At 48.2% G+C, this 72089-nt stretch overlaps 1 protein-coding gene across 1 annotated transcript; it reads right to left on the reverse strand.

The window, feature by feature from the left end:
• Positions 1 to 7058: 7058 nt before the first annotated feature.
• Positions 7059 to 59086, reverse strand: LOC138855257 (probable basic-leucine zipper transcription factor R). The gene is made up of 3 exons (XM_070103703.1): positions 57394 to 59086; positions 33357 to 33820; positions 7059 to 7267 (listed from the first exon to the last, which is right to left on the reverse strand). The coding sequence occupies exons 1-3, from the start codon at positions 57558 to 57560 to the stop codon at positions 7059 to 7061; spliced, it is 840 nt and encodes a 279-aa protein (XP_069959804.1). The 5' UTR covers positions 57561 to 59086.
• Between the last annotated feature and the right edge of the window lie 13003 nt (positions 59087 to 72089).

The raw sequence follows: 72089 nt of genomic DNA on the forward strand, positions 1-72089 counted from the left end.
TTATGTAGTGGTGGTGGTGACCTGGTGGAGGAGTGGGTTATGTAGTGGTGGTGGTGACCTGGTGGAGTTATGTAGTGGTGGGTTATGTAGTGGTGGTGGTGACCTGGTGGAGGAGTGGGTTATGTAGTGGTGGTGGTGACCTGGTGGAGGAGTGGGTTATGTAGTGGTGGTGGTGACCTGGTGGAGGAGTGGGTTATGTAGTGGTGGTGGTGACCTGGTGGAGGACCTGGTGGAGGTGGGGTGGGTGGGTTATGTAGTGGTGGTGGTTACCTGGTGGAGGAGTGGGTTATGTAGTGGTGGTGGTGACCTGGTGGAGGAGTGGGTTATGTAGTGGTGGTGTGCACGTGGTGGAGGAGTGGGTTATGTAGTGGTGGTGGTGACCTGGTGGAGGAGTGGGTTATGTAGTGGTGGTGGTGACCTGGTGGAGGAGTGGGTTATGGTAGTGGTGGTGGTGACCTGGTGGAGGAGTGGGTTGATGTAGTGTAGTGGTGGTGACCTGGTGGAGGAGGAGTGGGTTATGTAGTGGTGGTGGTGACCTGGTGGAGGAGTGGGTTATGTAGTGGTGGTGGTGACCTGGTGGAGGAGTGGGTTATGTAGTGGTGGTGGTGACCTGGTGTGAGAGTGGGGGTGGGTTATGTAGTGGTGGTGTGACCTGGTGGAGGAGTGGGTTATGTAGTGGTGGTGGTGACCTGGTGGAGAGAAGTGGGTTATGCAGTGGTGGTGGTGACCTGGTGGAGGAGTGGGTTATGTAGTGGTGGTGGTGACCTGGTGGAGGAGTGGGTTATGTAGTGGTGGTGGTGACCTGGTGGAGGAGTGGGTTATGTAGTGGTGGTGGTGACCTGGTGGAGGAGTGGGTTATGTAGTGGTGGTGGTGACCTGGTGGAGGAGTGGGTTATGTAGTGGTGGTGACCTGGTGGAGGAGTGGGTTATGTAGTGGTGGTGGGGTGACCTGGTGGAGGAGTGGGTTATGTAGTGGTGGTGGTGACCTGGTGGAGGAGTGGGTTATGTAGTGGTGGTGGTGACCTGGTGGAGGAGTGGGTTATGTAGTGGTGGTGACCTGGTGGAGGAGTGGGTTATGTAGTGGTGGTGGTGACCTGGTGGAGGAGTGGGTTATGTAGTGGTGGTGGTGACCTGGTGGAGGAGTGGGTTATGTAGTGGTGGTGGTGACCTGGTGGAGGAGTGGGTTATGTAGTGGTGGTGGTGACCTGGTGGAGGAGTGGGTTATGTAGTGGTGGTGGTGACCTGGTGGAGGTGGGGTGGGTTATGTAGTGGTGGTGATGACCTGGTGGAGGAGTGGGTTATGCAGTGGTGGTGGTGACCTGGTGGAGGAGTGGGTTATGTAGTGGTGGTGGTGACCTGGTGGAGGAGTGGGTTATGTAGTGGTGGTGATGACCTGGTGGAGGAGTGGGTTATGTAGTGGTGGTGGTGACCTGGTGGAGGAGTGGGTTATGTAGTGGTGGTGGTGACCTGGTGGAGGAGTGGGTTATGTAGTGGTGGTGATGACCTGGTGGAGGAGTGGGTTATGTAGTGGTGGTGGTAACCTGGTGGAGGAGTGGGTTATGTAGTGGTGGTGGTGACCTGGTGGAGGAGTTAGTTATGTAGTGGTGGTGATGACCTGGTGGAGGAGTGGGTTATGTAGTGGTGGTGATGACCTGGTGGAGGAGTGGGTTATGTAGTGGTGGTGGTGACCTGGTGGAGAAGTGGGTTATGTAGTGGTGGTGGTGACCTGGTGGAGGAGTGGGTTATGTAGTGGTGGTGGTGACCTGGTGGAGGAGTGGGTTATGTAGTGGTGGTGGTGACCTGGTGGAGGAGTGGGTTATGTAGTGGTGGTGGTGACCTGGTGGAGGAGTGGGTTATGTAGTGGTGGTGGTGACCTGGTGGAGGAGTGGGTTATGTAGTGGTGGTGGTGACCTGGTGGAGGAGTGGGTTATGTAGTGGTGGTGACCTGGTGGAGGAGTGGGTTATATAGTGGTGGTGGTGACCTGGTGGAGGAGTGGGTTATGTAGTGGTGGTGGTGACCTGGTGGAGGAGTGGGTTATGTAGTGGTGGTGGTGACCTGGTGGAGGAGTGGGTTATGTAGTGGTGGTGGTGACCTGGTGGAGGAGTGGGTTATGTAGTGGTGGTGGTGACCTGGTGGAGGTGGGGTGGGTTATGTAGTGGTGGTGATGACCTGGTGGAGAAGTGGGTTATGCAGTGGTGGTGGTGACCTGGTGGAGGAGTGGGTTATGTAGTGGTGGTGGTGACCTTGTGGAGGAGTGGGTTATGTAGTGGTGGTGATGACCTGGTGGAGGAGTGGGTTATGTAGTGGTGGTGGTGACCTGGTGGAGGAGTGGGTTATGTAGTGGTGGTGGTGGTGACCTGGTGGAGGAGTGGGTTATGTAGTGGTGGTGATGACCTGGTGGAGGAGTGGGTTATGTAGTGGTGGTGGTGACCAGGTGGTGGAGTGGGTTATGTAGTGGTGGTGGTGACCTGGTGGAGGAGTGGGTTATGTAGTGGTGGTGATGACCTGGTGGAGGAGTGGGTTATGTAGTGGTGGTGATGACCTGGTGGAGGAGTGGGTTATGTAGTGTTGGTGGTGACCTGGTGGAGGAGTGGGTTATGTAGTGGTGGTGGTGACCTGGTGGAGGAGTGGGTTATGTAGTGGTGGTGGTGACCTGGTGGAGGAGTGGGTTATGTAGTGGTGGTGGTGACCTGGTGGAGGTGAGGTGGGTTATGTAGTGGTGGTGGGGTGACCTGGTGGAGGAGTGGGTTATGTAGTGGTGGAGATGACCTGGTGGAGGAGTGTGTTATGTAGTGGCGGAGATGACCTGGTGGAGGAGTGGGTTATATAGTGGTGGTGGTGACCTGGTGGAGGAGTGGGTTATGTAGTGGTGGAGATGACCTGGTGGAGGAGTGGGTTATGTAGTGGTGGTGGTGACCTGGTGGAGGAGGAGTGGGTTATGTAGTGGTGGTGGGGTGACATGGAGGAGGAGTGGGTTATGTAGTGGTAGTGGGGGTGACCTGGTGGAGGAGTGGGTTATGTAGTGGTGGTGGTGACCTGGTGGAGGAGGAGTGGGTTATGTAGTGGTGGTGGGGTGATCTGGTGGAGGAGTGGGTTATGTAGTGGTGGTGCAGGTGACCTGGTGGAGGAGGATTGGGTTATGTAGTGGTGGTGGTGACCTGGTGGTGGAGGAGTGGGTTATGTAGTGGTGGTGGAGGTGACCTGGCGGTGGAGTGGGTTATGTAGTGGTGGTGGGGTGACCTGGTGGAGGAGGAGTGGGTTATGTAGTGGTGGTGAAGGTGACCTGGTGGAGGAGGAGTGGGTTATGTAGTGGTGGTGAAGGTGACCTGGTGGAGGAGGAGTGGGTTATGTAGTGGTGGTGGGGGTGACTTGGTGGTGGAGGAGTGGGTTATGTAGTGGTGGTGGGAGTGACCTGGTGGTGGAGTGGGTTATGTAGTGGTGGTGGGGTGACCTGGTGTTGGAGTGGGTTATCTAGTGGTGGTGGTGGTGGTGACCTGGTGGTGGAGGAGTGGGTTATGTAGTGGTGGTGGGGGTGACTTGGTGGTGGAGGAGTGGGTTATGTAGTGGTGGTGGGGTGACCTGGAGTTGGAGTGGGTTATCTAGTGGTGGTGGTGGTGGTGACCTGGTGGTGGAGGAGTGGGTTATGTAGTGGTGGTGGGGGTGACCTGGTGGTGGAGTGGGTTATGTAGTGGTGGTGGGGTGACCTTTTGTTGGAGTGGGTTATGTAGTGGTAGTGGGATGACCTGGTGGAGGAGGAGTGGGTTATGTAGTGGTGGTGGGGTGACCTTTTGGAGGAGGAGTGGGTTATGTAGTGGTGGTGAAGGTGACCTGATGGTGGAGGAGTGGGTTATGTAGTGGTGGTGGTGGTGACCTGGTGGTGGAGGAGTGGGTTATGTAGAGGTGGTGGGGTGACCTGGTGGTGGAGTGGGTTATGTAGTGGTGGTGGGGTGACCTGGTTGAGGAGGAGTGGGTTATGTAGTGGTGGTGGGGTGACCTGGTGGAGGAGGAGTGGGTTATGTAGTGGTGGTGGGGTGACCTGGTGGAGGAGGAGTGGGTTATGTAGTGGTGGTGGGGGTGACCTGGTGGTGGAGGAGTGGGTTATGTAGTGGTGGTGGGGTCACCTGGTGGAGAAGGAGTGGGTTATGTAGTGGTGGTGAGGGTGACCTGGTGGAGGAGTGGGTTATGTAGTGGTGGTGGGGGAGACCTGGTGGAGGAGGAGTGGGTTACGTAGTGGTGGTGGGGGTGACCTGGTGGTGGAGGAGTGGGTTATGCAGTGGTGGCGGTGGTGACCTGTGGTGGAGGAGTGGGTTATGTAGTGGTGGTGGGGGTGACCTGGTGGTGGAGGAGTGGGTTATGTAGTTGTGGTGGTGGTGACCTGGTGGTGGAGGAGTGGGTTATGTAGTGGTGGTGGGGGTGACCTGGTGGTGGAGGAGCGGGTTATGTAGTGGAGGTGGGGGTGACCTGGTGGTGGAGGAGTGGGTTATGTAGTGGTGGTGGTGACCTGGTGGAGGAGTGGGTTATGTAGTGGTGGCGGGCTGACCTGGTGGAGGAGGAGTGGGTTATGTAGTGGTGGTGGTGGTGACCTGGTGGTGGAGGAGTGGGTTATGTAGTGGTGGTGGAGGTGACCTGGCGGTGGAGTGGGTTATGTAGTGGTGGTGGGGGTAACCTGGTGGTGGAGGAGGGGGTTATGGAGTGGTGGTGGGGGTGACCTGTTAGTGGAGGAGTGGGTTATGTAGTGGTGGTGGTGGTGACCTGTTTGTGGAGGAGTGGGTTATGTAGTGGTGGTGGGGGTGACCTGGTGGTGGAGGAGTGGGTTATGTAGTGGTGGTGGAGGTGACCTGGTGGAGGAGGAGTGGGTTACGTAGTGGTGGTGGGGGTGACCTGGTGGTGGAGGAGTGGGTTATGTAGTGGTGGTAGGGGTGACCTGGTGGAGGAGGAGTGGGTTATGTAGTGGTGATGGGGGTGACCTAGTGGAGGAGGGGTGGGTTATGTAGTGGTGAAGGAGGTGACCTGGTGGAGGAGTGGGTAATGTAGTGGTGGTGAAGGTGACCTGGTGGAGGAGGAGTGGGTTATGCAGTGGTGGTGGGGGTGACCTGGTGGAGGAGGGGTGGGTTATGTAGTGGTGATGGAGGTGACCTGGTGGAGGAGGGGAGGGTTATGTAGTGGTGGTGGAGGTGACCTGGAGGAGGAGTGGGTTATGTAGTGGTGGTGGAGGTGACCTGGTGGAGGAGGAGTGGGTTATGTAGTGGTGGTGGAGGTTACCTGGTGGTGGAGGAGTGGGTTATGTAGTGGTGGAGGTGACCTGGTGGAGGAGGGGTGGGTTATGTAGTGGTGGAGGTGACCTGGTGGAGGAGCGGTGGGTTATGTAGTGGTGGTGGAGGTGACCTGGTGGAGGAGGACTGGGTTATGTAGTGTTGGAGGTGACCTGGTGGAGGAGAAGTGGGCTATGTAGTGGTGGTGGAGGTGACCTGGTGGAGGAGTGGGTTATGTAGTGGTGGTGGAGGTGACCTGGTGGAGGAGGAGTGGGTTATGTAGTGGTGGTGGAGGTTACCTGGTGGTGGAGGAGTGGGTTATGTAGTGGTGGAGGTGACCTGGTGGAGGAGGGGTGGGTTATGTAGTGGTGGAGGTGACCTGGTGGAGGAGCGGTGGGTTATGTAGTGGTGGTGGAGGTGACCTGGTGGAGGAGGACTGGGTTATGTAGTGGTGTTGGAGGTGACCTGGTGGAGGAGAAGTGGGCTATGTAGTGGTGGTGGAGGTGACCTGGTGGAGGAGGAGTGGGTTATGTAGTGGTGGGTTATGTAGTGGTGGTGGAGGTGACCTGGTGGAGGAGGGGTGGGTTAAGTAGTGGTGGTGGAGGTGACCTGGTGGAGGAGAAGTGGGCTATGTAGTGGTGGTGGAGGTGACCTGGTGGAGGAGTGGGTTATGTAGTGGTGAAGGAGGTGACCTGGTGGAGGAGTGGGTAATGTAGTGGTGGTGAAGGAGACCTGGTGGAGGAGGAGTGGGTTATGCAGTGGTGGTGGGGGTGACCTGGTGGAGGAGGGGTGGGTTATGTAGTGGTAATGGAGGTGACCTGGTGGAGGGGAGGGTTATGTAGTGGTGGTGGTGACCTGGAGGAGGAGTGGGTTATGTAGTGGTAATGTAGGTGACCTGGTGGAGGGGAGGGTTATGTAGTGGTGGAGGTGACCTGGTGGAGGAGGAGTGGGTTATGTAGTGGTGATGGGAGTGATCTGGTGGGGGAGGAGTGGGTTATGTAGTGGTGGTGGGAGTGATCTGGTGGGGGAGGAGTGGGTTATGTAGTGGTGGTGAGAGTGACCTGGTGGGGGAGGAGTGGGTTATGTAGTGGTGGTGGGAGTGACCTGGTATGGGAGGGGTGGGTTATGTAGTGGTGGTGGGAGTGACCTGGTATGGGAGGGGTGGGTTATGTAGTGGTGATGGGAGTTACTTGGTGGGGAGGAGTGGGTTATGTAGTGGTGGTGGGAGTGACCTGGTGGGGGAGGAGTGGGTTATGTAGTGGTGGGAGTGACCTGGTGGTGGAGGAGTGGGTTATGTAGTGGTGGTGGGAGTGACCTGGTAGGGGAGGAGTAGGTTATGTAGTGGTGGTGGGAGTGTCATGGTGGGGGAGGGGTGGGTTATGTAGTGGTGGTGGGAGTCACCTGGTATGGGAGGAGTGGGTTATGTAGTAGTGGTGGGAGTGTCATGGTGGGGGAGGGGTGGGTTATGTAGTGGTGGTGGGAGTGACCTGGTAGGGGAGGAGTGGGTTATGTAGTGGTGGTTTGAGTGGCCTGTTGGGAGGGGTGGGTTATGTAGTGGTGGTGGGAGTGACCTGGTATGGGAGGAGTGGGTTATGTAGTGGTGGCGGGAGTGTCATGGTGGGGGAGGGGTGGGTTATGTAGAGGTGGTGGGAGTGTCATGGTGGGGGAGGGGTGGGTTATGTAGTGGTGGTGGGAGTGTCATGGTGGGGGAGGAGTGGGTTATGTAGTGGTGGTGGGAGTGTCATGGTATGGGAGGAGTGGGTTATGTAGTGGTGGTGGGACTGACCTGGTGGGGGAGGCGTGGGTTATGTAGTGGTGGTGGGAGTGACCTGGTGGTGGAGGAGTGGGTTATGTAGTGGTGGTGGGAGTGTCATGGTGGGGGAGGGGGTGTTATACTCACGGTGGGGGTGTGTAGTAGTGGATGGGGTGACCTGGTAGGGGGAATCTTCTTCACGACCCTCCACCAGGTCCTCCAGGTGTGAGCGGAAGCTCTCGTCAACCTGCCTCAGGTCACCTGGTAACCACAAATACAACGTTGTCAGTAAATATTGTTACCGGTAAATAATGTTACCGGTAAATATTGTTACCAGTAAATATTGTTACCAGTAAATATTGTTACAGGTAAATATTGTTACCGGTAAATATTGTTACCAGTAAATATTGTTACCAGTAAATATTGTTACCGGTAAATATTGTTACCGGTAAATATTGTTACCAGTAAATATTGTTACCAGTAAATACCGTTACCGGTAAATATTGTTACCAGTAAATATTGTTACCAGTAAATACCATTACCGGTAAATATTGTTACCAGTAAATATTGTTACCGGTAAATATTGTTACCAGTAAATACCGTTACCGGTAAATATTGTTACCAGTAAATATTGTTACCGGTAAATATTGTTACCAGTAAATACCGTTACCGGTAAATATTGTTACCAGTAAATATTGTTACCGGTAAATATTGTTACCAGTAAATACCGTTACCGGTAAATATTGTTACCAGTAAATATTGTTACCGGTAAATATTGTTACCAGTAAATACCGTTACCGGTAAATATTGTTATCGGTAAATATTGTTATTGGTAAATATTGTTACCAGTAAATACCGTTACCGGTAAATATTGTTACCAGTAAATATTGTTACAGGTAAATATTGTTACCAGTAAATACCGTTACCGGTAAATATTGTTACCAGTAAATATTGTTACCGGTAAATATTGTTACCAGTAAATACCGTTACCGGTAAATATTGTTACCAGTAAATATTGTTATCGGTAAATATTGTTACCAGTAAATACCGTTACCGGTAAATATTGTTACCAGTAAATATTGTTACCAGTAAATATTGTTACCAGTAAATATAGTTACCAGTAAATATTGTTACCAGTAAATATTGTTACCAGTAAATATTGTTACAGGTAAATATTGTTACCAGTAAATATTGGTACCAGTAAATATTGTTACCAGTAAATATTGTTACCAGTAAATATTGTTACAGGTAAATATTGTTACCAGTAAATATTGTTACCAGTAAATATTGTTACCAGTAAATATTGTTACCAGTAAATATTGTTACAGGTAAATATTGTTACCGGTAAATATTGTTACCAGTAAATATTGTTACCGGTAAATATTGTTACCAGTAAATATTGTTACAGGTAAATATTGTTACCAGTAAATATTGTTACCAGTAAATATTGTTACCAGTAAATATTGTTACAGGTAAATATTGTTACAGGTAAATATTGTTACCAGTAAATATTGTTACCAGTAAATATTGTTACCAGTAAATATTGTTACCAGTAAATATTGTTACCAGTAAATATTGTTACCAGTAAATATTGTTACCAGTAAATATTGTTACCAGTAAATATTGTTACAGGTAAATATTGTTACCGGTAAATATTGTTACCAGTAAATATTGTTACCGGTAAATATTGTTACCAGTAAATATTGTTACAGGTAAATATTGTTACCAGTAAATATTGTTACCAGTAAATATTGTTACCAGTAAATATTGTTACCAGTAAATATTGTTACCAGTAAATATTGTTACAGGTAAATATTGTTACCGGTAAATATTGTTACCAGTAAATATTGTTACCGGTAAATATTGTTACCACTAAATATTGTTACAGGTAAATATTGTTACCAGTAAATATTGTTACCAGTAAATATTGTTACCAGTAAATATTGTTACCAGTAAATATTGTTACCAGTAAATATTGTTACCAGTAAATATTGTTACCAGTAAATATTGTTACCAGTAAATATTGTTACCAGTAAATATTGTTACCGGTAAATATTGTTACAGGTAAATATTGTTACCAGTAAATATTGTTACCAGTAAATATTGTTACCAGTAAATATTGTTACCAGTAAATATTGTTACAGGTAAATATTGTTACAGGTAAATATTGTTACCAGTAAATATTGTTACAGGTAAATATTGTTACAGGTAAATATTGTTACAAGTAAATATTGTTACCAGTAAATATTGTTACCGGTAAATATTGTTACAGGTAAATATTGTTACAGGTAAATATTGTTACCAGTAAATATTGTTACCAGTAAATATTGTTACCAGTAAATATTGTTATCAGTAAATATTGTTACCAGTAAATATTGTTACCAGTAAATATTGTTACCAGTAAATATTGTTACAAGTAAATATTGTTACCAGTAAATATTGTTACAGGTAAATATTGTTACCAGTAAATATTGTTACAGGTAAATATTGTTACAGGTAAATATTGTTACCAGTAAATATTGTTACAGGTAAATATTGTTACAGGTAAATATTGTTACCAGTAAATATTGTTACAGGTAAATATTGTTACAGGTAAATATTGTTACCAGTAAATATTGTTACCAGTAAATATTGTTACCAGTAAATATTGTTACCAGTAAATATTGTTACCAGTAAATATTGTTACCAGTAAATATTGTTACCAGTAAATATTGTTACCAGTAAATATTGTTACCAGTAAATATTGTTACAGGTAAATATTGTTACAGGTAAATATTGTTACCAGTAAATATTGTTACCAGTAAATATTGTTACAGGTAAATATTGTTACCAGTAAATATTGTTACAGGTAAATATTGTTACAGGTAAATATTGTTACCAGTAAATATTCTTACAGGTAAATATTGTTACAGGTAAATATTGTTACCAGTAAATATTGTTACCAGTAAATATTGTTACCAGTAAATATTGTTACCAGTAAATATTGTTACCAGTATATATTGTTACCAGTAAATATTGTTACAAGTAAATATTGTTACCAGTAAATATTGTTACAGGTAAATATTGTTACAGGTAAATATTGTCACCAGTAAATATTGTTACAGGTAAATATTGTTACAGGTAAATATTGTTACCAGTAAATATTGTTACCAGTAAATATTGTTACAAGTAAATATTGTTACCAGTAAATATTGTTACCAGTAAATATTGTTACCAGTAAATATTGTTACAAGTAAATATTGTTACCAGTAAATATTGTTACCAGTAAATATTGTTACAGGTAAATATTGTTACCAGTAAATATTGTTACAGGTAAATATTGTTACAGGTAAATATTGTTACCAGTAAATATTGTTACAGGTAAATATTGTTACCAGTAAATATTGTTACAGGTAAATATTGTTACAGGTAAATATTGTTACCAGTAAATATTGTTACAGGTAAATATTGTTACCAGTAAATATTGTTACAGGTAAATATTGTTACAGGTAAATATTGTTACCAGTAAATATTGTTACCAGTAAATATTGTTACCAGTAAATATTGTTACCAGTAAATATTGTTACCAGTAAATATTGTTACAGGTAAATATTGTTACAGGTAAATATTGTTACCAGTAAATATTGTTACCAGTAAATATTGTTACCAGTAAATATTGTTACCAGTAAATATTGTTACCAGTAAATATTGTTACAGGTAAATATTGTTACCAGTAAATATTGTTACAGGTAAATATTGTTACCAGTAAATATTGTTACCAGTAAATATTGTTACAGGTAAATATTGTTACCAGTAAATATTGTTACAGGTAAATATTGTTACCAGTAAATATTGTTACCAGTAAATATTGTTACCAGTAAATATTGTTACCAGTAAATATTGTTACAGGTAAATATTGTTACCAGTAAATATTGTTACCAGTAAATATTGTTACCAGTAAATATTGTTACCAGTAAATATTGTTACAGGTAAATATTGTTACCAGTAAATATTGTTACCAGTAAATATTGTTACCAGTAAATATTGTTACCAGTAAATATTGTTACCAGTAAATATTGTTACCAGTAAATATTGTTACAGGTAAATATTGTTACAGGTAAATATTGTTACCAGTAAATATTGTTACAGGTAAATATTGTTACAGGTAAATATTGTTACAGGTAAATATTGTTACCAGTAAATATTGTTACCAGTAAATATTGTTACAGGTAAATATTGTTACCAGTAAATATTGTTACCAGTAAATATTGTTACCAGTAAATATTGTTACCAGTAAATATTGTTACCAGTAAATATTGTTACCAGTAAATATTGTTACAAGTAAATATTGTTACCAGTAAATATTGTTACAGGTAAATATTGTTACCAGTAAATATTGTTACAGGTAAATATTGTTACAGGTAAATATTGTTACCAGTAAATATTGTTACAGGTAAATATTGTTACAGGTAAATATTGTTACCAGTAAATATTGTTACAGGTAAATATTGTTACAGGTAAATATTGTTACCAGTAAATATTGTTACCAGTAAATATTGTTACCAGTAAATATTGTTACCAGTAAATATTGTTACCAGTAAATATTGTTACCAGTAAATATTGTTACCAGTAAATATTGTTACAGGTAAATATTGTTACAGGTAAATATTGTTACCAGTAAATATTGTTACCAGTAAATATTGTTACAGGTAAATATTGTTACCAGTAAATATTGTTACAGGTAAATATTGTTACAGGTAATTATTGTTACCAGTAAATATTGTTACAGGTAAATATTGTTACAGGTAAATATTGTTACCAGTAAATATTGTTACCAGTAAATATTGTTACCAGTAAATATTGTTACCAGTAAATATTGTTACCAGTATATATTGTTACCAGTAAATATTGTTACAAGTAAATATTGTTACCAGTAAATATTGTTACAGGTAAATATTGTTACAGGTAAATATTGTCACCAGTAAATATTGTTACAGGTAAATATTGTTACAGGTAAATATTGTTACCAGTAAATATTGTTACCAGTAAATATTGTTACCAGTAAATATTGTTACCAGTAAATATTGTTACCAGTAAATATTGTTACAAGTAAATATTGTTACCAGTAAATATTGTTACCAGTAAATATTGTTACAGGTAAATATTGTTACCAGTAAATATTGTTACAGGTAAATATTGTTACAGGTAAATATTGTTACCAGTAAATATTGTTACAGGTAAATATTGTTACCAGTAAATATTGTTACAGGTAAATATTGTTACAGGTAAATATTGTTACCAGTAAATATTGTTACCAGTAAATATTGTTACCAGTAAATATTGTTACCAGTAAATATTGTTACCAGTAAATATTGTTACAGGTAAATATTGTTACAGGTAAATATTGTTACCAGTAAATATTGTTACCAGTAAATATTGTTACCAGTAAATATTGTTACCAGTAAATATTGTTACAGGTAAATATTGTTACCAGTAAATATTGTTACAGGTAAATATTGTTACCAGTAAATATTGTTACCAGTAAATATTGTTACAGGTAAATATTGTTACCAGTAAATATTGTTACAGGTAAATATTGTTACCAGTAAATATTGTTACCAGTAAATATTGTTACCAGTAAATATTGTTACCAGTAAATATTGTTACCAGTAAATATTGTTACAGGTAAATATTGTTACCAGTAAATATTGTTACCAGTAAATATTGTTACCAGTAAATATTGTTACAGGTAAATATTGTTACCAGTAAATATTGTTACAGGTAAATATTGTTACCAGTAAATATTGTTACCAGTAAATATTGTTACCAGTAAATATTGTTCCCAGTAAATATTGTTACCAGTAAATATTGTTACCAGTAAATATTGTTACAGGTAAATATTGTTACAGGTAAATATTGTTACCAGTAAATATTGTTACCAGTAAATATTGTTACAGGTAAATATTGTTACCAGTAAATATTGTTACAGGTAAAAATTGTTACCAGTAAATATTGTTACCAGTAAATATTGTTACAGGTAAATATTGTTACCAGTAAATATTGTTACAGGTAAATATTGTTACCAGTAAATATTGTTACAGGTAAATATTGTTACCAGTAAATATTGTTACCATAAATATCGTTACCAATAATTAAATATAAGAAAATAAGAACACTGCAGCAGGCCTACTGGCCCATGCGAGGCAGGTCCAGTAGGCCTGCAGGTTACCAATTAAACATTAACACCAACCCGTTAACATTAACAACGAGGGTGTGTTAACCAGGCTGTGGTTGCTCTCCTCTTCAAGGGGGGCTCCTTGGCGTGGTGAAGAGGCTCTTGGTCTGAGGAATTAGACCTATCGGTCTTCTTCCTCAGACCGAACCTAATTACCCCCCAATCTCCCCTCCCCTATCCCATCCTCCCCATCCTCCCCTTTTTCCTTTCCTCCTCCTCCTCCCCACTCCTCCCTTTTGCCCTTCCTCTTTTTGTCCTTTGGGATTTCTCCCACAGGCGCGCTAGTTCCTAGGTAGGAGAAAGGACACCGGGGTCCATCCCATTCCGTTGAGGTTTCTTGGCGGTGGCGTAGTTTGCCGTGGAATCTGGATTGCCTAGGGATGTCCCGATCCCTCTCCGGTATCCCGGAGTAGCTTTGGGTGTCTTTTGGGCGACGGGTGTAGCTCTGGAAGCCACCTTTCGGATTCCGGGGGTGGTGGCTGAAGGAGGTATGCTTTGTGGCGGATATCCGGCCGCCCTCTCTTTTGTCCACCGAGGTAGCTCGGCAGATGTGAGGTTGCTATCCCAGATTGCTGGTTTACTGGCATGAAGGGTAGGGTATGGCACGGGTTCCATGCTGCATCTGCGCTACTAGCGGTGTCGAGTCCTCTTGGGCGCGGAGGGAGATTTCTGGCCCTTTCATTCCTCCTAGGAACTATCCCTCCCCGGTCCCCCCTTTTTTTTTCTTTTTTTTATTTTTATTTTCTTTTCTTCTTTCTTTTTTTTTCTTAAAAACAAAAAGAAAGAAGTAACCTAACCATGGCAGCCCTAGTCCATGAACCTGGTACCCCCGGGCCCCTTCTTGATACCGCACCCCGTTCTGACCCCGCCTCGTCTTTGGACCACTCTTCAGACATTCCTCATGCCTCTGTACCTATTGCCGGTGCTGTTTCCTCACCCGCTTCAGGTACTGAGGCCTCGACTGACTCCTTCGATTTATCAGACCTTCGCTCTCCTCTGACTATGCTTCCGGCCTCTCCCTCTACGGTGCGGCAATTTTCAAATCGCCGACCCGTTCCACGTCGGACCAACTCTGGTCCCACGCCTAAACGTCAACGACAATTACCTGCTGATGATACTTCTCCACCTTCACCTTCTCTTTCTTCTCAGAAACGATCGACACGTCCTTCACTACCTTTCCACGCTCAGTTTCAGACTGAACAGTGGACTAAATTCTTCACTTTACGACCAACTTCCTCTACTGCCTATCTTTCTGACCATAGTATTGGCAAGGCACTCCTACGCCATGTTGGTAAAGATATTTCTTTTCATGCTCTTAAGAGCGGTACGCGCATCATTACCGTACAGAATGCTACCCAGGCTCGTGAGCTCTCTCGTCTTTCCCATATAGATACTGTTCCTGTCACCCTTGAAAAACATCATTCCCTCAATTCTTGTAGTGGTACCGTTATTCTGCCCCATACCATAGTTCAACAAAATTTCCAGACATGTGGCACCGACATTCTAGAACAGCTGGAACTCCAAGATCTCCCAATCCTCAAGGTAGACACTTACGTTCTTCCTGCCCGTGGGCGGAGACGATACCCTAGCAATGTGGCTCGTTTAACTTTTGACAGCCGAGAACTCCCATCCTCCGTTTATATAGCAGGACATCGGTTACAAGTTCGAAAGGTGATCCCTACACCACAACAGTGTAGAAATTGCTGGCGATTTGGCCATCCAGCGAAATATTGCAGATCTATCGCCGAATGCCCAGTCTGTGGTGCCGATGACCATTCTAATACGTCTTGCAATCGATCTCCCTCTTGCCTTAACTGTCATGAGGCTCACCCTTCGTACTCTCGCCGTTGTCAGGTCTATTTAAACGAGCGGGAAATCCGTTACCTCAAAGAGACAGAAGGTCTCCCTTATGCCATGGCAGTTTCTCATCTCCGCCTCCAAGGGAGACTCCCACGTGTTTCTTATTCCCGTGTTTCAAAACGTCCCCCCACTTCTGGTATCCCATCTTCTACACCCACCTCTGTGGTTACCTCTCCCATAATCACTCCTGTATCTAATCCTTTTGCTGTCCTCGGCTCAGACGTCCCTACTTCAACGCCTCAGTCTAATCTCGCTTCTTCGAGTTCTCTCTTACAAGCCTCAGTATCGACGAGACCTCGTACGACACCTCTTCCCAATCGTCCCTCTACTTCTCAAAAGTCAAAAAAAGGTCCGGTAACACCTCCTACCCATCTTCCACCTCCTCATTTTACCCTCCCTGTCTCTGTCCCTAGTTCTTCCCCTCTCACTGGCTCAGTTACAAGTGCAGAGGTTCACCCTCCTCCTCGTAATGTACCTTCCTCCCCTGTTCCCTCCCAAGTTTCTTCCTCTTCTGCCACCTCCCAGGTTCCTGTCTCTTCTGTCCCCTGCCACGCTTCTCCAGTTCCCTCCACCCTTTCGCCCCCCCCTACCTTGGTACAGTCCAATACAGTTCCAATCTTTACTCATCCTCCCCCTACCATTCCCAATATTGTCTCCCATACGACATCTCTGAATTCCGAAACACTTGAAGCAATCTCTGAATATATTGCAGAGACCAAACCATCAATGGACACTGATCCACCTTCCGCTCTTTCTCTCTCCTCTGCTCCATCTGCGCAACTCCTTTCTTCACAGCGCACCGTTCCTTCGCTGCTTGAACATTTTCCACTGCCTCCGCATGTGGACTTTTCTAACCCTTCTAGTCCGTAGGAACCCTTACCTGCGGATTTCAAGTATCTTTATCATTGCCAATCATGGCCTTTTTACAGTGGAATATACGCGGCCTCAGGGGAAATCGGGGTGAGCTTCAGATGCTACTCTCCCAGTTTGCCCCTGTTGGTGTTTGCTTACAGGAACCAAAATTACACTCTGCTGTTATTTCTCACATCTCAGGCTATAATTTATTGTATTCTTCAGATCCTTTTCCTGATGGGACCTTTAATGAAAGTGCCCTTCTTCTCCGCACTGATATTCCGTACCATCAGCTATTTATTCATACTTCGCTGCATTACACAGCAGCCCGTATCCACTTACATAGGTGGTATACGCTCTGTTCTTTATATCTCTCTCCTTCTCGGGCATTATCTATTCCGGATTTTGCCTTCCTTGTTTCGTCATTACCGCCACCGATTCTGTTACTTGGTGATTTTAATGCCCACCATTTCCTCTGGGGAGGGTCTCACTGTGATTCCCGTGGAATTCAGTTAGAGGCTTTTCTTGCCACCCACCCCCTCCATGTTTTAAATACAGGTACTCACACCCATTTTGATCCTCGGACTCATACTCTCTCTTGCATAGATCTCTCAGTTTGCTCTTCCTCCGCCGCATTAGACTTTACTTGGTCTGTTCTCCCGGACTTACATGACAGTGATCATTTCCCAATCATTCTTACTTCCCCTTCATATTCGCCACCTCTTCGCACCCCACGCTGGCAATTTAATCGGGCAAATTGGAACCTTTACTCACACCTGACTGTTTTTAAAGAGGTTCCTTCTTCGTCCTCCATCGATGAGCTTTTACACCTCTTCTCCTCTTCAAGGGGGGCTCCTTGGCGTGGTGAAGAGGCTCTTGGTCTGAGGAATTAGACCTATCGGTCTTCTTCCTCAGACCGAACCTAATTACCCCCCAATCTCCCCTCCCCTATCCCATCCTCCCCATCCTCCCCTTTTTCCTTTCCTCCTCCTCCTCCCCACTCCTCCCTTTTGCCCTTCCTCTTTTTGTCCTTTGGGATTTCTCCCACAGGCGCGCTAGTTCCTAGGTAGGAGAAAGGACACCGGGGTCCATCCCATTCCGTTGAGGTTTCTTGGCGGTGGCGTAGTTTGCCGTGGAATCTGGATTGCCTAGGGATGTCCCGATCCCTCTCCGGTATCCCGGAGTAGCTTTGGGTGTCTTTTGGGCGACGGGTGTAGCTCTGGAAGCCACCTTTCGGATTCCGGGGGTGGTGGCTGAAGGAGGTATGCTTTGTGGCGGATATCCGGCCGCCCTCTCTTTTGTCCACCGAGGTAGCTCGGCAGATGTGAGGTTGCTATCCCAGATTGCTGGTTTACTGGCATGAAGGGTAGGGTATGGCACGGGTTCCATGCTGCATCTGCGCTACTAGCGGTGTCGAGTCCTCTTGGGCGCGGAGGGAGATTTCTGGCCCTTTCATCCCTCCTAGGAACTATCCCTCCCCGGTCCCCCCTTTTTTTTTCTTTTTTTTATTTTTATTTTCTTTTCTTCTTTCTTTTTTTTTCTTAAAAACAAAAAGAAAGAAGTAACCTAACCATGGCAGCCCTAGTCCATGAACCTGGTACCCCCGGGCCCCTTCTTGATACCGCACCCCGTTCTGACCCCGCCTCGTCTTTGGACCACTCTTCAGACATTCCTCATGCCTCTGTACCTATTGCCGGTGCTGTTTCCTCACCCGCTTCAGGTACTGAGGCCTCGACTGACTCCTTCGATTTATCAGACCTTCGCTCTCCTCTGACTATGCTTCCGGCCTCTCCCTCTACGGTGCGGCAATTTTCAAATCGCCGACCCGTTCCACGTCGGACCAACTCTGGTCCCACGCCTAAACGTCAACGACAATTACCTGCTGATGATACTTCTCCACCTTCACCTTCTCGTTCTTCTCAGAAACGATCGACACGTCCTTCACTACCTTTCCACGCTCAGTTTCAGACTGAACAGTGGACTAAATTCTTCACTTTACGACCAACTTCCTCTACTGCCTATCTTTCTGACCATAGTATTGGCAAGGCACTCCTACGCCATGTTGGTAAAGATATTTCTTTTCATGCTCTTAAGAGCGGTACGCGCATCATTACCGTACAGAATGCTACCCAGGCTCGTGAGCTCTCTCGTCTTACCCATATAGATACTGTTCCTGTCACCCTTGAAAAACATCATTCCCTCTATTCTTGTAGTGGTACCGTTATTCTGCCCCATACCATAGTTCAACAAAATTTCCAGACATGTGGCACCGACATTCTAGAACAGCTGGAACTCCAAGATCTCCCAATCCTCAAGGTAGACACTTACGTTCTTCCTGCCCGTGGGCGGAGACGATACCCTAGCAATGTGGCTCGTTTAACTTTTGACAGCCGAGAACTCCCATCCTCCGTTTATATAGCAGGACATCGGTTACAAGTTCGAAAGGTGATCCCTACACCACAACAGTGTAGAAATTGCTGGCGATTTGGCCATCCAGCGAAATATTGCAGATCTATCGCCGAATGCCCAGTCTGTGGTGCCGATGACCATTCTAATACGTCTTGCAATCGATCTCCCTCTTGCCTTAACTGTCATGAGGCTCACCCTTCGTACTCTCGCCGTTGTCAGGTCTATTTAAACGAGCGGGAAATCCGTTACCTCAAAGAGACAGAAGGTCTCCCTTATGCCATGGCAGTTTCTCATCTCCGCCTCCAAGGGAGACTCCCACGTGTTTCTTATTCCCGTGTTTCAAAACGTCCCCCCACTTCTGGTATCCCATCTTCTACACCCACCTCTGTGGTTACCTCTCCCATAATCACTCCTGTATCTAATCCTTTTGCTGTCCTCGGCTCAGACGTCCCTACTTCAACGCCTCAGTCTAATCTCGCTTCTTCGAGTTCTCTCTTACAAGCCTCAGTATCGACGAGACCTCGTACGACACCTCTTCCCAATCGTCCCTCTACTTCTCAAAAGTCAAAAAAAGGTCCGGTAACACCTCCTACCCATCTTCCACCTCCTCATTTTACCCTCCCTGTCTCTGTCCCTAGTTCTTCCCCTCTCACTGGCTCAGTTACAAGTGCAGAGGTTCACCCTCCTCCTCGTAATGTACCTTCCTCCCCTGTTCCCTCCCAAGTTTCTTCCTCTTCTGCCACCTCCCAGGTTCCTGTCTCTTCTGTCCCCTGCCACGCTTCTCCAGTTCCCTCCACCCTTTCGCCCCCCCCCCTACCTTGGTACAGTCCAATACAGTTCCAATCTTTACTCATCCTCCCCCTACCATTCCCAATATTGTCTCCCATACGACATCTCTGAATTCCGAAACACTTGAAGCAATCTCTGAATATATTGCAGAGACCAAACCATCAATGGACACTGATCCACCTTCCGCTCTTCCTCTCTCCTCTGCTCCATCTGCGCAACTCCTTTCTTCACAGCGCACCGTTCCTTCGCTGCTTGAACATTTTCCACTGCCTCCGCATGTGGACTTTTCTAACCCTTCTAGTCCGTAGGAACCCTTACCTGCGGATTTCAAGTATCTTTATCATTGCCAATCATGGCCTTTTTACAGTGGAATATACGCGGCCTCAGGGGTAATCGGGGTGAGCTTCAGATGTTACTCTCCCAGTTTGCCCCTGTTGGTGTTTGCTTACAGGAACCAAAATTACACTCTGCTGTTATTTCTCACATCTCAGGCTATAATTTATTGTATTCTTCAGATCCTTTTCCTGATGGGACCTTTAATGAAAGTGCCCTTCTTCTCCGCACTGATATTCCGTACCATCAGCTATTTATTCATACTTCGCTGCATTACACAGCAGCCCGTATCCACTTACATAGGTGGTATACGCTCTGTTCTTTATATCTCTCTCCTTCTCGGGCATTATCTATTCCGGATTTTGCCTTCCTTGTTTCGTCATTACCGCCACCGATTCTGTTACTTGGTGATTTTAATGCCCACCATTTCCTCTGGGGAGGGTCTCACTGTGATTCCCGTGGAATTCAGTTAGAGGCTTTTCTTGCCACCCACCCCCTCCATGTTTTAAATACAGGTACTCACACCCATTTTGATCCTCGGACTCATACTCTCTCTTGCATAGATCTCTCAGTTTGCTCTTCCTCCGCCGCATTAGACTTTACTTGGTCTGTTCTCCCGGACTTACATGACAGTGATCATTTCCCAATCATTCTTACTTCCCCTTCATATTCGCCACCTCTTCGCACCCCACGCTGGCAATTTAATCGGGCAAATTGGAACCTTTACTCACACCTGACTGTTTTTAAAGAGGTTCCTTCTTCGTCCTCCATCGATGAGCTTTTACACCTCTTCTCCTCTTCAAGGGGGGCTCCTTGGCGTGGTGAAGAGGCTCTTGGTCTGAGGAATTAGACCTATCGGTCTTCTTCCTCAGACCGAACCTAATTACCCCCCAATCTCCCCTCCCCTATCCCATCCTCCCCATCCTCCCCTTTTTCCTTTCCTCCTCCTCCTCCCCACTCCTCCCTTTTGCCCTTCCTCTTTTTGTCCTTTGGGATTTCTCCCACAGGCGCGCTAGTTCCTAGGTAGGAGAAAGGACACCGGGGTCCATCCCATTCCGTTGAGGTTTCTTGGCGGTGGCGTAGTTTGCCGTGGAATCTGGATTGCCTAGGGATGTCCCGATCCCTCTCCGGTATCCCGGAGTAGCTTTGGGTGTCTTTTGGGCGACGGGTGTAGCTCTGGAAGCCACCTTTCGGATTCCGGGGGTGGTGGCTGAAGGAGGTATGCTTTGTGGCGGATATCCGGCCGCCCTCTCTTTTGTCCACCGAGGTAGCTCGGCAGATGTGAGGTTGCTATCCCAGATTGCTGGTTTACTGGCATGAAGGGTAGGGTATGGCACGGGTTCCATGCTGCATCTGCGCTACTAGCGGTGTCGAGTCCTCTTGGGCGCGGAGGGAGATTTCTGGCCCTTTCATCCCTCCTAGGAACTATCCCTCCCCGGTCCCCCCTTTTTTTTTCTTTTTTTTATTTTTATTTTCTTTTCTTCTTTCTTTTTTTTTCTTAAAAACAAAAAGAAAGAAGTAACCTAACCATGGCAGCCCTAGTCCATGAACCTGGTACCCCCGGGCCCCTTCTTGATACCGCACCCCGTTCTGACCCCGCCTCGTCTTTGGACCACTCTTCAGACATTCCTCATGCCTCTGTACCTATTGCCGGTGCTGTTTCCTCACCCGCTTCAGGTACTGAGGCCTCGACTGACTCCTTCGATTTATCAGACCTTCGCTCTCCTCTGACTATGCTTCCGGCCTCTCCCTCTACGGTGCGGCAATTTTCAAATCGCCGACCCGTTCCACGTCGGACCAACTCTGGTCCCACGCCTAAACGTCAACGACAATTACCTGCTGATGATACTTCTCCACCTTCACCTTCTCGTTCTTCTCAGAAACGATCGACACGTCCTTCACTACCTTTCCACGCTCAGTTTCAGACTGAACAGTGGACTAAATTCTTCACTTTACGACCAACTTCCTCTACTGCCTATCTTTCTGACCATAGTATTGGCAAGGCACTCCTACGCCATGTTGGTAAAGATATTTCTTTTCATGCTCTTAAGAGCGGTACGCGCATCATTACCGTACAGAATGCTACCCAGGCTCGTGAGCTCTCTCGTCTTACCCATATAGATACTGTTCCTGTCACCCTTGAAAAACATCATTCCCTCTATTCTTGTAGTGGTACCGTTATTCTGCCCCATACCATAGTTCAACAAAATTTCCAGACATGTGGCACCGACATTCTAGAACAGCTGGAACTCCAAGATCTCCCAATCCTCAAGGTAGACACTTACGTTCTTCCTGCCCGTGGGCGGAGACGATACCCTAGCAATGTGGCTCGTTTAACTTTTGACAGCCGAGAACTCCCATCCTCCGTTTATATAGCAGGACATCGGTTACAAGTTCGAAAGGTGATCCCTACACCACAACAGTGTAGAAATTGCTGGCGATTTGGCCATCCAGCGAAATATTGCAGATCTATCGCCGAATGCCCAGTCTGTGGTGCCGATGACCATTCTAATACGTCTTGCAATCGATCTCCCTCTTGCCTTAACTGTCATGAGGCTCACCCTTCGTACTCTCGCCGTTGTCAGGTCTATTTAAACGAGCGGGAAATCCGTTACCTCAAAGAGACAGAAGGTCTCCCTTATGCCATGGCAGTTTCTCATCTCCGCCTCCAAGGGAGACTCCCACGTGTTTCTTATTCCCGTGTTTCAAAACGTCCCCCCACTTCTGGTATCCCATCTTCTACACCCACCTCTGTGGTTACCTCTCCCATAATCACTCCTGTATCTAATCCTTTTGCTGTCCTCGGCTCAGACGTCCCTACTTCAACGCCTCAGTCTAATCTCGCTTCTTCGAGTTCTCTCTTACAAGCCTCAGTATCGACGAGACCTCGTACGACACCTCTTCCCAATCGTCCCTCTACTTCTCAAAAGTCAAAAAAAGGTCCGGTAACACCTCCTACCCATCTTCCACCTCCTCATTTTACCCTCCCTGTCTCTGTCCCTAGTTCTTCCCCTCTCACTGGCTCAGTTACAAGTGCAGAGGTTCACCCTCCTCCTCGTAATGTACCTTCCTCCCCTGTTCCCTCCCAAGTTTCTTCCTCTTCTGCCACCTCCCAGGTTCCTGTCTCTTCTGTCCCCTGCCACGCTTCTCCAGTTCCCTCCACCCTTTCGCCCCCCCCTACCTTGGTACAGTCCAATACAGTTCCAATCTTTACTCATCCTCCCCCTACCATTCCCAATATTGTCTCCCATACGACATCTCTGAATTCCGAAACACTTGAAGCAATCTCTGAATATATTGCAGAGACCAAACCATCAATGGACACTGATCCACCTTCCGCTCTTCCTCTCTCCTCTGCTCCATCTGCGCAACTCCTTTCTTCACAGCGCACCGTTCCTTCGCTGCTTGAACATTTTCCACTGCCTCCGCATGTGGACTTTTCTAACCCTTCTAGTCCGTAGGAACCCTTACCTGCGGATTTCAAGTATCTTTATCATTGCCAATCATGGCCTTTTTACAGTGGAATATACGCGGCCTCAGGGGTAATCGGGGTGAGCTTCAGATGTTACTCTCCCAGTTTGCCCCTGTTGGTGTTTGCTTACAGGAACCAAAATTACACTCTGCTGTTATTTCTCACATCTCAGGCTATAATTTATTGTATTCTTCAGATCCTTTTCCTGATGGGACCTTTAATGAAAGTGCCCTTCTTCTCCGCACTGATATTCCGTACCATCAGCTATTTGTTCATACTTCGCTGCATTACACAGCAGCCCGTATCCACTTACATAGGTGGTATACGCTCTGTTCTTTATATCTCTCTCCTTCTCGGGCATTATCTATTCCGGATTTTGCCTTCCTTGTTTCGTCATTACCGCCACCGATTCTGTTACTTGGTGATTTTAATGCCCACCATTTCCTCTGGGGAGGGTCTCACTGTGATTCCCGTGGAATTCAGTTAGAGGCTTTTCTTGCCACCCACCCCCTCCATGTTTTAAATACAGGTACTCACACCCATTTTGATCCTCGGACTCATACTCTCTCTTGCATCGATCTCTCAGTTTGCTCTTCCTCCGCCGCATTAGACTTTACTTGGTCTGTTCTCCCGGACTTACATGACAGTGATCATTTCCCAATCATTCTTACTTCCCCTTCATATTCGCCACCTCTTCGCACCCCACGCTGGCAATTTAATCGGGCAAATTGGAACCTTTACTCACACCTGACTGTTTTTAAAGAGGTTCCTTCTTCGTCCTCCATCGATGAGCTTTTACACCTCTTCTCGTCCTCCGTTTTCACCGCAGCTTCTCATTCTATACCCCAAACTTCGGGCAGGCATTCTCAGAAATGCGTGCCTTGGTGGTCTCCTGCTTGTGCTCGTGCAGTACGTTTGAAACGCGCTGCATGGGGCAGGTACCGGTACAATAGAACCACAGAGCGACTCCTTGATTTTAAACAGAAGCGTGCGATCGCTCGCCGTGTCATCCGTGACGCTAAACGCACTTGCTGGCGAGATTATGTCTCCACCATCACCTCTGCTTCCTCTATGAGTGCAGTCTGGAAAAAAGTACGAAAACTGAGTGGTAAATATTCTCCTGACCCGGCTCCTGTTCTGCGGGTTGCCGGTGTTGATATAGCAAACCCACTAGATGTTGCCAATGAAATTGGCAATCATCTGGTCCGTATTTCTCAGGGACTCCATCTATGCCCCTCATTTCTTTCCTCAAAGTCTGCCAGAGAGTTAGCACCCTTGGACTTTTCTTCTCTCAGAGAAGAACAGTATAATGTGCCTTTTACACTTCAAGAACTGGAGGCAACACTCTCAGCTTGTCGATCATCGGCAGCTGGGCCCGACGACATTCATATTCGTATGCTACAACATTTACATCAGTCAGCCCTTGCAGTCCTATTACACCTTTACAATCTTATTTGGTCACAAGGAGTTCTTCCACAGCTGTGGAAATCCGCCATTGTTCTCCCTTTCCGCAAACCAGGCACTACGGGACATGAAACCTCCCACTATCGTCCCATTGCTCTTACCAGTGCCGTTTGCAAAGTAATGGAACGTCTAGTAAATAGACGTTTAGTGTGGTATTTAGAGACACACAACAGTCTCTCCACTCGTCAATATGGCTTTCGTAAGGGACGTTCTACCATAGACCCCTTACTGCGCTTGGATACGTATGTTCGTAATGCCTTTGCGAATAACCACTCAGTTATTGCCATATTTTTTGACCTTGAGAAGGCATATGACACAACTTGGAGGTATAATATTTTAGCCCAAGCCCACTCCTTAGGCCTTCGAGGCAATCTACCATCCTTCCTTAAGAACTTTTTAACTGACAGGCATTTCCGTGTTCGGGTTAATAATGTGCTCTCCCCGGACTTTGTCCAAGCTGAAGGTGTCCCCCAGGGATGTGTTCTGAGCACAACACTTTTTCTCCTTGCTATTAATGATTTGGCCTCTAGTCTTCCATCAAATATTTGGTCATCACTCTATGTTGATGACTTTGCTATTGCCTGTGCAGGCGCTGACTGTCACCTCCTTACAGTTTCTCTCCAGCATGCAGTCGACCGTGTTTCCAATTGGGCCACCACACATGGGTTTAAATTTTCCAGCACTAAAACCCACCAAATCACTTTCACTAGACGCTCTGTCATCTCTGATCATCCTTTGTACCTCTATGGCTCACGTATCCCTGAACGTGATACAGTCAAGTTTCTGGGCCTCCTCTTTGATCGTAGGTTATCCTGGAAACCTCACATTACCTCTCTGAAGGCAACTTGTCACAGCCGGCTGAACCTTCTTAAAACCCTTGCTCATCTTTCGTGGGGAGCTGATCGTCGAACCCTCCTTCACCTACATTCCACCCTTATTTTATCGAAACTTGATTATGGTGACCAGATCTATTCAGCGGCATCTCCTGCTACTCTCTCTAGCCTTAACCCCATTCATCACCAAGGATTACGTTTATGCCTTGGTGCTTTTCGCTCTTCCCCTGTCGAAAGCCTCTATGCAGAAGCGAACGTTCCATCCTTATCCGATCGCCGTGATGCCCATTGCCTGCGCTACTATGTACGCTCTCATGATCTCCGCAATCCTTCCATTTATAGAATGGTCACTGATATTAGTAGACATTCTTTATTTGTTCGCCGCCCCTGCTTACTCCGTCCCTTCTCTCTTCGCCTTCATTCGCTCTTGTCTTCTCTTCAACTACCACCTTTCTATGTACATGTAGCATCTCACTTTTCCCTACCCCCCTGGGAGGTCCCAGCTGTTCGAGTCTGTTCTTTCTCCCTCCCTTGCTCGAAAGCCCAACTGTCTACGGTCGCTTCCCGCTCTCTTTTTCTTGACCACTTTCACTCTCATTCTCATGCCATTGCTGTGTACACAGATGGCTCTAAGTCTTCTGACGGCGTAGGATTCGCAGCAGTGTTTCCGGACAGCGTCGTACAAGGGCATTTACTATCTTCAGCTAGTATTTTTACTGCTGAATTATATGCCATCCTTACAGCACTTATCCGTATTGCATCTATGCCTGTGTCATCATTTGTGGTTGTCTCAGACTCCCTTAGTGCTTTACAGGCTATACAAAAATTTGATACACCTCACCCCTTAGTCCTCCGTATCCAACTTTGGCTACGCCGCATCTTTACTAAGCATAAAGATATTGTTTTTTGTTGGGTCCCTGGTCATGTTGACGTACAGGGCAATGAACAGGCAGACACTGCTGCGCGGTCAGCAGTACATGACCTACCAGTTTCTTACAGAGGTATTCCATGTACGGACTATTTTGCTGTAATATCTTCCCACCTTCACACCCGTTGGCAACAACGTTGGTCTACTATGCTCGGCAACAAACTTCAGTCTATTAAACCGAGTATAGGTTACTGGCCGTCTTCTTATCACCAGTGTCGAGGTTGGGAGACTACTCTCTCCCGTCTTCGCATTGGCCATACTCGTCTTACTCATGGATATCTCATGGAGAGGCGTCTTGCTCCTCTCTGTGAGAATTGCCAAGCTCCATTATCAGTCAGCCACATTCTGTTGGACTGCCCACTTTATCAACGAGCACGCAGAATTTACCTCTGTCGTCGTCTTCGCCCCGCTGCTCTCTCTTTACCTTCCCTTCTCGCTGATGGACCCACCTTTCATCCGGACTCTCTTATTGACTTTTTGACAACGACTGACTTACTTCACAAATTCTGATACTTTCAGCCCTTTCTACTTGTATCTCTTGCTACCCTCTACCCCCGTACTATCCCCTGCCCCGCTGTTTTCTGTAACCTGCTGATCATCCCCCCTCCCTCCTGCCATCCAATTCCCTTGCTTCCTTCCCTACCCTGCAGCGCTGTATAGCCCTTGTGGCTTAGCGCTTCTTTTTGATTATAATAATAATAATACACCTCTTCTCGTCCTCCGTTTTCACCGCAGCTTCTCATTCTATACCCCAAACTTCGGGCAGGCATTCTCAGAAATGCGTGCCTTGGTGGTCTCCTGCTTGTGCTCGTGCAGTACGTTTGAAACGCGCTGCATGGGGCAGGTACCGGTACAATAGAACCACAGAGCGACTCATTGATTTTAAACAGAAGCGTGCGATCGCTCGCCGTGTCATCCGTGACGCTAAACGCACTTGCTGGCGAGATTATGTCTCCACCATCACCTCTGCTTCCTCTATGAGTGCAGTCTGGAAAAAAGTACGAAAACTGAGTGGTAAATATTCTCCTGACCCGGCTCCTGTTCTGCGGGTTGCCGGTGTTGATATAGCAAACCCACTAGATGTTGCCAATGAAATTGGCAATCATCTGGTCCGTATTTCTCAGGGACTCCATCTATGCCCCTCATTTCTTTCCTCAAAGTCTGCCAGAGAGTTAGCACCCTTGGACTTTTCTTCTCTCAGAGAAGAACAGTATAATGTGCCTTTTACACTTCAAGAACTGGAGGCAACACTCTCAGCTTGTCGATCATCGGCAGCTGGGCCCGACGACATTCATATTCGTATGCTACAACATTTACATCAGTCAGCCCTTGCAGTCCTATTACACCTTTACAATCTTATTTGGTCACAAGGAGTTCTTCCACAGCTGTGGAAATCCGCCATTGTTCTCCCTTTCCGCAAACCAGGCACTACGGGACATGAAACCTCCCACTATCGTCCCATTGCTCTTACCAGTGCAGTTTGCAAAGTAATGGAACGTCTAGTAAATAGACGTTTAGTGTGGTATTTAGAGACACACAACAGTCTCTCCACTCGTCAATATGGCTTTCGTAAGGGACGTTCTACCATAGACCCCTTACTGCGCTTGGATACGTATGTTCGTAATGCCTTTGCGAATAACCACTCAGTTATTGCCATATTTTTTGACCTTGAGAAGGCATATGACACAACTTGGAGGTATAATATTTTAGCCCAAGCCCACTCCTTAGGCCTTCGAGGCAATCTACCATCCTTCCTTAAGAACTTTTTAACTGACAGGCATTTCCGTGTTCGGGTTAATAATGTGCTATCCCCGGACTTTGTCCAAGCTGAAGGTGTCCCCCAGGGATGTGTTCTGAGCACAACACTTTTTCTCCTTGCTATTAATGATTTGGCCTCTAGTCTTCCATCAAATATTTGGTCATCACTCTATGTTGATGACTTTGCTATTGCCTGTGCAGGCGCTGACTGTCACCTCCTTACAGTTTCTCTCCAGCATGCAGTCGACCGTGTTTCCAATTGGGCCACCACACATGGGTTTAAATTTTCCAGCACTAAAACCCACCAAATCACTTTCACTAGACGCTCTGTCATCTCTGATCATCCTTTGTACCTCTATGGCTCACGTATCCCTGAACGTGATACAGTCAAGTTTCTGGGCCTCCTCTTTGATCGTAGGTTATCCTGGAAACCTCACATTACCTCTCTGAAGGCAACTTGTCACAGCCGGCTGAACCTTCTTAAAACCCTTGCTCATCTTTCGTGGGGAGCTGATCGTCGAACCCTCCTTCACCTACATTCCACCCTTATTTTATCGAAACTTGATTATGGTGACCAGATCTATTCAGCGGCATCTCCTGCTACTCTCTCTAGCCTTAACCCCATTCATCACCAAGGATTACGTTTATGCCTTGGTGCTTTTCGCTCTTCCCCTGTCGAAAGCCTCTATGCAGAAGCGAACGTTCCATCCTTATCCGATCGCCGTGATGCCCATTGCCTGCGCTACTATGTACGCTCTCATGATCTCCGCAATCCTTCCATTTATAGAATGGTCACTGATATTAGTAGACATTCTTTATTTGTTCGCCGCCCCTGCTTACTCCGTCCCTTCTCTCTTCGCCTTCATTCGCTCTTGTCTTCTCTTCAACTACCACCTTTCTATGTACATGTAGCATCTCACTTTTCCCTACCCCCCTGGGAGGTCCCAGCTGTTCGAGTCTGTTCTTTCTCCCTCCCTTGCTCGAAAGCCCAACTGTCTACGGTCGCTTCCCGCTCTCTTTTTCTTGACCACTTTCACTCTCATTCTCATGCCATTGCTGTGTACACAGATGGCTCTAAGTCTTCTGACGGCGTAGGATTCGCAGCAGTGTTTCCGGACAGCGTCGTACAAGGGCATTTACTATCTTCAGCTAGTATTTTTACTGCTGAATTATATGCCATCCTTACAGCACTTATCCGTATTGCATCTATGCCTGTGTCATCATTTGTGGTTGTCTCAGACTCCCTTAGTGCTTTACAGGCTATACAAAAATTTGATACACCTCACCCCTTAGTCCTCCGTATCCAACTTTGGCTACGCCGCATCTTTACTAAGCATAAAGATATTGTTTTTTGTTGGGTCCCTGGTCATGTTGACGTACAGGGCAATGAACAGGCAGACACTGCTGCGCGGTCAGCAGTACATGACCTACCAGTTTCTTACAGAGGTATTCCATGTACGGACTATTTTGCTGTAATATCTTCCCACCTTCACACCCGTTGGCAACAACGTTGGTCTACTATGCTCGGCAACAAACTTCAGTCTATTAAACCGAGTATAGGTTACTGGCCGTCTTCTTATCACCAGTGTCGAGGTTGGGAGACTACTCTCTCCCGTCTTCGCATTGGCCATACTCGTCTTACTCATGGATATCTCATGGAGAGGCGTCTTGCTCCTCTCTGTGAGAATTGCCAAGCTCCATTATCAGTCAGCCACATTCTGTTGGACTGCCCACTTTATCAACGAGCACGCAGAATTTACCTCTGTCGTCGTCTTCGCCCCGCTGCTCTCTCTTTACCTTCCCTTCTCGCTGATGGACCCACCTTTCATCCGGACTCTCTTATTGACTTTTTGACAACGACTGACTTACTTCACAAATTCTGATACTTTCAGCCCTTTCTACTTGTATCTCTTGCTACCCTCTACCCCCGTACTATCCCCTGCCCCGCTGTTTTCTGTAACCTGCTGATCATCCCCCCTCCCTCCTGCCATCCAATTCCCTTGCTTCCTTCCCTACCCTGCAGCGCTGTATAGCCCTTGTGGCTTAGCGCTTCTTTTTGATTATAATAATAATGTGGTTGCTCTCTCTCCTTCCATTATAACATCTCACATATTCTATCTTATTCCTGTACGATGACTAACGTACGATTTTAACGTTCGTTATTTTTTGTCCTTAGCCCCTCGTTGCCAGACGTACTGAAGTTTTTAAACTGGCATATATATATATATATATATATATATATATATATATATATATATATATATATATATATATATTTACATATAAAACAATGAAGGAACACTGCAGAAGGTCTACTGGCCCACACTTGGCAAGTCCTCATAATCCTTATCATTCAAATATTTAACCAACCTATCCCTGAAGCTGTGTACCTAATTTCGAATGGTTATATTCTTAACCATAATTTTAATGGGGTGGAGTGGTAAGCCAGTGGAAGGCCTCTGTCAGATGATCAAAAGGTCCAACGGCTGGTCATCATATAGCTAAGACCCGCGTCAGGAAACACTTGTCTTGTTTCCTGACAAACATTTCCTAACAACCCTGCTAACCAAACTATGTTCCAGAGTCTAGAGCTCAACTCTTCTCCAGGCTGAGGGACTGACCCCTCAAATACTATTTCTTCAAGGTTGATGGACTGATTACATCACTTTTCCCTCGCCACTGATGTCTCTCTACTGATTTTTCCTCTGTATTTGACTGAAGAAGTCTACTGTGAAGGCGAAATGTTTCAACAATAAAATATACCCTTAATTTATATATCCCTTAATTTATATATCCCTTAAATTATATATACATTAATTTATATATCCCTTAATTTACATACCCTTTAATTTATATATACCTTAATTCATATATTCCTTAATTTATATATACCTGAATTGACATATACCTTAGTTTTTATACCCCTTAACTTATATATCCCTTAATTTATATAATTTTCTTTTAACACAGCGGCAGTATCCCACCGAGGCTGGGTGATCTAAAAAGAAAAACGACAGATTTTCTTTTTATATTTAATAATATATAGAGGAGAAAGGGTTACTAGCCCCTTGCTTCCAGCATTTTAGTCGCCTCTTACGACACACATGGATTACGGAGGAAGAATTCTGTTCCACTTCCCCATGGAGATAAGAGGAAATAAACAAGAACAAGAACTAGAAAGAAAATAGAAGAAAACCTAGAGGGGTGTGTATATATATGCTTGTACATGTATGTGTAGTGTGACCTAAGTGTAAGTAGAAGTAGCAAGACGTACCTGATACCTTGCATGTGTATGAGACAGAAAAAACACACAAGCAATCCTACCATCATGTAAAACAATTACAGGCTTCCGTTTTACATTTGGCAGGACGGTAGTACCCCCCTGGGTGGTTGTTGTCTACCAACCTACTACCACAGGACGGTAGTACCCCCCTGGGTGGTTGTCTACCAACCTACTACCACAGGACGGTAGTACCTCCCTGGGTGGTTGCTGTCTACCAACCTACTACCACAGGACGGTAGTACCTCCCTGGGTAGTTGTTGTCTACCAATCTACTACCACAGGACGGTAGTACCTCCCTGGGTGGTTGTCTACCAACCTACTACCACAGGACGGTAGTACCTCCCTGGGTGGTTGTTGTCTACCAACCTACTACCACACGACGGTACTACCTCCCTGGGTGGTTGTTGTCTACCAACCTACTACCACAGGACGGTAGTACCTCCCTGGACGGTTGTTGTCTACCAACCTACTACCACAGGACGGTAGTACCTCCCTGGACGGTTGTTGTCTACCAACCTACTACCACAGGACGGTAGTACCCCCCTGGACGGTTGTTGTCTACCAACCTACCACAGGACGGTAGTACCTCCCTGGACGGTTGTTGTCTACCAACCTACTACCACAGGGCAGTAGTACCTCTCTGGACGGTTGCCGTCTACCAACCTACTAGCACAGGACGGTAGTACCCCCCTGGACGGTTGTTGTCTACCAACCTACTAGCACAGGACGGTAGTACCCCCCTGGACGGTTGTTGTCTACCAACCTACTACCACAGGACGGTAGTACCCCCCTGGGTGGTTGCTGTCTACCAACCTACTACCACAGGACGGTAGTACCTCCCTGCACGGTTGTTGTCTACCAACCTACTACCACAGGACGGTAGTACCTCCCTGGACGGTTGTTGTCTACCAACCTACTACCAAGTTAAGACACATGTGCAACATCTGGAAATCTTTATTGTAGACGTTTCGCCATCCAGTGGCTTTATCAATACAAATTCTAGGACATAATAGGAAGACAGTAGAACTATATACAGAAGATGAGGTAATCAGTCCCTCAACCTTGGAGTTAGTGTAGTACCTCCCTGGACGGTTGTTGTCTACCAACGTACTACCACACGACGGTAGTACCTCCCTGGACGGTTGTTGTCTACCAACCTACTACCACAGGACGGTAGTACCTCCCTGGGCGGTTGTCTACCAACCTACTACCACAGGACGGTAGTACCTCCCTGGGCGGTTGTCTACCAACCTACAACCACAGGACGGTAGTACCTCCCTGGGCGGTTGTTGTCTACCAACCTACTACCACAGGACGGTAGTGCCTCCCTGGGTGGTTGTTGTCTACCAACCTACTACCACAGGACGGTAGTACCTCCCTGGACGGTTGTCTACCAACCTACTACCACAGGACGGTAGTACCTCCCTGGGCGGTTGTCTACCAACCTACTACCACAGGATGGTAGTACCTCCCTGGACGGTTGCTGTCTACCAACCTACTACCACAGGACGGTAGTACCTCCCTGGGTGGTTGCTGTCTACCAACCTACTACCACAGGACGGTAGTACCTCCCTGGACGGTTGTTGTCTACCAACCTACTACCACAGGGCAGTAGTACCTCCCTGGACGGTTGCCGTCTACCAACCTACTACCACAGGACGGTAGTACCTCCCTGGACGGTTGTTGTCTACCAACCTACTACCACAGGACGGTAGTACCTCCCTGGACGGTTGTTGTCTACCAACCTACTACCACAGGACGGTAGTACCTCCCTGGGTGGTTGTTGTCTACCAACCTACTACCACAGGACGGTAGTAGCTCCCTGGGTGGTTGCTGTCTACCAACCTACTACCACAGGACGGTAGTACCTCCCTGGGTGGTTGTTGTCTACCAACCTACTACCACAGGACGGTAGTACCTCCCTGGGTGGTTGTTGTCTACCAACCTACTACCACAGGACGGTAGTAGCTCCCTGGGTGGTTGCTGTCTACCAACCTACTACCACAGGATGGTAGTACCTCCCTGGACGGTTGTTGTCTACCAACCTACTACCACAGGACGGTAGTAGCTCCCTGGGTGGTTGCAGTCTACCAAACTACTACCACAGGATATATATACCTTAATTTACATACCCCTTAATTTACATATACCTTACCATCATTAGGCGTTGTAGGTTCTGCAGCTTCTTCCTGTTCTTGGAACTGCGGCTGCTGTTCTTGTGACTGTTCCTGCGGCTGTTGTTCTTGCGGTTGTTCCTCTGATTGCGACTGTTCTTGCTTCTTCTGTTCTTGTGACTGTTCCTGCGGCTGTTGTTCTTGCGACTGTTCTTGCGGCTTCTGTTCTTGTGACTGTTCCTGCGGCTGCTGTTCTTGCTGCTGTTCCTCTGACTGCGACTGCTGTTCTTGGGACTGGTGAGCGCAGCAAACGCCACAGAGGTGGGTGTTGCTTGCGGCACTCCAGGGAGCGCACCTGCGGCACACGGGTACGCCGCACCCACCGCCGCACCTAACCCGCTTGTTGAAGAAGATAGAGAAGGCTTGACCGCACCTGCCGCAGCCGCCCTTAACCCCGCCGCCGCCGCTGCTGTCTGTCACTCTACCGTACGACGACGGGACGCTCCTGTTGAAGAGAGGGAGAGACGGTGAGAGATGTTGGAGGGAGAGACAGTGAGAGATGCTGGAGGGAGAGACAGTGGAGATACTGGAGGGAGAGACAGTGAGAGATGCTGGAGGGAGAGACAGTGAGAGATGCTGGAGGGAGAGACAGTGAGAGATGCTGGAGGGAGAGACAGTGAGAGATGCTGGAGGGAGAGACAGTGAGAGATGCTGGAGGGAGAGACGGTGAGAGATGCTGGAGGGAGAGACAGTGAGAGATGCTGGAGGGAGAGACAGTGAGAGATGCTGGAGGGAGAGACAGTGAGAGATGCTGGAGGAAGAGACAGTGAGAGATGCTGGAGGGAGAGACAGTGAGAGATGCTGGAGGGAGAGACAGTGAGAGATGCTGGAGGGAGAGACAGTGGAGATACTGGAGGGAGAGACAGTGAGAGATGCTGGAGGGAGAGACAGTGACAGATGCTGGAGGGAGAGACAGTGAGAGATGCTGGAGGAAGAGACAGTGAGAGATGCTGGAGGGAGAGACAGTGAGAGATGCTGGAGGAAGAGACAGTGAGAGATGCTGGAGGGAGAGACAGTGAGAGATGCTGGAGGGAGAGACAGTGAGAGATGCTGGAGGGAGAGACAGTGAGAGATGCTGGAGGGAGAGACAGTGAGAGATGCTGGAGGGAGAGACGGTGAGAGATGCTGGAGGAAGAGACAGTGAGAGATGCTGGAGGGAGAGACAGTGAGAGATGCTGGAGGGAGAGACAGTGAGAGATGCTGGAGGGAGAGACAGTGAGAGATGCTGGAGGGAGAGACAGTGGAGATACTGGAGGGAGAGACAGTGAGAGATGCTGGAGGGAGAGACAGTGAGAGATGCTGGAGGGAGAGACAGTGGAGATACTGGAGGGAGAGACAGTGAGAGATGCTGGAGGGAGAGACAGTGAGAGATGCTGGAGGGAGAGACAGTGAGAGATGCTGGAGGAAGAGACAGTGAGAGATGCTGGAGGGAGAGACAGTGAGAGATGCTGGAGGGAGAGACAGTGAGAGATGCTGGAGGGAGAGACAGTGAGAGATGCTGGAGGAAGAGACAGTGAGAGATGCTGGAGGGAGAGACGGTGAGAGATGCTGGAGGGAGAGACAGTGGAGATACTGGAGGGAGAGACAGTGAGAGATGCTGGAGGGAGAGACAGTGAGAGATGCTGGAGGGAGAGACAGTGGAGATACTGGAGGGAGAGACGGTGAGAGATGCTGGAGGGAGAGACAGTGAGAGATGCTGGAGGGAGAGACAGTGAGAGATGCTGGAGGGAGAGACAGTGAGAGATGTTGGAGGGAGAGACGGTGAGAGATGCTGGAGGGAGAGACAGTGAGAGATGCTGGAGGAAGAGACAGTGAGAGATGCTGGAGGGAGAGACGGTGAGAGATGCTGGAGGGAGAGACAGTGAGAGATGCTGGAGGGAGAGACAGTGGAGATACTGGAGGGAGAGACGGTGAGAGATGCTGGAGGGAGAGACGGTGAGAGATGCTGGAGGGAGAGACGGTGAGAGATGCTGGAGGGAGAGACAGTGAGAGATGCTGGAGGGAGAGACGGTGAGAGATGCTGGAGGGAGAGACGGTGAGAGATGCTGGAGGGAGAGACGATGAGAGATGCTGGATGAAGAGAGGGGAAGAGATGCTGGAGGGAGAGACAGTGAGAGATGCTGGAGGGAGAGACAGTGAGAGATGCTGGAGGAAGAGACAGTGAGAGATGCTGGAGGGAGAGACAGTGAGAGATGCTGGAGGGAGAGACAGTGAGAGATGCTGGAGGAAGAGACAGTGAGAGATGCTGGAGGAAGAGATAGTGAGAGATGCTGGAGGAAGAGACAGTGAGAGATGCTGGAGGAAGAGAGAGTGAGAGATGCTGGAGGGAGAGACAGTGAGAGATGCTGGAGGGAGAGACAGTGAGAGATGCTGGAGGGAGAGACAGTGAGAGATGCTGGAGGGAGAGACAGTGAAAGATGCTGGAGGAAGAGACAGTGAGAGATGCTGGAGGGAGAGACAGTGAGAGATGCTGGAGGGAGAGACAGTGAGAGATGCTGGAGGGAGAGACGGTGAGAGATACTGGAGGGAGAGACAGTGAGAGATGCTGGAGGAAGAGACAGTGAGAGATGCTGGAGGGAGAGACAGTGAGAGATGCTGGAGGGAGAGACGGTGAGAGATGCTGTAGGGAGAGACAGTGAGAGATGCTGGAGGAAGAGATAGTGAGAGATGCTGGAGGAAGAGACAGTGAGAGATGCTGGAGGAAGAAAGAGTGAGAGATGCTGGAGGGAGAGACAGTGAGAGATGCTGGAGGGAGAGACAGTGAGAGATGCTGGAGGGAGAGACAGTGAGAGATGCTGGAGGGAGAGACGGTGAGAGATGCTGGAGGGAGAGACGGTGAGAGATGCTGGAGGGAGAGACGGTGAGAGATGCTGGAGGGAGAGACGATGAGAGATGCTGCAGGAAGAGAGGGGAAGAGATGCTGGAGGGAGAGACAGTGAGAGATGCTGGAGGGAGAGACAGTGAGAGATGCTGGAGGAAGAGACAGTGAGAGATGCTGGAGGAAGAGACAGTGAGAGATGCTGGAGGGAGAGACAGTGAGAGATGCTGGAGGAAGAGACAGTGAGAGATGCTGGAGGGAGAGACAGTGAGAGATGCTGGAGGAAGAGACAGTGAGAGATGCTGGAGGAAGAGACAGTGAGAGATGCTGGAGGGAGAGACAGTGAGAGATGCTGGAGGAAGAGACAGTGAGAGATGCTGGAGGAAGAGACAGTGAGAGATGCTGGAGGAAGAGACAGTGAGAGATGCTGGAGGAAGAGACAGTGAGAGATGCTGGAGGAAGAGACAGTGAGAGATGCTGGAGGGAGAGACAGTGAGAGATGCTGGAGGAAGAGACAGTGAGAGATGCTGGAGGAAGAGACAGTGAGAGATGCTGGAGGAAGAGACAGTGAGAGATGCTGGAGGAAGAGACAGTGAGAGATGCTGGAGGAAGAGACAGTGAGAGATGCTGGAGGGAGAGACGGTGAGAGATGCTGGAGGGAGAGACGGTGAGAGATGCTGGAGGGAGAGACAGTGACAGATGCTGGAGGGAGAGACAGTGAGAGATGCTGGAGGGAGAGACAGTGAGAGATGCTGGAGGAAGAGACAGTGAGAGATGCTGGAGGGAGAGACGGTGAGAGATGCTGGAGGGAGAGACGATGAGAGATGCTGGAGGGAGAGACGGTGAGAGATGCTGGAGGGAGAGACGGTGAGAGATGCTGGAGGGAGAGACGGTGAGAGATGCTGGAGGGAGAGACGGTGAGAGATGCTGGAGGGAGAGACGGTGAGAGATGCTGGAGGGAGAGACAGTGAGAGATGCTGGAGGGAGAGACGGTGAGAGATGCTGGAGGGAGAGACGATGAGAGATGCTGGAGGAAGAGACGGTGAGAGATGCTGGAGGGAGAGACGGTGAGAGATGCTGGAGGGAGAGACGGTGAGAGATGCTGGAGGGAGAGACAGTGAGAGATGCTGGAGGGAGAGACAGTGAGAGATGCTGGAGGGAGAGACGGTGAGAGATGCTGGAGGGAGAGACGGTGAGAGATGCTGGAGGGAGAGACGGTGAGAGATGCTGGAGGGAGAGACGGTGAGAGATGCTGGAGGGAGAGACGATGAGAGATGCTGGAGGAAGAGACGGTGAGAGATGCTGGAGGGAGAGACGGTGAGAGATGCTGGAGGGAGAGACAGTGAGAGATGCTGGAGGAAGAGACGGTGAGAGATGCTGGAGGGAGAGACAGTGAGAGATGCTGGAGGAAGAGACGGTGAGAGATGCTGGAGGGAGAGACAGTGAGAGATGCTGGAGGGAGAGACAGTGAGAGATGCTGGAGGGAGAGACAGCGAGAAATGCTGGAGGGAGAGACGGTGAGAGATTCTGGAGGGAGAGACAGTGAGAGATGCTGGAGGGAGAGACGGTGAGAGATGCTGGAGGGAGAGACAGTGAGAGATGCTGGAGGGAGAGACGGTGAGAGATGCTGGAGGGAGAGACGGTGAGAGATGCTGGAGAGAGAGACGGTGAGAGATGCTGGAGGGAGAGACGGTGAGAGATGCTGGAGGAAGAGAGGGGGAGAGATGCTGGAGGGAGAGACAGTGAGAGATGCTGGAGGGAGAGACAGTGAGAGATGCTGGAGGAAGAGACAGTGAGAGATGCTGGAGGAAGAGACAGTGAGAGATGCTGGAGGGAGAGACAGTGAGAGATGCTGGAGGGAGAGACAGTGAGAAATGCTGGAGGGAGAGACAGTGAGAGATGCTGGAGGAAGAGACAGTGAGAGATGCTGGAGGAAGAGAGAGTGAGAGATGCTGGAGGAAGAGACAGTGAGAGATGCTGGAGGAAGAGACAGTGAGAGATGCTGGAGGGAGAGACAGTGAGAGATGCTGGAGGGAGAGACAGTGAGAGATGCTGGAGGGAGAGACGGTGAGAGATGCTGGAGGAAGAGACAGTGAGAGATGCTGGAGGGAGAGACAGTGAGAGATGCTGGAGGGAGAGACGGTGAGAGATGCTGGAGGGAGAGACAGTGAGAGATGCTGGAGGGAGAGACAGTGAGAGATGCTGGAGGAAGAGACAGTGAGAGATGCTGGAGGGAGAGACAGTGAGAGATGCTGGAGGAAGAGACAGTGAGAGATGCTGGAGGAAGAGACAGTGAGAGATGCTGGAGGAAGAGACAGTGAGAGATGCTGGAGGAAGAGACAGTGAGAGATGCTGGAGGGAGAGACAGTGAGAGATGCTGGAGGAAGAGACAGTGAGAGATGCTGGAGGAAGAGACAGTGAGAGATGCTGGAGGGAGAGACAGTGAGAGATGCTGGAGGAAGAGACAGTGAGAGATGCTGGAGGAAGAGACAGTGAGAGATGCTGGAGGGAGAGACAGTGAGAGATGCTGGAGGAAGAGACAGTGAGAGATGCTGGAGGAAGAGACAGTGAGAGATGCTGGAGGGAGAGACAGTGAGAGATGCTGGAGGAAGAGACAGTGAGAGATGCTGGAGGAAGAGACAGTGAGAGATGCTGGAGGAAGAGACAGTGAGAGATGCTGGAGGAAGAGACAGTGAGAGATGCTGGAGGAAGAGACAGTGAGAGATGCTGGAGGGAGAGACAGTGAGAGATGCTGGAGGGAGAGACAGTGAGAGATGCTGGAGGAAGAGACAGTGAGAGATGCTGGAGGAAGAGACAGTGAGAGATGCTGGAGGAAGAGACAGTGACAGATGCTGGAGGAAGAGACAGTGAGAGATGCTGGAGGAAGAGACAGTGAGAGATGCTGGAGGGAGAGACAGTGAGAGATGCTGGAGGGAGAGACAGTGAGAGATGCTGGAGGGAGAGACGGTGAGAGATGCTGGAGGGAGAGAGTGAGAGATGCTGGAGGAAGAGACAGTGAGAGATGCTGGAGGGAGAGACAGTGAGAGATGCTGGAGGGAGAGACGGTGAGAGATGCTGGAGGGAGAGACAGTGAGAGATGCTGGAGGAAGAGACAGTGCGAGATGCTGGAGGGAAAGACAGTGAGAGATGCTGGAGGGAGAGACGGGGTGAGAGATGCTGGAGGGAGAGACAGTGAGAGATGCTGGAGGGAGAGACAGTGAGAGATGCTGGAGGAAGAGACAGTGAGAGATGCTGGAGGAAGAGACAGTGAGAGATGCTGGAGGGAGAGACAGTGAGAGATGCTGGAGGGAGAGACAGTGAGAGATGCTGGAGGAAGAGACAGTGAGAGATGCTGGAGGAAGAGACAGTGAGAGATGCTGGAGGGAGAGACAGTGAGAGATGCTGGAGGGAGAGACAGTGAGAGATGCTGGAGGAAGAGACAGTGAGAGATGCTGGAGGAAGAGACAGTGAGAGATGCTGGAGGGAGAGACAGTGAGAGATGCTGGAGGAAGAGACAGTGAGAGATGCTGGAGGAAGAGACAGTGAGAGATGCTGGAGGAAGAGACAGTGAGAGATGCTGGAGGAAGAGACAGTGAGAGATGCTGGAGGGAGAGACGGTGAGAGATACTGGAGGGAGAGACGGTGAGAGATACTGGAGGGAGAGACGGTGAGAGATGCTGGAGGAAGAGACAGTGAGAGATGCTGGAGGGAGAGACGGTGAGAGATGCTGGAGGAAGAGACAGTGAGAGATGCTGGAGGAAGAGACGGTGAGAGATGCTGGAGGAAGAGACAGTGAGAGATGCTGGAGGAAGAGACAGTGAGAGATGCTGGAGGGAGAGACGGTGAGAGATACTGGAGGGAGAGACGGTGAGAGATACTGGAGGGAGAGACGGTGAGAGATGCTGGAGGAAGAGACAGTGAGAGATGCTGGAGGGAGAGACGGTGAGAGATGCTGGAGGGAGAGACAGTGAGAGATGCTGGAGGGAGAGACGGTGAGAGATACTGGAGGGAGAGACGGTGAGAGATGCTGGAGGAAGAGACAGTGAGAGATGCTGGAGGGAGAGACGGTGAGAGATGCTGGAGGGAGAGACGGTGAGAGATACTGGAGGGAGAGACGGTGAGAGATACTGGAGGGAGAGACGGTGAGAGATGCTGGAGGAAGAGACAGTGAGAGATGCTGGAGGGAGAGACGGTGAGAGATACTGGAGGGAGAGACGGTGAGAGATGCTGGAGGAAGAGACAGTGAGAGATGCTGGAGGGAGAGACGGTGAGAGATACTGGAGGGAGAGACGGTGAGAGATACTGGAGGGAGAGACGGTGAGAGATGCTGGAGGAAGAGACAGTGAGAGATGCTGGAGGGAGAGACGGTGAGAGATACTGGAGGGAGAGACGGTGAGAGATGCTGGAGGAAGAGACAGTGAGAGATACTGGAGGGAGAGACAGTGAGAGATGCTGGAGGGAGAGACGGTGAGAGATACTGGAGGGAGAGACGGTGAGAGATGCTGGAGGGAGAGACAGTGAGAGATACTGGAGGGAGAGACGGTGAGAGATGCTGGAGGGAGAGACGGTGAGAGATGATGGAGGAAGAGACAGTGAGAGATGCTGGAGGGAGAGACAGTGAGAGATGCTGGAGGGAGAGACAGTGAGAGATGCTGGAGGGAGAGACAGTGAGAGATGCTGGAGGGAGAGACGGTGAGAGATGCTGGAGGGAGAGACGGTGAGAGATGCTGGAGGAAGAGACAGTGAGAGATGCTGGAGGGAGAGACGGTGAGAGATACTGGAGGGAGAGACGGTGAGAGATACTGGAGGGAGAGACGGTGAGAGATACTGGAGGGAGAGACGGTGAGAGATGCTTGAGGAAGAGACAGTGAGAGATGCTGGAGGGAGAGACAGTGAGAGATACTGGAGGGAGAGACGGTGAGAGATACTGGAGGGAGAGACGGTGAGAGATGCTGGAGGAAGAGACAGTGAGAGATGCTGGAGGGAGAGACGGTGAGAGATACTGGAGGGAGAGACGGTGAGAGATACTGGAGGGAGAGACGGTGAGAGATGCTGGAGGAAGAGACAGTGAGAGATACTGGAGGGAGAGACGGTGAGAGATGCTGGAGGGAGAGACAGTGAGAGATACTGGAGGGAGAGACGGTGAGAGATGCTGGAGGGAGAGACGGTGAGAGATGCTGGAGGGAGAGACGGTGAGAGATGCTGGAGGGAGAGACAGTGAGAGATGCTGGAGGGAGAGACGGTGAGAGATGCTGGAGGGAGAGACGGTGAGAGATGCTGGAGGGAGAGACAGTGAGAGATGGTGGAGGAAGAGACGGTGAGAGATGCTGGAGGGAGAGACGGTGAGAGATGCTGGAGGGAGAGACGGTGAGAGATGCTGGAGGGAGAGACAGTGAGAGATACTGGAGGGAGAGACGGTGAGAGATGCTGGAGGGAGAGACGGTGAGAGATGCTGGAGGGAGAGACGGTGAGAGATGCTGGAGGGAGAGACAGTGAGAGATGCTGGAGGGAGAGACGGTGAGAGATGCTGGAGGAAGAGACAGTGAGAGATACTGGAGGGAGAGACGGTGAGAGATGCTGGAGGGAGAGACGGTGAGAGATGCTGGAGGGAGAGACGGTGAGAGATGCTGGAGGAAGAGACGGTGAGAGATGCTGGAGGGAGAGACAGTGAGAGATGCTGGAGGGAGAGACGGTGAGAGATGCTGGAGGGAGAGACAGTGAGAGATGCTGGAGGGAGAGACGGTGAGAGATGCTGGAGGGAGAGACGGTGAGAGATGCTGGAGGGAGAGACAGTGAGAGATGCTGGAGGAAGAGACGGTGAGAGATGCTGGAGGGAGAGACGGTGAGAGATGCTGGAGGGAGAGACAGTGAGAGATGCTGGAGGGAGAGACGGTGAGAGATGCTGGAGGGAGAGACGGTGAGAGATGCTGGAGGGAGAGACAGTGAGAGATGCTGGAGGGAGAGACAGTGAGAGATGCTGGAGGGAGAGACAGTGAGAGATGCTGGAGGAAGAGACAGTGAGAGATGCTGGAGGGAGAGACAGTGAGAGATGCTGGAGGGAGAGACAGTGAGAGATGCTGGAGGGAGAGACAGTGAGAGATGCTGGAGGGAGAGACAGTGAGAGATGCTGGAGGGAGAGACGGTGAGAGATGCTGGAGGGAGAGACAGTGAGAGATGCTGGAGGGAGAGACGGTGAGAGATGCTGGAGGGAGAGACAGTGAGAGATGCTGGAGGGAGAGACAGTGAGAGATGCTGGAGGGAGAGACAGTGAGAGATGCTGGAGGGAGAGACGGTGAGAGATGCTGGAGGGAGAGACGGTGAGAGATGCTGGAGGGAGAGACAGTGAGAGATGCTGGAGGGAGAGACGGTGAGAGATGCTGGAGGGAGAGACAGTGAGAGATGCTGAAGGGAGAGACGGTGAGAGATGCTGGAGGGAGAGACAGTGAGAGATGCTGGAGGGAGAGACAGTGAGAGATGCTGGAGGGAGAGACAGTGAGAGATGCTGGAGGGAGAGACAGTGAGAGATGCTGGAGGGAGAGACAGTGAGAGATGCTGGAGGGAGAGACAGTGAGAGATGCTGGAGGGAGAGACAGTGAGAGATGCTGGAGGGAGAGACAGTGAGAGATGCTGGAGGGAGAGACAGTGAGAGATGCTGGAGGAAGAGACAGTGAGAGATGCTGGAGGGAGAGACAGTGAGAGATGCTGGAGGGAGAGACAGTGAGAGATGAGGTGCACAATAAACTAGCCATTTAGGCGCCAAATTTTTTTTTTAAAATCATTACCAAGCCATTTTTCTGACCTTTGCAACATTTACAATATTGTGCACGCTGAATGGCCGGCCATTTAACACTGTTGTACCCAAGACTTTTACTTGTGAAGATGATAATGGTAACCAACACTAACAACTTAATAAGACACATGTGCAACTGTCAGGTATCTTTACTGCGACATTATTCCCGACTAGAAAATAGCATAAGAAAGAAGGAACACTGCAACAGGCCTACTGGCCCATGCGAGGCAGGTCCAAGTCTCCTACCGGCTTAAGCCACTGCCCCAACCTACTTAGGTCAGGTGACAATGACGTAAATACTCTTCTCTAGGCCAAGGGACTGACCACCTCAAAACTACGTCTTCAAGAGTGTTGGACTGATGACATCGTCTCTACATCTCTACTTCTGCTGCCTCTGTACTCGACTGAAGAAGCCTGTTAGAGACCTTCCAGATGAAATTTGGTGTCTCAAGTTAAAACATAAGAATGGAGCATCACTGCAGGAGGCCCATACAGGGTAGGTCCTTCTCTAACCCAACCATTCCAACTTGTCCAACCTTAACTCAAGAAATCGTAATGACACGATTGCAAACAAACCATACCCCCGGCCGGGTTTGAACCCGCGGTCATAGAGTCTCAAAACTCCAGCCCGTCGCGTTAGCCACTAGACCAGCTAGCCACGGGCTGGAGTTTTGAGACTATGACCGCGGGTTCAATCCCAGCCGGGGGTATGGTTTGTTTGCAATCGTGTCATTACGATTTCTTGAGCCATGTTGACGGCAGTGAAGGGACTTGAGCTAGAGTTCGTCACGGCCACGCTAGCTGGAGATTCGTCTGTAAAAACTTGCATTTGTGGTCACAGAGGTGCCTGTGCTAACTTTCCTATGGTGTAGAAATATACCTAGTTGGACGAATCTTATTGTGGCTAGCTGGTCTAGTGGCTAACGCGACGGGCTGGAGTTTTGAGACTCTCTGACCGCGGGTTCAATCCCGGCCGGGGGTATGGTTTGTCCAACCTTCTTGAATACGTCAGGTACTTAGGGGAATCTTTCGAAATAAATGGTATAAAATACCGACACAATAGGAAACTAAACGTTTCGCCCATACAGTGGGCTTTATCAGGTCACTCCGGTAGATCTGTTTGTGACTTGATAAAACCCACTGTGTGGGCGAAATATTGTCAATAAAGGATCACATTATACTGCTTGTGTCTTTAGTTTTCCAAGGGAATCTGTGTTGTGGTGCCTGTGTAGATAAATGGCTTCATCAGTCCAATGCAAAGAAGAATGGGGAAGATCAGAATGAATTTGAGGTAATCAGTCCCTCAGCCTGAAGTCGATGTAATTGGTCCATCAATCTAGAAGGACTGATTGCGTCGACTCCTGATTGAGGGACTGATTACCCCAAACTCCATCTGATCTTCACCATTCTTCTACGTGGTTTCGTGGCTTTGGTGTTTATTTTTCTAACGTTTGTCCTACACCAACAACCTGGTTGAACAGACCATCAAGCAGTAGGCCTGGTGTGGAGAGAGGCACAATGGTATCAACGACAGGTAAGGCTGGCGTATCTTCACAGGAGAGAGAGAGAGAGAGAGAGAGAGAGAGAGAGAGAGAGAGAGAGAGAGAGAGAGAGAGAGAGAGAGAGAGAGAGAGAGAGAGAGAGAGAGACAGAGACAGAGACAGAGACAGAGACAGAGAGACACAGAGAGAGAGAGAGAGAGAGAGAGAGAGAGAGAGAGAGAGAGAGAGAGAGAGAGAGAGAGAGAGAGAGAGAGAGAGAGAGAGAGACAGAGACAGACAGACAGACAGACAGACAGACAGAGAGACAGACAGACAGAGAGACAGACAGAGAGAGAGAGAGAGAGAGAGAGAGAGAGAGAGAGAGAGAGAGAGAGAGAGAGAGAGAGAGAGAGAGAGAGAGAGAGAGGACAAGGTCAAGGACAGACAAGGTTATCTGCCTGATGAACTTATTCCACCTCTAAATCGACAGGATGGGACCACCTCTACTAGTAGTCAAGAGAAGGCGGACCTCTTTGCTGAACACTTTGATACCAAAATGCAAGTTCCTGATCCAGCAAGGAACCCTCCTTGGCTAGCTGCAAGAACTGTGTCAAAACTGTCAGTGGTGACAATAAGGCAGGAGGAGGTGCACTTCCTTCTTAAATCGCTTGACCAAGATAAGGCTGTGGGCCAAGAAAAGTTGAGCCCAAGATTGTTGAGAAGATGTGCAGACCAGCTAGCAGCACCTCTAACTCGCATCTTTCAGCACTGCCTAGTACAGTGTAAATGGCCCTCTCTATGGAAAGAGGCAAATGTAGTCCCTGTTCACAAAAAGAAGAGCAGAGCAGAAATCAGCAACTACAGACCAGTGTCACTCCTGTCAATCACTGGTAAGATCCTTGAGACAATAATCTCAAGACAAATGACAGAGTTTTTTGACTGCCACTCAGTACTTTGTGATCGTCAATATGGCTTCAGGAAAGGTTACTGCCTGCTGATCTGTTATTAAACCTCCTCCACAAGTGGCACCAGTCACTGGATGAATCCAAAGTCAGCTGTGTGGTAGCACTGGACATTGCTGGCGCTTTCGACCGGGTGTGGCACTAGGGCCTCTTAGCAAAACTTCAAGCACTGGGAATTGCAGGCTCTACGCTATGTCTCCTCAGTGATTACCTCAGGTAGATCTCTATGTAGTTCTCAATGGAACGGAATCAGCAAGACATCCTATTGGGGCAAGTGTTCCACAAGGAAGCGTGCTGGGTCCATTGTTATGGAATGTCTACTTCAACGACCTTCTTCATCTCATCCCAGAATCACATGCATATGCAGACGACTGTACACTGACATTCATTTATCCAAGAGAAGAAATGCCAGCTGCTCTAAGCTACATCAATCACCAGCTGAGAGCTATATCAGCTTGGGGAAATAGATGGCAAGTAACATTTGCACCAGAGAAAACGCAAATGATGATCGTCTCTAGGCACCATGATGGTAATGCTGGTGCAGTAGTAAGGATGAATGGGAGGGTGTTAGCACCTGGAGAAGAAGTTGATATCCTTGGGGTGAAAATTGACTCCAAATTAACCATGAAGAACCATGATGTAAATCTTGCAAACAAGGCAGCCAGGAAGCTTACAGCACTTCGCCGTATCTCGCATCTGCTTGACAGTAGGGGTTGCAAGATTCTGTACGAGGTACAAGTACGCTCACACCTTGAGTATGCTCCACATTCTTGGTTTGCCTGTCCCCCCCCTTCTCATCTGCCACTGCTTGACAGAGTAGAAAACAGAGCAAGACGTCTCATCTCTCGCCTGGACCCATCTTGGATAGATCTGTCATTTAAGCAGAGCCTTCAACATAGGAGGGATGTGGGTGGCCTTACTGTTATGTACAAGGCCAATATTGTCAAAGTACCACACTTGGATCCACTTCGAGGACAGCATGAAACAAGCTTTTATGCCACAAGACGGGCAGAAAGCAGCAACTTCACTCTGGCTGTACCCTTCTCCAGAACATCACTCCATCTTAGATCATATATACCCAGGATGACTCGAGTATGGAACACATTCGTACAGCATAATGATGTCAACGAGATAAAGTCAGTTAATCAAATGAAAATGCTGGTCCAAAGATGGCTCCAACTTCATCCTGTTCCCTACTTGTATGTCTCATAACAATAAAAATGCTTTCAAATGAGCTGATGTATGTTACAGCTCTTAGCTTGCCAATAAAGTTGGGAATCCTTAACCTGTAAATAGCTTGTCAATAAAGCTAGGGATCCTTAACCTGGTCAAACCCTGTGTGAGAAAAAAAAAAAAAAAAAAAAAAAAAAAAAAAAAAAAAAAAAAAGAGAGAGAGAGAAGAGAGAGAGAGCGAGAGAGAGAGAGAGAGAGAGAGAGAGAGAGAGAGAGAGAGAGAGAGAGAGAGAGAGAGAGAGAGAGATAGAGAGAGAGAGACAGAGAGAGAGAGACAGAGAGAGAGAGACAGAGAGAGAGAGACAGAGAGAGAGAGAGAGAGAGAGAGAGAGAGAGAGAGAGAGAGAGAGACAGAGAGAGAGAGAGAGAGAGAGAGAGAGAGAGAGAGAGAGAGAGAGAGAGAGGCTAAGGAAGCAATCGAAGTTCAACTTTAACATCTCCAGTTGAAGCTGTGGTATGTAAGAGTATCAGCAAGACTGATAACTTACTGCAGTAACAGTAGCAGCACTAGCAACAGTAGCAGCACCAGTAACAGTAGCAGCACTAGTAACAGTAGCAGCACTAGTAACAGCAGCAGCACCAGTAACAGTAGCAGCACCAGTAACAGCAGCAGCACCAGTAACAGTAGCAGCACTAGTAACAGTAGCAGCACCAGTAACAGTAGCAGCACTAGTAACAGCAGCAGCACCAGTAACAGTAAGCAGCACTGTAACAGCAGTTAGCAACCAGCAACAGTAGCGTTAACAGCAACAGTAGCAGCACCAGCAACAGCAGCAGCACTAGCAACAAGCAGCGTTAACCAGCAATCGTTAGCAGCACTCCAGTAACAGCAGCAGCACCAGCTAACAGTAGCAGCACTAGCAAATGCAGCAGCAGCAACAGTAGCAGCACAGTAAACAGCTAGAACAGCAACAGAGCAGACTAGTGCAACAGCAGCTTGTTACCAGCAACAGCAGCAGCACCTAGTAACAGCAGTTAAGCACCAGCAACAGCAGCTGCACCAGCAACAGCAGCAGCAACCAGCAACAGCAGCAGCACCAGCAACAGCATGAACCAGCAACAGCAAGCAGCAGCAGCAACTGAGCAACATTGCAGCAACCAGCAACAAGCAGCAGTTAACATAACAGTAGCAGCAACTAACAACAGTAGCAGCAACTAGCAACAGTAGCAGCAACTAACAACAGTAGCAGCAACTAACAACAGTAGCAGCAACTAACAACAGTAGCAGTACTAGTAAAACAGCAAGCACCAGCAACAGCAGCAGCACTTAGCAAACATTAAGTTAAGCAACCAGCAACCATGCAGCACTACAAGTAACAGCAGCACCAGCAACAGCAGCAGCACCAGTAACAGCAAGCACTAGCAACAGCAGCAGCAACTAACAACAGCAACTATCAACAATAGCAGCAACTAGCAACAGTAGCAGCAACTAGCAACAGTAGCAGCAACTAGCAAAAGTAGCACCAGCAACAGCAGCAGCACCTTAGTAACAGCAGCAGCACCAGCACCAGTAGCGCACTAGCAACAGCAGCAGCACCAGCAACAGCAGCAGCACTAGCAACAGAGCAGCAACAGCAACCAGTAAGCAGCACTAGTAAACAGCAGCAGCATTGTAACCAGCAACAGCAGCAGCACAGCAACAGCAGCAGCAACTAGCAACAGCAGCAGCAACTAGCAACAGTAGCAGCACCAGTAACAGAGCAGAATTCAGTAACAGCAGTGCACCAGCAACAGCAGCAGCACTAGCAGCAGCAAGCACCAGTAACAGTCAGCAGCACTAGTAACAGTAGCAGCACCAGTAACAGTAGCAGCACTTAGTAACAGCAGCAGCAACCAGCAACAGTACAGCACTAGTAACAGCAGCAGCAATCTCAGCAACAGTAGCAGCACCAGTAACAGTAGCAGCACCAGCCAGCAAGCAGCAGCACTAGTTAACAAGCAGCAGCAGCACCAGCAACATAGCAGCACTAGTAACAGTTAGCAGCACCAGTTAACAGTAGCAGCAACTAGCAACAGCAGCAACTAGCAACAGTAGCAGCAACTAGCAACAGTAGCAGCAACTAACAACAGCAACTAGCAACAATAGCAGCAACTATCAACAATAGCAGCAACTAGCAACACAGCATAGCAGCACCAGTAACAGTAGCAGCACTAGTAACAGTAGCAGTACCAGTAACAGTAGCAGTACCAGTAACAGTAACAGCACCAGTAACAGTAGCAACGCCAGTAACAGTAGCAGCACCAGCAACAGTAGCAGCATCAGTAACAGTAGCAGCACTAGTAGCAGTAGCAGCACTAGTAACAGTAGCAGCACCAGTAACAGTAGCAGCACCAGTAACAGTAGCAGCACTAGTAACAGTAGCAGTACCAGTAACAGTAGCAGCACCAGTAACAGTAGCAGTACCAGTAAAAGTAGCAGCACTAGTAACAGTAGCAGCACTAGTAACAGTAGCAGCACTAGTAACAGTAGCAGCACCAATAACAGTAGCAGCACCAGTAACAGTAGCAGTACCAGTAACAGTAGCAGCACCAGTAACAGTAGCAGCACCAGTAACAGTAGCAGCACCAGTAACAGTAGCAGTACCAGTAACAGTAGCAGCACAAGTAACAGTAGCAGCACCAGTAACAGTAGCAGCACTAGTAACAGTAGCAGCACTGGTAACAGTAGCAGCACCAGTAACAGTAGCAGAACCAGTAACAGTAGCAGTACCAGTAACAGTAGCAGCACTAGTAACAGTAGCAGCACCAGTAACAGTAGCAGCACCAGTAACAGTAGCAGCACCAGTAACAGTAGCAGCACTAGTAACAGTAGCAACACTAGTAACAGTAGCAGCACTAGTAACAGTAGCAGCACCAGTAACAGTAGCAGCACCAGTAGCAGTAGCAGCACTAGTAACAGTAGCAGCACCAATAACAGTAGCAGCACTAGTAACAGTAGCAGCACTGGTAACAGTAGCGGCACCAGTAACAGTAGCAGCACCAGTAACAGTAACAGTACCAGTAACAGTAGCAGCACTAGTAACAGTAGCAGCACCACTAACAGTAGCAGCACCAGTAACAGTAGCAGCACCAACAACAGTAGCAGCACTAGTAACAGTAGCAACACTAGTAACAGTAGCAACACTAGTAACAGTAGCAGCACTAGTAACAGTAGCAGCACCAGTAGCAGTAGCAGCACCAGTAACAGTAGCAGCACCAGTAACAGTAGCAGCACTAGTAACAGTAGCAGCACTAGTAACAGTACCAGCACCAGTAACAGTAGCAGCAGCAGTAACAGTAGCAGCACCAGTAACAGTAGCAGCACCAGTAACAGTAGCAGCACCAGTAACAGTAGCAGCACTAGTAACAGTAGCAGCACCAGTAACAGTAGCAGCACTAGTAACAGTAGCAGCACCAGTAACAGTAGCAGCACTAGTAACAGTAGCAGCACCAGTCACTGTAGCAGCACTAGTAACAGTACCAGCACTAGTAACAGTAGCAGCACCAGTAACAGTAGCAGCACCAGTAACAGTAGCAGCACCAGTAACAGTAGCAGCACTAGGAACAATAGCAGCACCAGTAACAATAGCAACACTAGTAACAGTAGCAGCACCAGTAACAGTAGCAGCACTAGTAACAGTAACAGCACCAGTAACAGTAGCAGCACTAGTAACAGTACCAGCACCAGTAACAGTAGCAGCACCAGTAACAGTAGCAGCACCAGTAACAGTAGCAGTACTAGTAACAGTAGCAGTACCAGTAACAGTAGCAGCACCAGTAACAGTAGCAGCACCAGTAACAGTACTAGTAACAGTAGCAGCACCAGTAACTACTAGTAACAGTAGCAGCACCAGTAACAGTAGCAGTACTAGTAACAGTAGCGGCACTAGTAACAGTAGCAGTACCAGTAACAGTAGCAGCTCCAGTAACAGTAGCAGCTCTAGTAACAGTAGCAGCACTAGTAACAGTAGCAGCACTAGTAACAGTAGCAGCACTAGTAACAGTAGCAGCACTAGTAACAGTAGCAGCACTAGTAACAGTAGCAGCACTAGTAACAGTAGCAGCAAGAGTAACAGTAGTAGCACTAGTAACAGTAGCAGCACTAGTAACAGTAGCAGCACTAGTAACAGTAGCAGCACTAGTAACAGTAGCAGCACTAGTAACAGTAGCAGCAAGAGTAACAGTAGTAGCACTAGTAACAGTAGCAGCACTAGTAACAGTAGCAGCACTAGTAACAGTAGCAGCACCAGTAACAGTAGCAGCACCAGTAACAGTAGCAGCACCAGTAACAGTAGCAGCACCAGTAACAGTAGCAGCACTAGTAACAGTAGCAGCACTAGTAACAGTACCAGCACCAGTAACAGTAGCAGCAGCAGTAACAGTAGCAGCACCAGTAACAGTAGCAGCACCAGTAACAGTAGCAGCACCAGTAACAGTAGCAGCACCAGTAACAGTAGCAGCACCAGTAACAGTAGCAGCACTAGTAACAGTAGCAGCACCAGTAACAGTAGCAGCACTAGTAACAGTAGCAGCACCAGTAACAGTAGCAGCACTAGTAACAGTAGCAGCACCAGTAACAGTAGCAGCACTAGTAACAGTAGCAGCACCAGTAACAGTAGCAGCACCAGTAACAGTAGCAGCACCAGTAACAGTAGCAGCACCAGTAACAGTAGCAGTACCAGTAACAGTAGCAGCACCAGTAACAGTACTAGTAACAGTAGCAGCACCAGTAACAGTAGCAGTACTAGTAACAGTACAATCACCAGTAACAGTAGCAGCACTAGTAACAGTAGCAGCACTAGTAACAGTAGCAGCACCAGTAACAGTAGCAGTACCAGTAACAGCAACAGCACCAGTAACAGTAGCAGCACCAGTATCAGTAGCAGCACTAGTAACAGTAGCAGCACTAGTAGCAGTAGCAGCACTAGTAACAGTAGCATTACCAGTAACAGTAACAGCACCAGTAACAGTAGCAGCACCAGTAACAGTAGCAGCACCAGTAACAGCACCAGTAACAGTAGCAGCACCAGTAACAGTAGCAGCACTAGTAACAGTAGCAGCACCAGTAACAGTAGCAGCACTAGTAACAGTAGCAGTACCAGTAACAGTAGCAGCACCAGTAACAGTAGCAGCACTAGTAACAGTAGCAGCACTAGTAACAGTAGCAGCACTAGTAACAGTAGCAGCACTAGTAACAATAACAGCACTAGTAACAGTAGCAGCACTAGTAACAGTAGCAGCACCAGTAACAGTAGCAGCACCAGTAACAGTAGCAGTACCAGTAACAGTAGCAGCACTAGTAACAGTAGCAGCACCAGTAACAGGAGCAGCACCAGTAACAGTAGCAGAACCAGTAACAGTAGCAGCACCAGTAACAGTAGCAGCACTAGTAACAGTAGCAGCACCAGTAACAGCAACAGAACTAGTAACAGTAGCAGCACTAGTAACAGTAGCAGCACCAGTAACAGTAGCAGTACTAGTAACAGTAGCAGCACCAGTAACAGTAGCAGCACTAGTAACAGTAGCAGCACTAGTAACAGTAGCATCACCAGTAACAGTAGCAGCACCAGTAACAGTAGCAGCACTAGTAACAGTAGCAGTACTAGTAACAGTAGCAACACTAGTAACAGTAGCAGCACCAGTAACAGTAGCAGCACTAGTAACAGTAGCAGCACTAGTAACAGTAATAGCACTAGTAACGGTAGCAGCACCAGTAACAGTAGCAGCACCAGTAACAGTAGCAGCACCAGTAACAGTAGCAGCACCAGTAACAGTAGCAGTACTAGTAACAGTAGCAGTACCAGTAACAGTAGCAGCACCAGTAACAGTAGCAGTACCAGTAACAGTAGCAGTACTAGTAACAGTAGCAGCACCAGTAACAGTAGCAGTACTAGTAACAGTAGCAGCACCAGTAACAGTAGCAGCACTAGTAACAGTAACAGCACTAGTAACAGTAGCAGTACCAGTAACAGTAGCAGCAGCAGTAACAGTAGCAGCACTAGTAACAGTAGCAGCACCAGTAACTGTAGCAGCACTAGTAACAGTAGCAGCGCTAGTAACAGTAGCAGCACCAGTAACAGTAGCAGTACCAGCAACAGTAGCAGCACTAGTAACAGTAGCAGCACCAGTAACAGTAGCAGCACTAGTAACTGTAGCAGCACCAGTAACTGTAGCACCAGTAACAGTAGCAGTACCAGTAACAGTAGCAGCACTAGTAACAGTAGCAGCACCAGTAACAGTAGCAGCACCAGTAACAGTAGCAGCACTAGTAACAGTAGCAGAACCAGTAACAGTAGCAGCACCAGTAACAGTAGCAGTACCAGCAACAGTAGCAGCACTAGTAACAGTAGCAGCACCAGTAACAGTAGCAGCACTAGTAACAGTAGCAGCACTAGTAACAGTAGCAGCACCAGTAACAGTAGCAGCACCAGTAACAGTAGCAGCACCAGTAACAGTAGCAGCACTAGTAACAGTAGCAGTACCAGTAACAGTAGCAGCACTAGTAACAGTAGCAGCACCAGTAACAGTAGCAACACCTTGGGTAGAAATGCCTTGGGTTTATTAATACCCGAAAACATCCTTCAGGTATCCTTCAGGTATCCATCAGGTATCCTTCAGGTATCCAGGTATCCTTCGGGTATCCTTGAGGTATCCTTTCCACCACAACCACAACATTTATAATAACCACAATTGTAACAACGACTATAGTATTACCAGCACCAGCAGATTGTCTGGAGCCAGAGTACTAGGGCCAGAGTACTAGGGCCAGAGTACCAGGGTCAGAGTACCAGGGCCAGAGTACCAGGGGCAGAGCACTAGGGCCAGAGTACAAGGGCCAGAGTACCAGGACCAGAGTACTAGGGCCAGAGTACTAGGACCAGAGTACCAGGACCAGAGTACCAGGGCCAGAGTACTATGGGCAGAGCTCTAGGGCCAAAGTATCAGGGCCAGAGCACTAGGGGCCAAAGTACCAGGGCCAGAGTACCAGGGCCAAAGTACTAGGGCCAGAGTACTAGGGCCAGAGTACCAGAGCCAGAGTACCAGGGCCAGAGTACTAGGGGCAGAGCACTAGGGTCAGAGTACCACGGCCAGAGTACTAAGGCAAGAGCACCATGGCCAAAGTACTAGGGCCAGAGTACTAGGGGCCAAAGTTCTAGGCCCAGAGTACCAGGGCCAGGGTACTAGGGGCCAGAGTACTAGAGCCAGAGTACCAGGGACAGAATACTAAGAGCCATGGTACTAGGGTCAGAGTACTAGGGCCAGAGTACTAGGAGCCAGAGTACTATTGCCAGATAACCAGGGCCAGTGTACTAGAGGCCAGAGCACTAGGATCAGAGTGTTAGGATCAGAGTACCAGGGTCAGAGTACTAGGGTCAGGGTACTAGGGCCAGAGAACCAGGGCCAGTGTACTAGGGGCCAGAGCACTAGGATCAGATTGCCAGGGTCAGAGTACCAGGGCCAGATTACCAGCGTCAGAGTACCAGGACCAGAGTATTATGTCCAGATTACCAGTGCCAGAATACCAAGGTCAGAGTACCAGGGCACCAGGGTTAGAGTACCAGGGCCGGAATGCCAGGACCAGAGTACCAGGGTCAGAGTACAGACATTCAGCTTTAAGTCCCCTGGCGGCTACACCCGACACTAGTAGCACCTTGTGTGGCCCCCATACTGCTTGTTCCCACACTTAATAATAATAATAATAATAATAATAATAATAATAATAATAATAATAATAATAATAATATCATTATTTACTACCAGTACATGTACAAGGTATACAAGTACATGTACAAGGTATACAAGCACATGTACAAGGTATACAAGTACATGTACAAGGTATACAAGTACATGTACAAGGTATACAAGCACATGTACAAGGTATACAAGTACATGTACAAGGTATACAAGTACATGTACAAGGTATACAAGCACATGTACAAGGTATACAAGTACATGTACAAGGTATACAAGTACATGTACAAGGTATACAAGTACATGTACAAGGTATACCAGTACATGTACAAGGTATACACACCATAGCTGACATCAGTAACATACTACTATATAGAAAGCTGCTTGTTATGCTGAGCATTTCCCGCAAATTAGGTCAGTTTTGTCCCAGGATGCGACCCACACCAGTCCACTAACACCCAGGATGCGACCCACACCAGTCCACTAACATCCAGGATGTGACCCACACCAGTCCACTAACACCCAGGATGCGACCCACACCAGTCCACTAACACCCAGGATGCGACCCACACCAGTCGACTAACACCCAGGATGCGACCCACACCAGTCCACTAACACCCAGGATGTGACCCACACCAGTCCACTAACACCCAGGATGCGACCCACACCAGTCGACTAACACCCAGGATGCGACCCACACCAGTCCACTAACACCCAGGATGCGACCCACACCAGTCCACTAACACCCAGGATGCGACCCACACTAGTCCACTAACACCCAGGATGCGACCCACACCAGTCCACTAACACCCAGGATGCGACCCACACCAGTCCACTAACACCCAGGATGCAACCCACACCAGTCCACTAACACCCAGGATGCGACCCACACCAGTCCACTAACACCCAGGATGCGACCCACACCAGTCCACTAACACCCAGGATGCGACCCACACTAGTCCACTAACACCCAGGATGCGACCCACACCATTCCACTAACACCCAGGATGCGACCCACACCAGTCCACTAACACCCAGGATGCGACCCACACCAGTCAACTAACACCCAGGATGCGACCCACACCAGTCCACTAACACCCAGGATGCGACCCACACCAGCCCACTAACACCCAGGATGCGACCCACACCAGTCCACTAACACCCAGGATGCGACCCACACCAGTCCACTAACACCCAGGATGCGACCCACACCAGTCCACTAACACCCAGGATGCGACCCACACCAGTCCACTAACACCCAGGATGCGACCCACACCAGTCCACTAACACCCAGGATGCGACCCACACCAGTCCACTAACACCCAGGATGCGACCCACACCAGTCCACTAACACCCAGGATGCGACCCACACCAGCCCACTAACACCCAGGATGCGACCCACACCAGTCCACTAACACCCAGGATGCGACCCACACCAGTCCACTAACACCCAGGATGCGACCCACACCAGTCCACTAACACCCAGGATGCGACCCACACCAGTCCACTAACACCCAGGATGCGACCCACACCAGTCCACTAACACCCAGCTACCCATTTTTGACTGATAGGTGAACAGAGACAGCAGGTGTCTTATGGAAACACGTCCCTAATGTTTTCCAGCCGTACCGAAGATTCGATCTCCGGACTTCCGTGTGTGAGCTGAGTGCGCTAGTGACCGAGCTAAGGGACACCCACACCCACTTGTACCAACACGCTGCTTGTTCCCTCACTTGTACCAACAAGCAGCTTGTTCCCACACTTGTACCAAGAATCGGCTTGTTCCCACACTTATACCAAGAATCACCTTGTTCCCACACTTGTACCAACAAGCAGCTTGTTCCCACACTTGTACCAAGAATCACCTTGTTCCCACACTTATACCAAGAATCACCTTGTTCCCACACTTGTCCCAACACGCTGCTTGTTCCCACACTTGTACCAAGAATCACCTTGTTCCCACACTTATACCAAGAATCACCTTGTTCCCACACTTGTACCAACAAGCAGCTTGTTCCCACACTTATACCAAGAATCACCTTGTTCCCACACTTGTACCAACAAGCAGCTTGTTCCCACACTTATACCAAGAATCACCTTGTTCCCACACTTGTACCAACAAGCAGCTTGTTCCCACACTTGTACCAAGAATCACCTTGTTCCCACACTTATACCAAGAATCACCTTGTTCCCACACTTGTACCAACAAGCAGCTTGTTCCCACACTTGTACCAAGAATCACCTTGTTCCCACACTTATACCAAGAATCACCTTGTTCCCACACTTGTACCAACACGCTGCTTGTTCCCACACTTGTACCAAGAATCAGCTTGTTCCCACACTTGTACCAACAAGCAGGTCGACGAGAGGTAAGAGACGGAGCCAGGAGCTGTAGCTTGACCCGGCAAACACAACTAGGCAGGCAGCACGTTTCACTGGTGGGCGAAACGTCTTAAGAATAAAGCTACGCAGGTGTTGCACATGCATCTTGCATATCACCAGTTACGTACGTACAGCAACGAAGATAATAATAATAATAATAATAATAATAATAATAATAATAATAATTGTGAGACCTCTACCCACTCTACCGGAGGTATCCCAGGGAAGAGCTTATATCGTAGTCAAAGTACCCCCTCCCCAATGGTATATGTACCACGTGTACGACCTGACGCCTAGGTCTGAGGCATCAAGAACAAAAGACCTCAGACGTGGGCGTGGCTACAGACGTTTGCCAAGGCAAGGTGTGACCATATAATTGGTTAAATTAGGTCTCCCCAGAGACCTCACAAGCCCAGCTGGACTACATCACATAATAATAATAATAATAATAATAATAATAATCTTTATTTCTACAAGTACATGATACAACTTATACAGACCATAGCTGACATCAATGACATACTATATAGAAAGCTCGTTGTGGTAGTAGTGTCGAGGGGCATTTCCCGTAACTTAATTTTGTCCCAGGATGCGACCCACACCAGTCCATTAACACCCAGGTACCTAATTACTACTAGGTGAACAGGAACAGCTTTATAGTCAGCAGTGGGGAAGGCTTACCAGTAAAGGAGGTGGGGGTCGAACTGGTGTTCCTTCAGATGGTGGGGGTCGATTTGTGTTTCCCTCCCGTGGTTGGGGTCGAACTGAGACTGTCTTTCATGGAGGGGGTCTGCCTGTGGTCCCCTTCTGTGGTCTTGTGCCTGGTGTGAGCTAGGTCTTGATGCCATGACGTGTCGTCAGGAGACGCAGGGGCCTCCAACGTTAACCAAATTAAGTAAATAAGGAAGACACGGGAGAAATGGGAAGAAAGGGAAACAGGAGGAAGAAACCGAGAAGGCAGCGAGAGAAACAAGGAAAAACAGAGAAGGCAAAGAAACAGGGAAGAAAAATTAGAGTTGAAAGGGGTGAAGGTTCAAGGGGTTGTCAGTCCTGCCATGACGCAGCAGTAACTGCTGTCTGCCACTGGATAACGCAGGGGCGAAGCCAGCCCCCCTGCTGACAGTGGTAGTAGGTATGAGGCGTGGATATGAGGCATGGGTATGAGGTGTGGGTATGAGGCTTGGGCATCGTCATCTCACCAGAGGAAGCATCTCCAGTACCCCAGCTCTCTCTCTCTCTTCTCTCTCACTCCTAACACCAGTGTCTTGGAAGACTACACTCTTCCCATGTCTTAGAGATTAGTCGCGAAACTGAGACCTGTGTGAGGCCACGAGGTAAGTCTGGTGAGTGGCAGGAGTGTGAGGTAGGCCTATGAGGTATGTCAAGTTATACGAGGCAGCGAAAGGTAGGCTGTTTACCTCTGTTCTCGTACAATATGTAGTCTTGGCCGTAGTCGTAGCCTCGCTACAGTTCAGGCAAAAGGCTACGAGAGTTCTCCTTGTCTTCCTCAGAGGAATTAAATCTTATTTCAGACTCCTGAGAAGCAGTTCGAATTTCTACGAGGTGAGGGTGGGCGAGGCAGCGCCAGACTCCACCAGCGAACCTGTTGATGCCATCAAGTGCCGCTTCGATACACTGTCTACACACTGGCACCCGCTTCTCTCCTGCACACTAACGCCACACACCGTAATACACTATACACTTTGGCCACTCCTTACGTATCACAGTCACTATCACAGTCCAGACACAGTAACTCTTCGACGTGGTGAAACAAGTCTAACTGACCGATAACGATCACTTGTCTTGAGAAGGTTCCCATTGTTGTATCAGAACTAGTGGCGGTGAAGGTGTTTCTTCTAGGGAGACAGGCTGACTGGGGAGGAAAGGTTTTGCTGGGGAGGAAGTATGGTTGGGGAGGCTGTGTGAGCAAGACATGGGAGTGTTTTGGTGGGTAGTAGCTAGGGGAAGTACTTGTGGTAACCTGCCCCCAACCTCGTCGATATTCCACCTCACGTTCTCCCTCCCTACCTCCCTCCATTGTCACTCCCCTTACAGTACACTCATCGTCTCTCCCCCCCTCTGTCTAGCTTCTCTCACTCACTCTCTCTCTCTCTCTCTCTCTCTCTCTCTCTCTCTCTCTCTCTCTCTCTCTCTCTCTCTCTCTCTCTCTCTCTCTCTCTCTCTCTCTCTCTTTCTCTCTCTCTCTCACAGGATCGCCAAACCCTTGATCATATGGTTCCCTTTGAAATTTCATTGTTTACACTGCATGGGTCTCATGTCCCCTCATTACCAATGTACTACTACTCGCGAAACCTGCCCTCACAACACTGCCTCACAACACTGCCTCACAACACTGCCTCACAACACTGACTCACAACACTGACTCACAACACTGCCTCACAACACTGACTCACAACACTGACTCACAACACTGACTCACAACACTGCCTCACAACACTGCCTCACAACACTGACTCACAACACTGACTCACAACACTGCCTCACAACACTGCCTCACAACACTGACTCACAACACTGACTCACAACACTGCCTCACAACACTGACTCACAACACTGCCTCACAACACTGACTCACAACACTTACTCACAACACTGCCTCACAACACTGACTCACAATACTGCCTCACAACACTGACTCACAACACTGACTCACAACACTGACTCACAACACTGCCTCACAACACTGCCTCACAACACTGACTCACAACACTGCCTCACAACACTGACTCACAATACTGCCTCACAACACTGACTCACAACACTGCCTCACAACACTGACTCACAACACTGACTCACAACACTGCCTCACAACACTGACTCACAACACTGCCTCACAACACTGACTCACAACACTGACTCACAACACTGCCTCACAACACTGACTCACAACACTGACTCACAACACTGCCTCACAACACTGACTCACAACACTGCCTCACAACACTGACTCACAACACTGACTCACAACACTGCCTCACAACACTGCCTCACAACACTGCCTCACAACACTGACTCACAACACTGCCTCACAACACTGCCTCACAACACTGACTCACAACACTGACTCACAACACTGCCTCACAACACTGACTCACAACACTGCCTCACAACACTGACTCACAACACTTACTCACAACACTGCCTCACAACACTGACTCACAATACTGCCTCACAACACTGACTCACAACACTGACTCACAACACTGCCTCACAACACTGACTCACAACACTGCCTCACAATACTGCCTCACAACACTGACTCACAACACTGCCTCACAACACTGACTCACAACACTGACTCACAACACTGCCTCACAACACTGACTCACAATACTGCCTCACAATACTGCCTCACAACACTGACTCACAACACTGACTCACAACACTGACTCACAACACTGCCTCACAACACTACCTCACAACACTAACTCACAACACTGCTTCACAACACTGCCTCACAGTACTACCCCCACAACACTGCTTCACAACACTGCCTCACAGCACTACCCCCACAACACTGCCCCACAACACAGCCTCGCAAGACTGCCTCACATCACTTGAAATCCACACAGCAAGTGCCAGATGAGAGTACATGACCGGCAAGAGGGTGAAGCCGACGTTAGTAAGAAGAGGCGGGTGAGGTGTGAGTAAGAAGGGAGAGGTGCCTGGAAGAGTGCCTGGAAGAGTGCCTGGAAGAGTGCCTGGCACAACGGCAGCAGCAGCACTGGCCACACTCACTGCCAGAGGTATCCTGTGCCGGGACGGGAGGGAGGGGCGTGGGTGAGAGGAGGAGAGGCAAAATTTTTAGATTTGGCCTAAAAAAAACGCGAATTTATTAACGACTTCAAAGACGCGAGCGAACTTACGTCCCTAAAAATTACGTTCATATTTAAATAAAGATTTTTAACGAGTTCTAATAAGCTGAGAGTACACTGATGACTCTGAGAGTACACTGTTGGCTCTGAGAGTACACTGATGGCTCTGAGAGTACACTGATGACTCTGAGAGTACACTGATGGCTCTGAGAGTACACTGATGACTCTGAGAGTACACTGATGACTCTGAGAGTACACTGATGACTCTGAGAGTACACCGATGACTCTGAGAGTACACTGATGGCTCTGAGAGTACACTGATGGCTCTGAGAGTACACTGATGACTCTGAGAGTACACTGATGACTCTGAGAGTACACTGATGACTCTGAGAGTACACTGATGACTCTGAGAGTACACTGATGACTCTGAGAGTACACTGATGACTCTGAGAGTACACTGATGACTCTGAGAGTACACTGATGGCTCTGAGAGTACACTGATGACTCTGAGAGTACACTGATGACTCTGAGAGTACACTGGTGACTCTGAGAGTACACTGATGACTCTGAGAGTACACTGATGGCTCTGAGAGTACACTGATGACTCTGAGAGTACACTGATGGCTCTGAGAGTACACTGATGACTCTGAGAGTACACTGATGACTCTGAGAGTACACTGATGACTCTGAGAGTACACTGATGACTCTGAGAGTACACTGATGGCTCTGAGAGTACACTGATGACTCTGAGAGTACACTGATGACTCCAAGAGTACATTGACAGAGTAGTTTAACAAAAGTCAGTAGAGGACCTACATTTTTGGGCCCCTGAAGCTTGAACTGTTATGGGGGCCCCTGAAGCTTGAACTATTATGGGGGCCACTGAAGCTTGAACTATTATGGGGGCCCCTGAAGCTTGAACTATTATGGGGGCCCCTGAAGCTTGAACTATTATGGGGGCCCCTGAAGCTTGAACTATTATGGGGGCCCCTGAAGCTTGAACTATTATGGGGGCCCCTGAAGCTTGAACTATTATGGGGGCCCCTGAAGCTTGAACTATTATGGGGGCCCCTGAAGCTTGAACTATTATGGGGTCCCTGAAGCTTGAACTATTATGGGGGCCCCTGAAGCTTGAACTATTATGGGGGCCCCTGAAGCTTGAACTATTATGGGGGCCCCTACACTATATTATTATTATTTAAAAAACCTTCTCATACAACAGACCCAGAATTATCAAGCAATGTGGACTACAGTGGCTTCAGGGGCCCTTCAGGGATTAGGGACCCCTGAAGCTTAAGCTTCATTAGTTTCACAGTAGATCCGTCCCTGACAAGAGTACATTGTTCCAGACTCTGGATGAACATTAAAATGGTATAAAATACCGACAGATTGTTAGGTAAGACACATATGCAACAGTTAGGTATCTTTATTTCGAAACGTTTCGCCTACACAGTAGGCTTCTTCAGTCGAGTACAGACAAGTACTTGTCTGTACTCGACTGAAGAAGCCTACTGTGTAGGCGAAACGTTTCGAAATAAAGATACCTAACTGTTGCATATGTGTCTTACCTAACAATCCAGACTCTGGAGCTGAACTCTGGTAATAATGTTGGTAGAATTACCCACAATATGTAAAGGGACACAAGTGGAACAGTCTGGATGTAGTGGAGGCAGGATCCATACGTAGCTTTAAGAAGAGGTATGATAAAGCTCATGGAGCAGGAAGAGAGTGGACCTAGTAGCGACCAGTGAAGAGGCGGAGCCAGGAGCTGTGACTCGACACGGTGGAGTCATCTTTCACAGTTGACCTGTGACGTGAGGTAGAGTGAATCACTCAATGCACAGAGTTGCCAGCACCACCAACAACCTGATCGATCAAGCGAGCAACCAGGAAGGCTTGGTCTGAGACCGGACCTCGGGGGGCTGCGACCCCCTCTCTTCCTCCTCCTCCTCCCTAGCCTACTACAGGATAAAGGTAACCACCAGCTGTGACCACCACCAGCTACGAACACCACCAGCTGTGACCACCACCAGCCACGAACACCACCAGCAGTGACCACTACCAGCTACGAACACCACCATCTGTTACCACCACCAGCTGTGACCACCAGCTACGAACACCAAAAGCTGTGACCACCACCAGCTGTGACCTCTACACTCACAAGAATGTACTCAACACACTCACGAGAATGTACTCAACACACTCACGAGAATGTACTCAACACAAACACGAGAATGTACTCAACACAAACACTCACGAGAATGTACTCAACACAAACACTCACGAGAATGTACTCAACACAAACACGAGAATGTACTCAACACAAACACTCACGAGAATGTACTCAACACAAACACGAGAATGTACTCAACACAAACACTCACGAGAATGTACTCAACACAAACACGAGAATGTACTCAACACAAACACGAGAATGTACTCAACACAAACACTCACGAGAATGTACTCAACACAAACACTCACAAGAATGTACTCAACACAAACACGAGAATGTACTCAACACAAACACTCACGAGAATGTACTCAACACAAACACTCACGAGAATGTACTCAACACAAACACTCACGAGAATGTACTCAACACAAACACTCACGAGAATGTACTCAACACAAACACTCACGAGAATGTACTCAACACAAACACGAGAATGTACTCAACACAAACACTCACGAGAATGTACTCAACACAAACACGAGAATGTACTCAACACAAACACTCACGAGAATGTACTCAACACAAACACTCACGAGAATGTACTCAACACAAACACTCACGAGAATGTACTCAACACAAACACTCACGAGAATGTACTCAACACAAACACTCACGAGAATGTACTCAACACAAACACTCACGAGAATGTACTCAACACAAACACTCACGAGAATGTACTCAACACAAACACTCACGAGAATGTACTCAACACAAACACTCACGAGAATGTACTCAACACAAACACGAGAATGTACTCAACACAAACACTCACGAGAATGTACTCAACACAAACACGAGAATGTACTCAACACACTCACGAGAATGCACTCAACACAAACACTCACGAGAATGTACTCAACACAAACACTCATGAGAATGTACTCAACACACTAACTCTCAACAATAAATACACACACAGATAACCTGCACGTTATCTGACGACGTTTCGGTCTGACTTTATGAAAGCCCAAGTCGGACCGAAAAGTCGTCATAAGATTCTCTCTCTCCTATGTGCGGGTTATTTGCGTATTGTTCCAGTCACAGTATTGTACCTTTTTGTTTTACAAGCACATGATACAACTTATACAGACCATAGCTGACATCAACGACATACTATATAGAAAGCCCCATGTTATGCAGAGTATTTCCCCATAACTTAGGTTAATTTTGTCCCCAGGATGTGACCCACACCAGTCCACTAATACCCAGGTTCCTATTTTACTGATAAAGAAAAGATGCAGGTTAGGAAGAGAGAGACGCTTCCTCGACAGGCAAAGACGAAGAATCACAAAACTTGCTGAAGGTACAGGTGCAGATGCGTATTGTAGATTAATGGTTCAGAGAACGACAAATTAATAAATTAGACACCGGTGGATTCATCAGTCCAATACAAAGAAGAGTGGCGAAGATCAGATTACCTCAAACTCCTCATCTTTACCACTCTTCTTTGAATAGGACTGATGAAGCCACTGTGTGGCGAAACGTTTCCTCAAAAAAGATACCCAAGTGTCGCACATGTGCCTAATTTATCAGCCTCAATCATGTAACTGTGTAGTGTACACAGCAGCGGTGGAGTTAGAAGTTCGGGAGGATATATAAATTTACGTAGACTAGATGTGATTCACTGGGCAGGATGGGTTACTCTAAGCACAGTAAGGGTGAGCCAAGGGCCAAGTGTGAGGTGTTGCTCCAGTCAGGTCTGAGGCGAGAATGGAGTGTCACTCTGACCTTTTTTTGGGGTTATCTTACGAAATTTACACAATGTATAATAATTGTACTTATATGTACCTGTGCTTATATATATAAACTTACACCTGAGTGTAGGCCTCCTAAATAAATTTACTTACACCTGCGTAGGCTTCCTAGATAAATTTACTTACACCTTCGTAGGCCTCCTAGTTAGGACTATGGGAAAACAGGCCTACGAGGTGAAAACAGCTTTACATACATAAACTTTAAGAACCGAAAGAAACACCGGTTTGATAAATGGAAAATACCGAGATGAAATTCAATGCGTCAGAGTCCAGGAGACAAGAAAATCCAGCCATTAATTCAACTGAAAGAAGACCAAAATATTTTCCTCGTGCTGGAAATCCCGGGTGGAACCACACTCAGCATCAGACCCTTGATTACAGGAGATGGTACATAACCCACGGAACGGGTGGGGATTGAATCCATGGCGAGTCCAAAAATTCACAGGCTGGTTGACCAGGCTAGCACAAGACGAGCCTAGCCCAAGGTCGGGCTCCGAGAGTAGTGAGACTCTCAAAACTCATCAAAGGTAAGGGTCAGTGTGTTAACCACTGGGACTCACTCGCCATGGGTTCAAACCACCCTCGTTCCGTGGTGTATCTGCGTTCGTGAGTCTAAGATGGAACACACACTGATGACAGCAAAGAAATGACTGAAATACTGAAACCACAAAGTGACTGTCTTCAGTCAGTCATTAATAAGTCATAACACTGATAATACACATCAACTGTTCATAAACTGTTCTGCCGACATCACCGTAAGTTCACCTTCATCGCCGTAAGTTCACCATCATCACCGTAAGTTCACCATCATCACCGTAAGTTCACCATCATCACCGTAAGTTCACCATCATCACCGTAAGTTCACCATCATCACCGTAAAAGTTCTGTAGCGGGTTGTGGTCCGTAGGTTGGTTTACGTGCGGCTAGCAGTAACAGCCTGGTTGATCAGACCTTGATCCACCGCAAGGCCTGGTCATGGAATAGGCCGCGGGGGCGTTGACCCCCGAAACACCCTCCAGGTATACTTCAGGTGTCATTCTTTGCAGGGGGCAGCAAGAATCTGTAGTAGTGTCACCCACTGAAGACAGCAGACCTCCAAGCTGGTATAAACCAGGCCTTCCAGTGGTCCACTGGTATAAACCAGGCCTTCCAGTGGTCCACTGGTATAAACCAGGCCTTCCAGTGGTCCACTGGTATAAACCAAGCCTTCCAGTGGTCCACTGGTATAAACCAGGCCTTCCAGTGGTCCACTGGTATAAACCAGGCCTTCCAGTGGTCCACTGGTATAAACCAGGCCTTCCAGTGGTCCACTGGTATAAACCAGGCCTTCCAGTGGTCCACTGGTATAAACCAGACCTTCCAGTGGTCCACTGGTATAAACCAGGCCTTCCAGTGGTCCACTGGTATAAACCAGACCTTCCAGTGGTCCACTGGTATAAACCAGGCCTTCCAGTGGTCCACTGGTATAAACCAGGCCTTCCAGTGGTCCACTGGTATAAACCAGGCCTTCCAGTGGTCCACTGGTATAAACCAGGCCTTCCAGTGGTCCACTGGTATAAACCAGGCCTTCCAGTGGTCCACTGGAATAAACCAGGCCTTCCAGTGGTCCACTGGTATAAACCAGGCCTTCCAGTGGTCCACTGATATAAACCAGGCCTTCCAGTGGTCCACTGGTATAAACCAGGCCTTCCAGTGGTCCACTGGTATAAACCAGGCCTTCCAGTGGTCCACTGGTATAAACCAGGCCTTCCAGTGGTCCACTGGTATAAACCAGGCCTTCCAGTGGTCCACTGGTATAAACCAGGCCTTCCAGTGGTTCACTGGTATAAACCAGACCTTCCAGTGGTCCACTGGTATAAACCAGGCCTTCCAGTGGTCCACTGGTATAAACCAGGCCTTCCAGTGGTCCACTGGTATAAACCAGACCTTCCAGTGGTCCAGTGGTATAAACCAGACCTTCCAGTGGTCCAGTGGTATAAACCAGGCCTTCCAGTGGTCCACTGGTATAAACCAGACCTTCCAGTGGTCCACTGGTATAAACCAGGCCTTCCAGTGGTCCACTGGTATAACCAGACCTTCCAGTGGTCCACTGGTATAAACCAGGCCTTCCAGTGGTCCACTGGTATAAACCAGGCCTTCCAGTGGTCCACTGGTATAAACTAGGCCTTCCAGTGGTCCACTGGTATAAACCAGGCATTCCAGTGGTCCACTGGTATAAACCAGGCCTTCCAGTGGTCCACTGGTATAAACCAGGCCTTCCAGTGGTCCACTGGTATAAACCAGGCCTTCCAGTGGTCAACTGGTATAAACCAGACCTTCCAGTGGTCCAATGGTATAAACCAGGCCTTCCAGTGGTCCACTGGTATAAACCAGACCTTCCAGTGGTCCACTGGTATAAACCAGTCCTTCCAGTGGTCCACTGGTATAAACCAGACCTTCCAGTGGTCCACTGGTATAAACCAGACCTTCCAGTGGTCCACTGGTATAAACCAGGCCTTCCAGTGGTCCACTGGTAAAAACCAGGCCTTCCAGTGGTCCACTGGTATAAACCAGGCCTTCCAGTGGTCCACTGGTATAAACCAGACCTTCCAGTGGTCCAGTGGTATAAACCAGACCTTCCAGTGGTCCAGTGGTATAAACCAGGCCTTCCAATGGTCCACTGGTATAAACCAGACCTTCCAGTGGTCCACTGGTATAAACCAGGCCTTCCAGTGGTCCACTGGTTCAAACCAGACCTTCCAGTGGTCCACTGGTATAAACCAGGCCTTCCAGTGGTCCACTGATATAAACCAGGCCTTCCAGTGGTCCACTGGTATAAACCAGACCTTTCAGTGGTCCACTGGTATAAACCAGGCATTCCAGTGGTCAACTGGTATAAACTAGGCCTTCCAGTGGTCCACTGGTATAAACCAGGCATTCCAGTGGTCCACTGGTATAAACCAGGCCTTCCAGTGGTCCACTGGTATAAACCAGGCCTTCCAGTGGTCCACTGGTATAAACCAGGCCTTCCAGTGGTCCACTGGTATAAACCAGGCCTTCCAGTGGTCAACTGGTATAAACCAGACCTTCCAGTGGTCCAATGGTATAAACCAGGCCTTCCAGTGGTCCACTGGTATAAACCAGACCTTCCAGTGGTCCACTGGTATAAACCAGGCCTTCCAGTGGTCCACTGGTATAAACCAGACCTTCCAGTGGTCCACTGGTATAAACCAGACCTTCCAGTGGTCCACTGGTATAAACCAGGCCTTCCAGTGGTCCACTGGTATAAACCAGGCCTTCCAGTGGTCCACTGGTAAAAACCAGGCCTTCCAGTGGTCCACTGGTATAAACCAGGCCTTCCAGTGGTCCACTGGTATAAACCAGGGCTTCCAGTGGTCCACTGGTATAAACCAGGCCTTCCAGTGGTCCACTGGTATAAACCAGACCTTCCAGTGGTCCACTGGTATAAACCAGGCCTTCCAGTGGTCCACTGGTATAAACCAGACCTTCCAGTGGTCCACTGGTATAAACCAGGCCTTCCAGTGGTCCACTGGTATAAACCAGGCCTTCCAGTGGTCCACTGGTATAAACCAGGCCTTCCAGTTGTCCACTGGTATAAACCAGGCCTTCCAGTGGTCCACTGGTATAAACCAGACCTTCCAGTGGTCCACTGGTATAAACCAGGCCTTCCAGTGGTCCACTGGTATAAACCAGACCTTCCAGTGGTCCACTGGTATAAACCAGGCCTTCCAGTGGTCCACTGGTATAAACCAGGCCTTCCAGTGGTCCACTGGTATAAACCAGGCCTTCCAGTGGTCCACTGGTATAAACCAGACCTTCCAGTGGTCCACTGGTATAAACCAGGCCTTCCAGTGGTCCACTGGTATAAACCAGGCCTTCCAGTGGTCCATTGGTATAAACCAGGCCTTCCAGTGGTCCACTGGTATAAACCAGGCCTTCCAGTGGTCCACTGGTATAAACCAGGCCTTCCAGTGGTCCACTGATATAAACCAGGCCTTCCAGTGGTCCACTGGTATAAACCAGACCTTCCAATGGTCCACTGGTATAAACCAGGCCTTCCATTGGTCCACTGATATAAACCAGGCCTTCCAGTGGTCCACTGATATAAACCAGGCCTTCCAGTGGTCCACTGATATAAACCAGACCTTCCAGTGGTCCAATGATATAAACCAAGCCTTCCAGTGGTCCACTGATATAAACCAGGCCTTCCAGTGGTCCACTGATATAAACCAAGCCTTCCAGTGGTCCACTGATATAAACCAGGCCTTCCAGTGGTCCACTGATATAAACCAGGCCTTCCAGTGGTCCACTGATATAAACCAGACCTTCCAGTGGTCCAATGATATAAACCAAGCCTTCCAGTGGTCCACTGATATAAACCAGGCCTTCCAGTGGACCACTGATATAAACCAGGCCTTCCAGTGGGTCACTCACATAATCCAGACCTTCCAGTGGGTCACTCATATAACCCAGACCTTCCAGTGGGTCACTCATATAACCCAGACCTTCCAGTGGGTCACTCACATAACCCAGACCTTCCAGTGGGTCACTCACATAACCCAGACCTTCAAGTGGGTCACTCATATAACCCAGACCTTCCAGTGGGTCACTCATATAACCCAGACCTTCCAGTGGGTCACTCATATAACCCAGACCATCCAGTGGGTCACTCACATAACCCAGACCTTCCAGTGGGTCACTCATATAACCCAGACCTTCCAGTGGGTCACTCATATAACCCAGACCTTCCAGTGGGTCACTCATATAACCCAGACCTTCCAGTGGGTCACTCACATAACCCAGACCTTCCAGTGGGTCACTCATATAACCCAGACCTTCCAGTGGGTCACTCATATAACCCAGACCTTCCAGTGGGTCACTCATATAACCCAGAGCTTCCAGTGGGTCACTCACATAACCCAGACCTTCCAGTGGGTCACTCATATAACCCAGACCTTCAAGTGGGCCAATCACATAACCCAGACCTTCAAGTGGGCCACTCATATAACCCAGACCCTCCAGTGGGTCACTCATATAACCCAGACCTTCCAGTGGGTCACTCATATAACCCAGACCTTCCAGTGGGTCACTCATATAACCCAGACCTTCCAGTGGGTCACTCATATAACCCAGACCTTCCAGTGGGTCACTCACATAACCCAGACCTTCCAGTGGGTCACTCATATAACCCAGACCTTTCAGTGGGTCACTCATATAAATCAGTCCTTCCAGTGGACCACTGATATAAAGCAACCTTCCAATGGGTCACTGACTAAGTAAGTATATCCAGGTATACACAAATACAGTTAGATAGATCATCATACACAGCAACATATGTGTAGAGAAGCTGGGATAACACAAAAGTCAAAGTGACTTATTGCCACTGGGGTCCTTGTGACAATAATTATTTATATTTAAAAGTTAAAAACAACTGAGGAAATTAGAACTGGAATAGAGTATAACACAAACCACTCGATACAACAAAAGAGAAACGCGAAGTACTTAGGAATGATAATGTCAGAAGATCTCATATTTAAGGACCCCGATAGTGTTATTATCACATATGTAAAGAAAATGATTGGATGGATAACTAGAACAGTCAAAACACCAGTGATGATATTCTTGAATGCACTTGTTCTCTCTAGTCTGGAATATTCTTATACACTAACAGTTCCTTCTAAGGGACGAGAAATCGCAGATCGGGAAAATGTACAGACTGTACTGACCGTACAATCTAAGTCAAGCATATTAATTACTAGGAACACTTAAAGTCCCTTGATCTCTACTCCCTGGAACGTAGGCGACAAAGATACATCATAATTTACATCTGGAAAATTCTGCAGGGATTTGTCTCATATCTGTACTCTGAAATCACTCCACATGAAAGCAAAAGACTCTGAAGACTGCAAAAGATCCTAATTGACAGTAGGGAGCCAGGAGTACACGGAGAGGGAATAAGTGTAAAGGGACCAAGACTTTTCAACACCCTTTCATGCATGAGGGAAAATTACCAGCAGACACCTTGCTGCCTTCAAAAGGAAATTTGGTAAGTTGGTCAAGTTGGTTCCTGATCAGCCAGGCTGTGGTGCATCAGTAGGATCAGATTGTCAAGCAGGAAGCCTGGTCTAGGACCGGGTATCGAGGTCAGTGGTACCCTGAAGTAGTCTTCAAGTAACTTTCGGAAAAACACCAGCTGGGAGCGCTACCAGCTGTGAGCACCACATGATGTGAACGCCACCACCTGGGAGAAACCAGCTAGCAGCACCACTAGTTGACAGCACCACCAGCTGGGAACACTACCAGCTGACAGTACCACCAGCTGACAGCACTACCAAATGACAGCACCACCAACTGACAGCACCACCAGCTGGCAGCACCACCAGCTGGCAGCACCACCAGCTGGCAGCACCACCAGCTACGAGCACAACCGGTTAGTCTTGAATCGACCGAGTGACGTCACGGGTGATTCCCTTCTCCTCCCCTCCCTCCTTCCTCCCCTCCCCTCCCCCCTCCCCTCCCTCCTCCCTTCCTTTCCTTCTCTCCCTCCTTCCCTCAGTCTCTCCCCTCCTTCCCTCCCCTCCTACACGCCTTCCATTACACACTCAGTGTGTTAGAACCCCCTCATTGATGGAAAAACAGACACAGTAGGCCTCCTGAGGTGTTCCTATTTATGTTCTTATAATGTGATCCTATACGGACAACGTTTCGCGAAACGTTGTCGCCCACCGTCTGAAGGATACCTGAAGGATGCCGTCTGAAGGATACCTGAAGGATGCCGTCTGAAGGATACCTGAAGGATGCCGTCTGAAGGATACCTGAAGGATGCCGTCTGAAGGATACCTGAAGGATACCGTCTGAAGGATACCTGAAGGATGCCGTCTGAAGGATACCTGAAGGATGCCGTCTGAAGGATACCTGAAGGATGCTTCTGGGTTCAACGCCCCCGCGGCCCGGTCTCAGACCAGGCCTCCTGCTGGATCAAGGCTTGATCAACCAGGCTGTTACTGGTCATAAGCAGTCCAACGTAAGAACCACAGCCTGGCTAGTCAGCAAGTAATGTGAAGAACTTGTCCAGTTACTTCTTGAAGATAGCCAGAGGTTTGTTGGTAAGGAGTGAAGGCGTTGAAGAGTCGGGGACCTCTCTGTGTAAAAATTTTGCACTGTCTGCCACGACTATTGTTGTCATGTGGAGTGATTCTGGTGTTCAGGTTTGGGTCCAGTCCCGCCAGGATTTCCCAGGTGTAAATTAAGATGTATCTTTCTCGCCTACGTTTCAAGGAATACAGTCGAAGGAACTTCAAGAGTTCCCAGTACTCCAGATGACTGAGTGTACACCAGCAATGAAAGTTCTCTGTACATTGTCCAGCTAAGCAGTCTCGCCTGTCTTGAAGGTGTCTGTCAGTATATAACAGTATTCCAACCTGCCTTAAAGGTATTTGTCATTATACAGCAGTATTCCAGCCTGCCTTGAAGGTGTGTGTCAGTATACAGCAGTATTCCAGCCTGCCTTGAAGGTGTGTGTCAGTATACAGCAGTATTCCAGCCTGCCTT

This window comes from Cherax quadricarinatus, chromosome 86, assembly GCF_038502225.1.
Source record: "Cherax quadricarinatus isolate ZL_2023a chromosome 86, ASM3850222v1, whole genome shotgun sequence".
Lineage (NCBI taxonomy): Eukaryota > Metazoa > Arthropoda > Malacostraca > Decapoda > Parastacidae > Cherax > Cherax quadricarinatus.

Excerpts from the sequence above, each read along its gene's own strand:
- LOC138855257 (XM_070103703.1), bottom strand. The coding sequence starts at position 57,560 with ATGGCATCAAGACCTAGCTCACACCAGGCACAAGACCACAGAAGGGGA. Across the intron at positions 33,821-57,393 it reads GACCCCCACCTCCTTTACTG|GAGCGTCCCGTCGTCGTACG; the intron begins GTAAGCCTTCCC and ends TCTCTTCAACAG. Across the intron at positions 7,268-33,356 it reads ACCTACAACGCCTAATGATG|GTGACCTGAGGCAGGTTGAC; the intron begins GTAAGGTATATG and ends TGTGGTTACCAG.